The sequence below is a fragment of the Varroa jacobsoni genome, unplaced genomic scaffold (assembly GCF_002532875.2).
Source record: "Varroa jacobsoni isolate VJ856 unplaced genomic scaffold, vjacob_1.0 scaffold_367, whole genome shotgun sequence".
Lineage (NCBI taxonomy): Eukaryota > Metazoa > Arthropoda > Arachnida > Mesostigmata > Varroidae > Varroa > Varroa jacobsoni.
In genome coordinates, this window is record NW_019213269.1 from 762,725 (window position 1) to 834,057 (window position 71,333).

The 71,333-nt window shown below is 41.2% G+C and overlaps 3 protein-coding genes and 1 long non-coding RNA gene across 7 annotated transcripts; 3 read left to right on the forward strand and 1 right to left on the reverse strand.

The window, feature by feature from the left end:
• Positions 1-9,699: 9,699 nt before the first annotated feature.
• LOC111259790 (uncharacterized) lies at positions 9,700-30,740 on the reverse strand. 2 transcript variants are annotated; one of them, XM_086968023.1, is made up of 6 exons: positions 30,682-30,740; positions 16,216-16,378; positions 14,755-15,674; positions 13,800-13,933; positions 12,921-13,053; positions 9,700-12,600 (listed from the first exon to the last, which is right to left on the reverse strand). In XM_086968023.1, exons 3-6 carry the CDS (start codon positions 15,174-15,176, stop codon positions 12,396-12,398), a joined length of 894 nt encoding a protein of 297 aa, XP_086824149.1. In that variant the 5' UTR covers positions 15,177-15,674; positions 16,216-16,378; positions 30,682-30,740; the 3' UTR covers positions 9,700-12,395. The 2 variants fall into 2 exon arrangements, with proteins under 2 accessions (XP_086824149.1, XP_022687753.1); XM_022832018.2 differs by having other exon boundaries at positions 14,755-16,378.
• Positions 26,656-29,077, forward strand: LOC111259791 (uncharacterized). The gene is made up of 3 exons (XR_015310734.1): positions 26,656-28,038; positions 28,360-28,521; positions 28,875-29,077. It is a non-coding gene; the product is annotated as an uncharacterized LOC111259791 (long non-coding RNA).
• On the forward strand, positions 30,181-60,334 carry rdgB (retinal degeneration B). Of its 3 annotated transcripts, XM_022832013.2 has the most exons (16): positions 30,181-30,903; positions 44,208-44,331; positions 45,685-46,165; positions 47,025-47,239; positions 47,665-47,786; positions 48,065-48,286; positions 48,587-49,135; positions 49,501-50,552; positions 50,906-51,047; positions 52,494-52,853; positions 54,267-54,532; positions 54,838-54,954; positions 55,230-55,378; positions 55,690-55,880; positions 56,894-57,165; positions 57,576-60,334. In XM_022832013.2, the coding sequence occupies exons 3-16, from the start codon at positions 46,088-46,090 to the stop codon at positions 57,891-57,893; spliced, it is 4,053 nt and encodes a 1,350-aa protein (XP_022687748.1). In that variant the 5' UTR covers positions 30,181-30,903; positions 44,208-44,331; positions 45,685-46,087; the 3' UTR covers positions 57,894-60,334. The 3 variants fall into 3 exon arrangements, with proteins under 3 accessions (XP_022687748.1, XP_022687750.1, XP_022687751.1); XM_022832015.2 differs by lacking the exon at positions 44,208-44,331; XM_022832016.2 differs by lacking the exon at positions 52,494-52,853 and having other exon boundaries at positions 30,182-30,903.
• Positions 34,885-40,818, forward strand: LOC111259789 (uncharacterized). The gene has a single exon (XM_022832017.2). The coding sequence runs from the start codon at positions 37,590-37,592 to the stop codon at positions 39,498-39,500; it is 1,911 nt and encodes a 636-aa protein (XP_022687752.1). The 5' UTR covers positions 34,885-37,589; the 3' UTR covers positions 39,501-40,818.
• Positions 60,335-71,333: the final 10,999 nt, after the last annotated feature.

The following is a 71,333-nucleotide window of genomic DNA, read 5'->3' on the forward strand; positions in this document are numbered from 1 at the left end:
ATCATATGTGCTTTTTATTTATAAGGATGTTCACAAGATGAGAATAAATGCTCAGTATAAAAAGTAAATCTTCCATTCGCACTATAATTAGGTTTATGCAGAGCTTGTCAAGCCGAAAATTTGTTCCTCATACAAATCTAGGCCTAGCCTCCCAACCTGGTCAGTTGAATCGTCAGGCAACCTCTCCAAGAGCCTGGTAAAGATCTTGTAAACCTTTGCCATCCTTAATATACGTAACTTGTTAAACAAGATCATGTATAAACAGAGTAGATCTCAGCTGTTGTTCGTCGTACCTTTTCTGAGAAGGACAAAAGTAATAAACACGAAATAGCCATAGATACATCCAGCTAATCAAGTAAACAAATCCGCATTTTCAATCGGCACATTACTCTTCCAGTGTAGAAACGACCGTCTACAAGTAGAATTCTAAGATTCAGTAATTTATATTGTATAATCTGTCGCCATCGTTAAACATTGTAGATCAACAAACAATTTCAACACAAATAGAATATCTAGAAAATTCGAATGTATGTATCGTTTTTGCTCTCCTAGGTATACTGACGATCAAAGCGATTAGTCTGTTTACATAGAGTTCAAGGCTCGGTTAATAAAGGCCGAATCTTTTTCGATGTAATACGGGTCGTGAACGAATTTCTCTGCAGTGTTATACGCTAATCGAGGAAGCAGGTGTGACTTCGGCCATTGTAAATGACGGATTTCCACCGCATGTTGAAATCCATTTGATATCACAAAGCGTCCTAAAGCCTCGAAGGAAACGCAGGAAAGAGTCTGACAGTTTGCTTCAATAATCAGGCGATTCGAAACCACCCACATCTGGCCAAAATGTTGTACCACTAAGACATGTTATTGTTGGCTTACTCAAGTCGAGAACCTTAATTTAAAAATTTTGCTTTACCATATTAGAGCCACAGATTCCTCTCGTTTGACACTTGCCGTCGAGGCCAGCCCGTCTCGCCGTGGTGCCTGATACATCTGCCATCTGCTGCTTTTATATAGATACGCGCACTGACAAAGAGTCGACCAATTCCTGCGGTGTTGGGGATGGCTGGTCGACTATCGCTCTCCACAGGGCGCAACTCTAGTGAAAATAGGGTTCTGAATTGACTTCGCAACGACTGAGTAATGAGTGCGTTTGTATGGCGCAAAATTCAACTTCCATTAATATAAGGCTACATTGTTAATTTCATAACATATTTTACTCAACAAGCGGCTGGTAAAATATTCTGACAGAGCTATCGTTCCTTTATTTAGTTATTTTTACATGTCGCAAGTTAAATCAACGATCACTGAATTTCTTAGACATGCAACTCACACGATCGTAGAAAAAATCAGAGTAAATAAACGAGGGAATGGGTTACTGAATGAGCGAAACATGGTTATCCTACTATGTAGCTCTGAAAATGAATCAATGCTTTGATAGTTCTAATAAAAGAGAACAGGCTATTGTTTACATCTATTCATTCGAATAGTCCATTAAACCTGTGTACCCTGTCGCTGTATTGGTGCTGAAATTTTAGATAAACTAGCCTAAAATGATATTATGGTTTTTTTTTTTCTTTCAATTTCAGAATATCATATATTTGTTTTTATGAAAAAGCAGGCCAATCATGGACATAATTCACCTTTGCCAAAAATTGATTTCCTATTTTTATTAGCATTCGCCGAGGCTGGCTACCAAAACAATTGACGATAATTTTTGTCTTTATTTGTTAGATTGGTGGAAATCAGTGCAGTCTATTAATTGTATTGACATAAAATTGGGAGCCCTTTGAACCAATACCGTGCTTACGGCTCGTGCTCAATTCTACCAACAATGACTCTTTCGTGGGCCAGTGTTAAAGAAAATTTGCCTCGCAATAAACGATGAAGGAAAAAAGCAAACTAGCAATTCAAGCGCCAAATGTGTCCCGCTAGAAAAAAAACATACAAGTAGAACAATTTAAAAGAAACTATCCATTGGCTAGGACTTCATTGGGCTACAGCTAGGACATAGGTCGAATTCGTTCTGTACGGATGCTGCTGTGCATTGTGCTCTTTTTTGACGTAAGAAAAAAATCGAGCACACTTATGTCGCGGCTCATTTATTCTTAGGCTGACGAAGAGCAACATACTAAGATCGAAACCGCACGCACCTCTTCAGCCTTTCAAATCTGTCTATGACCTGAGAAATCCTTCCGACGGTTGCTTAAAGCTAGCACCTAACCGTTTCCCCGTATTTTTTTACCCTTAACATTTCCCAGACCCAGGAACGGTGGGCCGGTCATCTCATCGGAATAACACTGTTATTGCCTCAAAGTGATGTGTTCACTCGGCCGCCACCGCTTCTACCCTCACTTAGGATCACATAGGATACATCCCCACAAGTGGAGGCAAAATACGGGAACAGAAAACGCAAAGTGTCTCTCTAAGCTATTGGCCTATTATCCGAAATGAAATCGTTTGTAGCCTCCTTTCAAGCAAGTGGACGCCTATAACCCAAAACGAACTCAGTGACCCGCACCGTACATATACACATAAAGTGTTGCGTTTGGTTTTGATGAGGAGGTAAGTAGCGCTTGTGAGTAATATTTAATTGACATTGGCTTTAGGTGTCTTCAAGTTATCGAGAAGTTACTGAAAGCTAGAGAGTGACAGACAATAATGATAGGAGCAAGCGAACAAATGAATAGCTTATCATAATTTTGTACAATTATCATATAGAATTTTCTTCATATAACTTACAGTTAAATATATATTTAGAAAAAAACTGAATGCACATCAAATAAGTTTATGGTCAATAAAAATATGAACCTAAAAATGATTTGCTGTAGCCATCCTTGCCGTTGCTGCTACTGAACTTCTGTTTGCCTGACATTTTATGCATCTAACCAAAATGTATACTTATAGCGTTAACAATAGCTTTTGCTTCCAAGAAAGACGCCATTGGTTTTCAACAGAGATGCCAGGGCGTGTATGTTCCTGTACGGTTTCAGAAATCTGCATTCGATGAAGCGTGTCATTTAATGTTTATATCTTCAAGTATCTACAGATAGTTTTGTTATCCATCCTTTGCACGAGCGGATGTCACGGCGCTGTCCTAGCTAAGATAGGCTCCAGTGCGTATTGTATATGCGTACTGTTATGTTCGCCGAATGTTTGTCGCTAGAAGACGAAGACACCGATACATATGTAAATAGATTGTTCAAGTGCTGTTTGTGTAACGAGAATGTTGCAACATTCGAGAGCCTGGCTTACCTAGTTCGAGAGGCCTTATTTTTTTATTTTTCGACCTTGTACATTTTCGACTTGGTGGCCCTTCGGATATCTCCCATCACAAATAGTAGGTCCTTTGCCCCTTTGTCGCTCCGCTCCCCATAGAATTGGTCGGGCCTTCCATACAGCTATAGCGATAAGCACCTGCTATTGACTGCTATGCCCATGGCCTTTGTGACACATGAGCAATGCAGTCGCTTGTTCCCGTGTTGTCACCAAAACGAAATCCCGCCAAGCGGAAGATTCTAGGTCTCAGGTAGTGAAAAAAACGCATTTGCAGGCTTTTAAGAAAGCATTGTTTTCTAGTTGCCAACACCCGACTCGAATGGGGTGAACAGGGGGTAGAGTGTACACGGGAACCACTCCACGAGTTTGTTGATGGTTGTGGTAGCTATAGTCTCGTGCGTTTACGTTCGACATACCGATTCCGCAGACTTCAGTAACATACAGAGTTCCGAATTGAGTTGCTCTAGCATATGTACATGTGTGTTAGGGGGCAAAGTGGAACTGGGTAACGCAAAGCAGGGAATCATACCACCGCCATTGCAATAGCGAACTAATGGGGCGGTTTATTGTATTGCATCCTGGTGATGTGATTGCTCTTTTTTAAAAGGGTAGTCATATTGCAGTTCGGTACTACGGAATGCTTAGGACTTGTATGGAATATCAGCGGTCCTATCCTAGCTCCTAGCAACGTAAATACTTTAATGCGTGTGAATCAAGTGACGTATTACGTCTAGTTCGCACGAAGACATTGCATATATGTCTGTAGTTATTATTTAGTACGCTTAAAAGTTAAGCGGTCATTCGTTTACTCAAAGCTGATTGGGGTGGCTTCGTTGCTACCTCTAACGCATGCTTACCAATCTACGCTGTTCTTGCCATCTACACGTATAGGAGCAATTCCTTTTCGATTGGCTTTTCTATATTCTGGTTGCATTGACGCCAACCAATTATGAGTCGGGGTGGCCCTAAGTCAGCTTACTTCAGTATGTTGTAGAAATCCGGCTGCGAAGTAAAGTTAGCTGAAGCGCATCGTGTGGTAATTGAGGCACAGATGTTTTAGTCTATCGGGCCTTCGAAATTTTATTTTCATCGGCCGAAGAAGCTAGTCCACCCTGTTTTCCAAGATATTTTGCAAACGCACAGTTTTACTTTGAAAATAAGACCAAGTCTCTTTCATTCAGTAGCATCCCCATACGGAAACAGCGGCTACTTAGTGTACGCTTGAAGTATCTTAAATGTTATCACTATAGTTATTATACTAATTACTTAAGCAACATAAGTGTTAATTCCGCTATTTAGGAGAAACGTTTCACTTAGCGGTGTCACAAAAAAGTTTAGGTGACAAGGAAATAATGTTACCTCTAGCGTTGTCTTTGTTTTTATGGTCCCAATGGGAAGACTCCAGATTATTTATAGACTATTTGTGGCGTAACTCCGCCAAGTCCTCAAATGGGCGATATTTATTGTCCTTCCTCGCAGTTAAGAAACTGAAAGTTTAAGCATATACGTGCAATAGTTAAACCAGGTGGTTTGCGCCATTAAATATGCTTATTTTACCTTATATTTAGCAATTACCGACACACGTTTACGCTTTTGGAATCGAGAAGAGGGACGTTCCAGAATCATATTGTTGCTCCGTTCCTTGAGAGCGAGTTAATACAGCAACTGAATGTTGTTGTTGTTGTTGTTGTTGCCCCATTTGTTAACTTTTTCAGTACACTTTTACTTCATAATTTCCGACCCGTAATGGTATGTATGATGGCGCATAGATATCGGGGTTCAACTACGAATATTTCCTGGACGTTTTTAAAAACGACAATAACGTCATTAACACCGTCAGCTGTTACTGATACTAGACTATATATGCTACGAAAATCGCTTTATTTGCAAGACTTATCCGCAAATATCGATTTGGTGTCTTCGATACTGCTTAAGTATAGACACTGGCTGGATATAAAAGATATGTCGGCCTAGTGGTTAAACTTTCGATTAGTAGAAAACGGTTTCGATGTTATTCCAGCGGTTTTTCTTTGAAAATATATGTTTAATAAAATCTTTTTGCTCTCTGCGGTCTATTTTTTTTTAATAGGAAGAAGTCACGGGATTAGGTTTCGACGGGAGGGTAATCAAGAGTTCTATTATTATTATTATGGAGATATTAGCTTCAAATACTGACTGATGCAATATGCTTTGGATTCGCCGATCACTATCATTTACTCTAATGATGAAAAGATTCCCTTTTTGTCGAACATGAAACCTCTGAGGACGAAGACTCCAGCTAAAACCTTCATTTTGGAACGGTGGATTTAGCCTTCGCGGCTATGGCTTCTTACTTTTAACTAATTTGCGCAGAGTTGTTAAACGTTTTCAAAAAGACGTTGCACTTATGCAGGAGCACCCAAACGCCCACGGAATAAACAGATACGATGTGTTTATCTTCGCCATCATTTAGTGGTCAGCGTGCACGTTAATTTAATAACAGTAGCCTCTAATTTTAACAACGTTATTCCCTATCGGCGTATACATTTCAATGTATCACGGTAGTGGTAGCAGTTGCAGTAGCAGTAGATACTTATCTGCTGTATCCTCAGTTTGACGTATCCAATGCCCAGCTTTGTCGGCACGATCGTGCCTACGGAGCTAGTTGCAGGATCTCGTTCGCTTGCTCGCCTTCCGTTATGCATCTGGGACGTCTAGGTCGTAGTCCTGCCATAGCCTCTGAATTTCTGCCGTGTCACCTTTTGCACAGCCGTTCTTCTTCCGTGCTCTCATTTCATGCGCACAAGCTCGAATTGCGTTGGGGTGAGACGCGGTGAGGTTATGGCCATTGTTTGCGGGTACCAGTGCTGCTATGATATATAGTACGAGGATAACCCGTCAAGGACCGAAGTTGAGAATGATAGTGCAAGCCAGGTTAGCATTCACCACGTTACACTCGTATAAGTACGTTGGCATTGCCCTATGGCCTCGAGCTAACATCGTATAAGCGAGAATGCCTGCCGCATCTGCAGGAAAGCGACAGTGCCCGACTAGTTCCTGGCAATGCGAGCGATGCAATGGTCCAGCTAGCTTTTGTGTGGACTTCGCGCGATCGAGATGGTGGCAGGTAGAAGATAGTTACTGTCCTCAGCCTCATAATACCGAGGGCAGCACATTTCAGAGACCGAACGCCAGAGAAAGAATGAATGTCACGATGGATGTGGCTGAAAAACATAACAGCTGCTATGGGTTGACTTGTGCAAATATAGAGGTTCAGTAATCAGCCAACTGGTCGCAAATCGGAGCATCTCGCGGGTGTAATTCACGGAATCGTATCGAAAGGTATGCAAGTTCTAGGTAATAAATAGTTGGCGATTTTCTGATACTCCTTCGAGGCACCACGCGTTAGATATTATCTCTAGCAATGAATTAATACTTAAAATCCATTGCGTGGCCCATAGTGATTAAAATAAAATTTACGAAAAGGTCGCAGAAAGTTAATTTGTAGGGATGTAGCTTACCGGCATTTTATGACATGGACCCCGAAAACTGAGCCATGACAAGGAAAATACGCAGATTAACCCTTATCCCAGATACCCTCTTTTTTAAATGCTCAATCTGTAAGCGACATTAAATTTAGGAAGAAATATAGAATATCTCATCCAAATTGAGTATTAGTCTTTAAAGACAACGTTTGTTTCAGTCAGGAAAAGAAATAGCTGTTTCTACAGGTGACCAGCATTCAAATGATAGACCTCTCTTTTATCTACATGGGACCCAGAGGAAGCATTTTGCAACGCCGAAATCAGATTGGCAAACTGTATGGTCGTTTAGTCTAGACGAGAAATTTTCCGAGCGAAAGCAGTACCAAGTATGGCTAGCCACAACCAAGAACGAAAACTGCGCCGATAAGAACAGGCCACTTTTTTCAATCGTTTCTTGTTATAATTTTTTTTCCGGAAACGGAAGTACTTCATAGTGTGATGTATACGTCCGCCAATCTTGTATGACAAGGCGACCGCCTCTTATTCTATTTCATTTTGGGTAGGCTAATGCGTCTGATAGCCCTCCGCTATCCGATGTTGCTTCTCTTGCCGTCGCGGATTGTTGGTATAGCACTTATTATACGTCGTTCTGCTCTTTCTCTCTCCTTCTTTAACACCCCTTTCCTCTCCGTGTTCCTGTGTCCTCTTCGCCCGCTCGCTGTCTTCGTTGTTGTTAGCAGCGAAAGCGGCTTCACTCTCGATGCCACCGTGAAGTCTGCCGACTACAAAGCGTTGCGCTGGACATCGCGGCGCAGGCACCTGCTGATGAGCATGGATACCCTAGACACGGCAGACGCTGATCAACTGTGCCATGGTTGCCTGCGATCCTCTGCCATATACTACTACTGCTGCTACAGCCACTAACTGTTGAAGACCTGTGGGGGTGCCAAGCTTACGGTGTATCTGTCATCTACCACCTGCCTCAGTCGCTGCCCTGCGTGAAGCTATCAGTAGTGTGGCAATGGTCTGCTGGTCATGGCGGCAACGGCAAAGGCCGTAGGGGACGCCCCAACCAGCGGTAGTAGCAACAGCAACGGCTGTGCCGCTGTCCGTTCGCACAGACCCAAAGGCCGCCACTAACGGCCCAGTGGCGACGATGACGAAACGAGCACATAAAGCAGCAAAAGAGATAACTGACCGTACCTAGCTTTATCATCAATTTACGGATTCCCAACCCAGCCTTTTTCCGCCCCCTTGATGTCAGCCTATTTTCTATCCAAGCAGCCAACGAGGCTCGTACAAAGCTGGGCCAAGTCCGAAATTCTCGGCGAAACAATGTCGCAGTACGGGAATCTTCGTAGGCAGCAAACAGACAAAAGAGTCCGACAAGGCTTTGGGAACTGAGCGGAAAACCGAAGACAGACGAACAGGCAGGCAGCTGGATAGGCAAGCGACTCTATATACCGCATCCTGACGTAGCGCTGATATGGACAGCTGCGATGATATCGTTGGCGCAGGGGTTGGTTAGCGGCTAAAATGCGGCACGCAGAGTACCTGAAAGACGGTTAGAACAGCATAGCGATATAGACAACAACAGACGAGAAAGCGTCATCAGCAGCAGTAGAAGACATCGGGGAATGTGGAGGGTTCGAGGACAGTGGGTAACAACGACAACCAACCTCCTACCAGAACCTTGAATGAGGCAACGGCGAACAGGACAGAGGATAAAACGAAGCAACATTTTATTGTTGCCTTCCATTTTCACTGCCATTGACTTGGATTGCGCGCAGACAACTCGGCCGGACCTAGAACATCGACGCCTAGCAGTGGGGATGGAAAGACAGACACAAAAACTGTGAGAAAAGAGACCGCCGTTCGAGGGGAAACGAAAATGGGCGCTTTGTTGCACGAAGTCGAGGCACGAGAACGTGGGTGTAGAGGCATCGGAAAAGCGAGGGGCTCGGAAGGCATTTATCAGAACGAGTTAGGTCATTATCGCTGGCTTTTACTGGACCTGTCTTCGCAGCTATTGTAGCGATTGCACGATCACCATCATCATAATCGCGTTCCAGGCCTCACCTTACTACGCGGACCTGTGGCCACTAGCCTGCTAGTTGTTGCTAGTGCTGTCCTTTTCTGTTGTGGCCTCGTCTTGTAAGGAACAGGAGGGCAGGGGTCCGTTCCTAGTTGGGGACAACGGAAGAACAACGAGAAACGACAGAAAGGGTCGTGGAGAACGTAACTCAAAGCAATGGGGCTTGGAGCTGTGATAGATAGCAGCGAGTGCTGGAGAGGGGCCGAGGCGGGGGGTGCCAGGGAAAGAAAACGACGGGATGCGTTTAGCATAGAATAGCGGCAGGAGCGAACTGATTGATGCCATTTACTGTAATCCTTCTGGCGTACAAAGACGACAGTACTGTCTGCTACCTAAGCGAAGTCGTCCAATACCCGTTTTCACTAAATTATGAAGACAAATTGAAGGTGAGCCAACGCTTTTAAAATATAATAGAGTAGCGAAACGTAAAAAGAAATAGTCATAATTTTACAAAAATATAATAAAATACAGTTAGTTTTCACTTAGTTATTATAGATGCTAACTGGCGGCCGCCCTTCGAATAGTAACATTCAATAACAAAGAAAAAGTATTCTCTGAAAGCAAATAAAAAAATGTCCACTGGCATGCATTTCCTGCTTTCTTTATGACCTAAAGGAATGCTCGTAAAGTAATTAGGTTACTACTGCGAATGTGCATAAAATCTATCCCTGCATTATGTGTCGTCTGCCAAAGTACTCTCACGGAAATGTTAGTTCTTAGTTACCAAAAAGTAAACTTTTGCATTAATGCTACTTGTAACTCTCAATATATAATTAACGAGGAATAATAACAATTTTTAGATTTATTTTCATATGAATATATATAGATTATATTATCGATGAAAATAACAGTACTATCACTATGGGCAGCGCGCTGGCATGTAACATTGTAACGCTGCGCTGCTCTGTAACTTCAAGTCCACGCTTTTTTAAAAGAAAGATGTTCGTTGAAGGCCTCAAGCTAATCAAGACTTCTCCGTCTTGCCTAATTGTTTGCTCAACCTAGCGGTACCCTTAAAGGCTTTAAACACCTGATAATTAATCGCTAAAAGAAAAAAGCAAACTGCGTAGATAATTGGCGCTTTTAAAAATCTATGCTGGTACCGTACTCTCACAGTACCCTGTCTCTTATTAACCATATCTCATGCTAGGCGCTTGATCTTTTTCTAGCTCGTATTGGTGAGCGGTGCCGGAAGACTGTTAACCATCCGACGTGACGAACGGTATCCAACAGAGCTTCGGATTCAAAAGCGGCACTACCGCCACTACCACTGATTTTACGTATCGATGTAATACAAGGCTGAACGCAGAAAGGACATTCGGATCTTTTTGTAGGCAACCCGCACGATACCTGATACTTTATTTACCAATCATTGGTGGCATAGATTTTGGGTAAGTTTGATGCATTATCGGGTGCAGGGCATTCTCCCGCTGGGGCACTACCTCCATGAGAATATCCTTTTTTTTCAAAAGTCAGAAAAGGTTGTTTAAAATTCAATTTAAAAAAACAGCATTTGTTGCACATGTGAAGATCTCAGTTACGTGCCTCTTTATGTGGCTCGTCTATAGCAGTATATAGTATTAGAGTTTTTGACATCTATGCTAAGAAGCAATTTGATTGTTGCCAACCTTTTTAAACTGCATCCAGGTGCGTTGGAGCGTCGCGAGTCGAATCACGAACGTAAGCAAGAATGCCTAGACAGATCATACAAGTTCGATTTGCTAGGATAAAACGTTTGAGGTAGGCTGTCGTGGGCGCATCTAGCCCAATTAAACCGCCTAATAGGAACGAACGTAGCTCTTTGACGGCGTCACCAGCTGAGCACGATCATTAAGTGATCAGCTTGTGCCAGCGGCTTCAAGTATTTTCTCGGCCTAAAACAAGTTTTTGGTCACGACAGCAATTATACCCATCAAGGCTGTAATGCGAAGGAGCCTGCGTACATTCAAATCCAGTTGAAGTTTGTCCGCTACATTTTGGTTCGTCTGAAGTAACATCTAAAGCGTTGAGTATGATCGGACGTAAAACGCAAGAAAAAACACTTACGTTCGAGGCTGACCCGTCAGCACCTGCTTTCGTCGTCATGCTTGTTCTTGGTGTTGCATTTAAGGAGTTGCTTTAAAAGGGAACAATGTTGTTTCTAAATCAATTCACTAAATTGTGTTTTTTTTTGCTGTTCAACAATCCTCGGTACAATAGTGAGTGGTTTTCTTAGTTTTTTGACAATCATTTCACGCGGCAGGTAATGGAAGATTTGGCAAACTGATGCTTAAGTTCTCTTGGAAATCCGTCTCAGAGGCTTCCCAGGAAGTTTGGTGTTAGCTTGCAAAGGATAAAGGGGCAAAGAGCTATGTTGAGCAAAACTCTTACTACCGTCGTACGGGCTTTTATGCTTACAACAGGTCTACTAACCCAAACATGTGACGGACGTGAAGGACTCCGACGAAAATGGAAGAAGCTGGAGGCTACTACCGGGGTTAATCTACTGCAGGCTTAACAGCGCCATATGATCATTAGTAGTCCTGTTCTTGTGGGCTCGTCCTGAGTATGTCCGGACACCTCTCATTTTCGTTGATAAGCTGCTAACTAATATAGTAGCTCCCAGGAACTCCATGAACGAGATGCCTATGCTGGTTCACAAATAGCCATTCACTGTTTCCGGTATTGTGGAAACGTTATCTGGAGCCGTGGCCGCTTCTATAAAAGCATTCAGAACATTACAGTTATGACGTTTCTCCAGGCAGTCCAATTAATCATGCTATTGTTACCCTATGCCGCTTGTGAAGTGGTCTCGAAAACGCTAAACAGTCGCAGCCAAAGCGGTAGTGTGTCAATGGATTATCAAACTCAACGAAGCGACGGCTCCCGCCCACCCGAGAAGCTAACTTTACGAAAGTTACAGACATGTTTTGGAGTCTTACCTTGGTTAAATCAAACTGGCCAGAGGATGAATCAAATACAGTTTACATTCTCAAACCACTACTACTACCAAATCATTATCGATAATCCGAGAATAGGGCCTTTATTTTATCATAAGAGGGGCTTATTTTATTGTAAGCAGACAGACAAAAATATAATAATGAATAACTATTAATGGAGAAAAGATCCACTGTGTAGCTCTATTGATTAGTATCCAACATATTTGTACATGCTTTCTCTCCCGTAATCACCAAAAACATACGGATAAATATTCTAGTATTTCTATTACTAGAAAAAAACAACAAGCACATAGCTTTCACATTGGCCATTATCATTATGTTCAACCTTTGATTACAATGTAACAAGGTCGCTTACGCTTGCTAAATCATAGCATTCTCGAGTATCGCGCCTGATCAACGGTACGAATCGACATTTATAGACTACTCGATAACATGTTTGTCAAACTTTTCCAGAAAACGTGGTCCTGGCAATTGGGCGGCGGACAGTGACTTTAACGCACTTTGGTTGAGCCTGCAATTGGTTGAGCACGCTAAACGAATGCGAGCGCATAACGAGGTGATAGCTGATGTTGTTGTGAGTAAAATACTAGTTTGAAAAAGCCTTGTATCAGCTAGGTCTTAAACCCGGGACCTCGGTGTTTCAAAGTGAAACTTATGGCAACTGTCGCTCTTCCAAAACAAGCTACTTTTTTCAGTTGGATTTGTTCGACGAGGGTCAGGGATGCGACTTCTAGCAGAATTGTATCGTCGTGACGCTCGTTTCAGCCGACGTTTGATCGTCTCGATCCTCGCTTTCCGTCGATAGTCGTGCGTCGAAGGAGATCTAGAATGAAAACGCCGATTTTTAAATACAAACTGAGACTACGATGGTTTTAACCGTGACGATTATAACATCGAGGATCTGTGAAAGTATAGAGATTTAGGAGATGATAGCATTTGATCTATATAAGTGTGCAGTTGACGCCAAAAGGAAATAAGTGATCATTTTTACGTATCATCATCACCCTCGTAATCTATCAAGAAAGTATTTTCTATTCCGCACATCTTCTTTGAATCCATCTGTTTTAGCATTCAAAAATGTTTCATAATATTGCAGTCAACCAGAAATGTGCATATTTGCTTTTAGCTGTGCACTAATGATACCTTCTGCGGCGTCGGCCATGTTGGGATGCAAAGACCCCTGGTCCGATCGGGATCGGCGCATATCCACCTCCGGCGCCGTAGATGGCATTTGTATACAACATCTGATTAAGGGGGGCCAGTACCGTTGCCATACCTTTATAATAAACAACAAATATGGACAAAACCAATTTGTCTAGATAAATACAGGAGAGATACAAAAAAAAACCGTTGCGTAATTATTATGTTATTTTATTAATAACGTGCTTACCGATTATGAGCGTCTGGATTCTACTGGCATGAGTTTGAAAACCGGTGTTTCAAACCTAACCTGCGTCCAACAGACGTTCAAACGACGATTTGATTTACGCAGATATCTGAACAAAGATGAACTACATGTATATATATCTATCTCATAAAGCATATGAACCATACGGTTGTCCGGTGCGAAGTGTTAACATTTTACAAAATTTTTCTTCACTTTTTCTTTCATTTAATTTTAGCTCTGTAATATAGCTTGGAAAGCTTTTCCAGGCAGAATTCTTTGAGGATAACTGTTCGAAGTTCAAATTGTAGGCACTCCCATCCCATTTTGACAACTTCGTGGGTCGTAATGGTCAGGGCCGTCAATCCCAGCGAAGGCAAACATACCGTACCGTGTGTCAACGAATTTGTAGCTGTGAGCAAATGTCGAAACGTTCTGATCACTTAATTCGTTCCGTTGACAGTTTCAGGGCACCCATGCATTATGACCGATCGGTTGAATACTACGTAAAGCTGAACATCTTTCTTGGCCAGACTAATCGAAGCTGTCGTCGTGTTTAACTGGGAAAAGACTTGTGCTACTTATCTGTCTGTAGTAGATTACTTTCGTATTAGTGAAAATATCCTAGCAAAACTCACCGAGGACCGAAGCAAGTCCGAGACCAAGCAGGAACAACAGAAACTCTTCACTCTCAAAGAAGTGTCGACTCTGAAGATCTTTCGTCTTGCCGTAGTGATATGACGGTAAGTACCATTCGTGGGAATCGTGACGCCTACAGGGTAAAAGATTGCAGGAAACTGTTGCAGTCAAGAGTTTGACGGTAAACGTTCCACCATGCAGTTGTGCAGAAAAGTGCCCCATCATTGAATAACGTATGCTGCTATGGTTGACTTGTTTCTAATAAAGTAAGATCAGGCTTATCACACGGGAAGCACACCCAAAAATATCATTTATATTTACTTAAAAAAAATCCATCTAAGATGATGACTTAGCCAGCTAAAGCGCTCTACCTGAACACTCGGTCTTTGGTTCGTGTTCGCCACGTAAATAGGCAAAATAAATAATTCGTGAAATCCACCTTTTTCTATCCTAAAAATTAATGTTACATAATAAGGAAGAGAAATGATGTTTGAAGAGAGAACTAATAGCTACAGTCCAACGATCTTCCTGGATCTTTTCTTAAATGTTCCACGCTTGCGTGTTTCAAGAAGGAAACTTAATTCGATAACTTGTCTATTTCAGGAAAAAAAAGCTTTTGCTTGTAATATACTCATTATTCGGCCAGTATAGTCAATAGTAATGTCACAGCAAGCGGCCCAATAGAAGTTCATATGTTCCGTTAAGACTTCATCGTTTATTAGCCCGTATGCTATCGCCCCTTCGTTTGTTCCTAAGTTCACGCGTTAATTAGTTGCTTATTTTTTGCACTCACAGAAATCGGGCTTATGATCTCGTTTGATCGTTGCCAAAACACCTTGCTAACCATCAATCTCAACGAATTTATCATTTTTATATTTCAAACACACTGGGCTTAACTTTTCACATCAATATCTAACGTTTTTTTTCGTTTTTTTCGCATGAGAGCGCACGTACTTCGAAGGTATCCGATCAAGAGCCATTTGGGCGATCAGTCGAAACGTTTCCTTAGCGATTACCTCTCGGACGCTCAAGGGGCCCACTTCAGGGTAGTATCGTGCAGTTGGTGATTCTTTTCCTGTAATAGCCTGAATAGCTTTCTGTGGATTTCGAGGCTCTATAGTAAGCTTAGTCGAAGATATTATAATGGTGTTGTTTTGGTCTCGAGTCAGTTCAGTTGCCTGTGACTTTTCAGGCCGCAAATTCTGCAGGGCCCTAAGGCGCGGTGCAAATACGGTATTAATTACTGATGCCTGCACGGCCGAGATAAGTAGAAAAAGACACAGTAGCATCCTGAATAAAACGGTTTTAAATGGCGTTGAAGTATTAGAGGACTCGCTATACCAAAGTCGCTTGATCAGGTCACAAAACATATACATGTCTCTTCTTAACTAGCTCGAACAGCATAAACTAACAGTCACCAGTCATGACATGACACTCACGTATCAGGAAAATATACGCGTGGCAATTATTTGACGATCGACACGCATAAGCTTTCAGCTTTCACTAATGAACTCAAGCTTACTTCACTTTCACCGTTTTATTAAGTTTACAATTCGGTTAAGTTCCAGTGGGCGTTTTGTGCTTACAAATCGAACAGCGCCTCGGGTGCGAACTGGGCGGCGAATCTCGGCGCAACTGATGATATAAGAGCGAAAACTGGTCCGGGCATCGTGTTGGTGAAAGTGCTGGTCCATGGGCTGCTTCTACTTCGGATGTTGGTGGGCAACAAACGAGACCAGTTGCCCGTTGATCCTGTGTCTGCTGGCTCTGTGATGAGCGTTGATGACTGACAGCCCGATGGTGCGGGTCCTTTCTCCGGCGTGACGTTGGAGCATGGAGAATCGTTTCATTTTTGGATGGTCCATTGTAGAGAACTAGCGGGATGATTGCGTCGCAAAAGATGAGGGATCAACTTTAATCGACAGCGGAAGTATCCACATCGCGTGCCTAGACCACTATATATCTGACGTGTTTACTTACGCCTATCTAATAGCATTCTTGATCAGTGTTTAGTTCTTTATCATCGAACTAGCACTTTGAAGCTATACGTACTATTCACGGCGGTACGCTCCGTTTCTTTAAAATGACTTCAAGATATCCAAGATCCCTAAGTTGAACAAAAAAAAAATTGATATTGTACAAGAAAGAATCTTGTTCTGAGCGTCACTGAAGCCATTTTATAAACTATCAGCACTTTGTCCCTGTCAAGTAGGAACTGTCGCCTGAAGTACGCGTCGTCTGAAGTGCCGCTGATTGGCTTATTAAAAGAGGAACTACGAAACGCTAGCTGCGCAGAACGCCGAGTAAGGGATCCAAAAGTGGGGCTTCACTGACGCCACATCTGCGGGCGGATGCAAACGTCAAAGACGGCGAACACGTGATAGCGAGTCAAATTGTGAAGTAACAATCGCTTACCTAGCTTCGTCTCTCGCTGCGAGGCATAACAGGGTTAGTGGCAATGGGAGCTGGTGGGGCCTTCGAGGATAGTGGAGGTTACGCGATCTGTGATGTGCCTTTGCGTGTCATGTAGGGCTCTGGTTACGTTGGCATCATCCGAATATCGTCGGCCCTACAATCACTACCGAAATAGAACAAAAAAAAGCTTATTTAATCCGGAAGAACATGTGTTCGCATACGTTGGTATTGACAGAGCAGTGTCTACTTGCCAGTTTGAAAATTATCGGGAAGTTACTGTAGTTCAAACAAGAAGCACAAGAGACAACAAAATTGACGTTCTCGATGAAGATCGCTTGCTGTGGTGGTTGATATCGGGAATGACTCGTAAGGCCATTGTAATATATTCACAATAATTTGACTGCATTATTAAGAAGTGTTGGCCAATTTGTTACTAGATTTATTCTCCGCCCTGCTTATGGTCGCCGTATCTTCTATAATAGCGTACTTTTCGAGATTTTTTAGGTTACTACGTATAAGTAACTACGTTGGCAGAAGACGCAGTACATCGTATTGTCGCTACCTACAAGGAATTGCACTATTAAAACTGATATATATATATAGATTTGTTTTTTAAATGACATGTCTAATTATGAGTGACTTCATGAGTAGATAAGTTAATACCGATTGAAAATACTGCATTTTTGAGCATTTGATGCTAGGCTTCTTTTCGAGAAGCGGACAGATTGCTATTCTATGTTTACAGTATTGTTCAAAAAAGGACATACCATACTGAAGCTTATTAGGCCTCTATTAGTGCAGTGCCCCCTCCAGAACTAAAAGCACATGTCATCTCCCATGCGATCAGTTTATTTCTCGATAAACTCTATGGCTTATGTTTCTTTTTTGTATAGTCGTTTGGGTTCGTTGGTCTGTTTCAGCTAAACCGCAGCAGCATTGGCCTTCTCTATGCAACAAGACAATAAATATAAGTTATGAGTCACTAGAAGCGCTTCCTACACAGAGCTCAAAGAGAAATAACCAGTTTACTGTTAAAATCGCTCAGCTCCTCACTTCAGTCTAAATCGTATAGGAATCAGTGAAAAAACAAATGAAAATAATGATGCTTCGCTATTTTCTTTTGGATCATATAGTCGCGTGATCACGAAGCAGTTAACCATAGAGCGGCTGCAGGGATACCTTTTTTTTTTGAAATTGCAACGTCTCGAACGGCCTATTTGGAAGTAATCTGCAGACGGAAATTACTGCCATGATGGGCGAAAAACAAAGATCGACATGGTCAGCGACAACAAGTAATGCGATGGGGTGGTCGACCAGTAGACCTTCGTGAATGACCACGTTGTTTCGGGTTATTCAAACAATATCAAATAAGTTCAGGTAGAAGTAATGGAAAAGAGCCCGAAAACTAACTGCCCCCACAAAAAGAAATGTGCTCAGTGAAAACTGCATATCTCTCTCTCTCTCTCTCTCTCTCTCTCTCTCTCTCTCTCTGGTAGAAGGCACGCGATAGATCTGTATCGTGGTTAGTGATTTCAAAAATTGTCGCCGGTCGGTTCTTGTTGTTAGAGGGACGACTCTGCTGGTAAGGCAACAAAAAAAAAGGCAAAATACGGACAAAATAAGGAATAAAACAAGTAACAAATATATGCGACGACACCGCATATCCCTCGAAGCGCTTCCGTCATCCCTGGTAGCGGCACAGGATGGACTTGATTAACGGAAATAGTAGGAACACGTAATGAGTCTCTCTTGAATATGGAATTTTCGTAATTTTATTAACAGAAACAAAAACGAAAATGCACATGCGGAGCTATGATATAAAAAAATACATTGATTATCTGTGGATAATGTTTCTAATGTTTTATTAGAGGAATATGCAAATGAAATTAACTTTATTACTCTTATTCAAAATGAATGACTCATAAGATATTCCGGTGAGCTCTGTAGGTACAGTCCCTTCTTGCATGGTCCTAGCTCCGTCTTGAAACACCTGTTCTCTTTCATACACGATCCTCTCATATTTAGCAACTGCATAGAGTGTCCTAACTGGCAATCCATGATTATTTCAAGCACATCCTCTGAAAGCTTTGACAAACATTATTGATATGCACAATTAATAAGACTCTAATACTGAGTTCGTCCTCTCCGATTTGTTTTATCGCACGTGTTTATTCGTATCGTAACACGAAAACAAGTCCATCATCAGCCTTGTGCTGAAGGTCTTAGCTATTTTGTTATCTAGCGCGTAAAAACACGATAACGTAAGCACTGTCATAAAAAGTTAACCGAACTACAAAGAGGCATTATCAAATTGACTAGCTTTCCTTTAGCTTTCGCCAGGAAGACTTCGTGACGCATTTATCCGAGGGGTCGCGTCGGGAGAGGCGATTAGGCAGACTAACGATCGGCCTGATATAGACTGCCTATATACCATTACTATACTATATCAATTACTACTGTTTAATTATATAATTAATTAGTATGATTATAACTACAAAATAAGTAAGACCATTTAACTTCTGCGGAAACATTGAAAGCTGTGGATGCGCTGCCCAGATTGTTACTGAACAATCAAACACATTCAAGCGTTCCACGACAATTTTTCGAAGTCGCCGGGTAACTATATTTTACAATAAAGAGTTCCCTTCGGCATAGATTGGTGCTAATAATCGGAGAAAATTATGTGGCCATCTTTACTTTCGGAAAATACAAGTATCTCGTTTTGCCCAAGAAAAGCACCTCTACCAGAATCCTCCACATAAAATCAATTGCGCATAGTTTCAAAGTGAGTACGACAGTTAATTGTCAGCTATGTAATAAATGTAACTGAGATGTTTATACAGAAATTCCAGTACTTATCATAAGTTACATGCTTACTTATAAGTTACTTAGTAATCATAAATTATACATAATATACCGAGTGCGAAAGGCACTGACAAACTTCTTTTTCATAACTGGGACTTAACAGTATCGGTTCATCATACAGTTGCCTGGCTGTTCAAATATACGTACATACTGCACTAACCCTACAAGTTGGTCAATAAGTTTTCCTATAGACGGGTGGCTTACCGCGTCCACTATACTCTTTAAGCATACTGACTCAGCTGACACGGTCTGTTCCCTGACCAGTATTTTTAGAATTTGTTACTGCAAAGCTATGCTACTAATAATAATAATAATAATAATAATAATAATAACAATAACGTGAAGAAAAACAAAGATCCGTACGTTTGTCTTGAAACAATGATGCCCCATCTTTATACGTTGAGAAAAAGGCGAAATAAATCAACCCGAAGCTCTAATAATTACTTTAGCAGCGAACATATTGAAGTAGAACGATAAACATTAATTTACAGGTAGTATATATATACTACCTGCAAGTTAGGCTTTCTGTCTTGAGAGGTAGCTAAGGGCTGATAGGGAAGATCGGGAAGTCAAAGCCACAGAACTTAAGACCCCCCGAAAAGAAGCCTTATGAGAAAAAGCGGGACGGATAGCCAAAGTTGCCACTATTAATAATAGAATAATAGTTAGCGGGTAGATGGATATGTGCGTTATCTGTATCTACTTAATTAAATTTAAGCATGATTCTAATACCCCAGTTACACCAGATACCGCACATCTTTGATTCACGAACCACCGAGTGCCTGCATTCGTGTTATTTCCAAGCACGCATACAAAGTACATTTGTACAACTAACTGATATCAGAAAACCTTATTTCACATTACAAGTGAAACTAGGTTGAATTACTTAGGCATATCCACTTAGGTAGAACGAGGTGCTTACGTTACAGATTAGTGTGCTAAAGATGACGAAGTATAAAAACATCAAAACGTTTTGCTACAAAATGAAAATCAATATCCATCTAAACGCTAATTGATTTGTTCTACATTGATCGCACGGAATTTACCACTTTAACGGTGCTTTCCTTAGTGGGGTCCATCATTTTCCTACACGATAACTTAATCCCTGTTTGAATTTCCCGTTGTTATTTATGGCAATGCGAATGCCTCTAACTCTTCTCCCCCTGTACACAGTCTGGCAAACGTTTGAGATATACGCTCATTTCCCCTACTCCAATTGCGCATCTAGTACCACACATCAACTGGGTATGTATAACATCTGTCTACTGTATGGAATGCCAACATTTCAGAATCAGTGCGCGCTCTTAGATAATATATATACACAACGTAAACAGTAGAATTTAGCTGGCTTTCGCAGCGAACCCGCTACATTGGCTGGAGAAACTCGTCGATGCGATTGCTTGGCTTAATGAAAACCTTGGCCGAATGATGTGTCACGAATCATCAGCCCTTTTCGCAATATTCAATTGTGTGCTGACACGGTTTATGCATCTGTAGTGATAAAAAATTGAGGATTATTATAGGCCGTCAGCCCGCTAAAATCAGTGGTAAAGTAACGGATGCTAAATAAAAGCTAGGCACTTTTTTTTTTTTGGCGATTGCAGGCCTTTAGCACTTGAAGGCCGTTAGCCAATGATATTCGTTCGAATTAGAGAACTAATATTTGTTAGAAAGCAGCCCTGCTTAGAGGCTATGTCACGTCCGCTTTGAGAAAGAAATGTTATCCTCCATTTATTACAGGGGCTGGTGTGCTTGCGGGCTCGGATATGCTACTCTTGCTAGATATATTGGGTCTCTCTAAATTCAAACTATTTACACCATTCACTGCGACGCCCTGTTTTTTTTTGTACCTTGTAAATTTTACAACAGTCAACTCAAATACTAAACGTAAACATTCAAAAAACATGCTACTAATTACTGCGCAGTGCTTGCTATTACGTACAACACAACACTATCATGGAACGTCCAAGATATTTACCCAGTGTCACCCCTAGGTAGCTCAGTTACACCTCTATTACGTTAAAAGGTATCTTTAAAGGTAGCGATTTCTAAGATCCACTGTAAAAACAATAGAACATATAGCCGATATTATAAGTCGATTACAGAATCGATTGTTTCGGTTCATCTTGGAAACGATAAGATTTTCGGCAAAAAAAAAGATAAAAAAACTCTGGGAAACTTACGACTTATCTGCTGGCGGTAATAAGTTATGCCTTAGTTATCGAGAACTCGACACTAATTGTTAATTTTTAATGAAAAAATGATCCAAGAGTCATCTAATTTGATCATTTTTTTGGTTTAGCTTTTATTTTATGTGAGTCTTGCGGTTCCCTCTATCTGCAGTCCAACTCTATTTATCAAGAGCGATAGTTGCCTATGCTATTTCGAATCAGAGAGCTTTAGAAAACTGCATCAAAGAGTAACAATATAATTCAGTATTTTCAGATTTATGAGATTTATTTCCTACTGAACCAGGAAAAAAAAAATATATTACTAGTAGAGATACTTAAAGTTAAATTTAAAAACTGATAAGGATTTTTTACCTATACGAGCTAGAGATAAAACATACTGACAGTCAATTGTAGGACTAACATCCAGAAAACAACAAAAAAAATTGTGAAAATCTATCGAATAATGCGGGTTATATCTTTCTTTTCTATGGAGAATGTCAAAGCCAGCTAAAACAATAACAATAAGAAAACTAGAGCCGGCTAAGAGATGCAATTTTCTCATTTACTTTTTAGTGATTTCACAGTTCCCGAGATAAATAGAGTTAATGGAACGAGCAAGCGTTTTCAATTTTTAAAACTATTAAAAACTAACTAAAAACTTCATATAATTGAATTTTTAAAATCGATGCCAATCTCTCCTCATGAGATAATCGTTTTTTTTGGGAATTTGAATTTTCGGAATTTTGAAAGACCTTCAAGATGAATATTAAGTACCAGATGCTTTCTTCAGACGCTCGTATCTTTCGCCACTTATTACAACAAGAACTATAAAGTTAACTGACAAGAACAGGTTAGTTTGTCTCTTCCGATTCGAATTAACTGACGGCAGGCTCGTTCTACTGAGAAGAATCAAAACATTGGCCTCAGTCGTTAACGTAAATGGATTAGGTCTTCGAGCGACTAAGTGGACCTGAGTGGATCACAAGTCTGTTTTTCTGAAAAGTAAGGATATGATCACATTCAGTGAAGTAGTCACTCCTGCATTGAATTAAATCTCGCATAGTCGTTTTGGTTTACGAGATATGGTGAACACGCAATGCTTCGGCGCCAGTAAGCCGATGTACACGAAGACGTGTCGAACATTTAACTGTAGTTCTTATCGACCAATCCTTCTCTTGGCATGATCATCATCAGTCAAAACTGAAGTGACAGAAGATACATGGACTTCATTTATATTGCCGCGTGACATAGCGAAAAAGTCACACCGACCGAATGATGCTCTTATGTTACATGTTGTTATAAAACCTGCTGCGGATCGACAATCTTTCCTAGCCACACTCAATATGTGTTCTAGCCGATAGCAGAAGATGCTTCCAATGAGCGTGGCTTTAGTCACGTGCCTATTACACGTAGAAATACTACTATACTACATATTAACATGCGCAACACTCTAAATTGTGCGTCACGTTTAACTGTAGAACCTCAAAATAGCCTATACTATGGTGGTTGTGGTCAAATTTGAAAGCCATGATCTTCCTGTAATGGCTAGTATAGCCGTATAGGTTTTGAACCAGATTCTGTCCGGGTTTTGTCATTTTAATTACGAATATGATCACTAAGCCTGACGGCTAATCTGTAGCTACGTTCCCCTGGCACATTGTTTTCTCCTAGATTAGGACCAGATGCCAGAAGTTTATGAAGTTTGCAGAATACAAAACTGTATCGTCAAAATGTTTGCCTGCAAGAGGTAGAAATGATTCAAACAAAGTCGGTACTGACTGTGCTCTGAACCAATGGTAGTAATAAGTGTTAGGCAGAACTTTTTTACAGAGGCGAAGCGTTTAATGATGTCATGGCCAGCCGATTCTGGGTTGTTTTAGATTTTTTAAGGGGCGTAGAAATTTAGTTTCTGCTGTTATATATTATATTATTGAATAATGCGATTTATTTAAGTAATTTTATGTCGTTGCCATTAATCAATGCATTTTGGAAAGCTTCTAAAACCTTATAAACACGCATTTGATTATAAAGGCCTCGCCTGTACCTTTCGATCTAAATGGTTTATATATCGGGTCGCGCATTTGTTTCGTCAAGCTAAGAGTTCTGTTAATTGTTAGTACATAGCGGTAGCTGGTAACAATTCGGTGCCGACCACTCGTACGCTGTTTACAGAACAACGTTTACGTGTAATACCATTCACATGATATTAAAAATGGCTTCTACGACTTTCACAGGGTGGTCAAGGTCGGACATCAGGTGGAGTCCGTTGCCGCCAGTATTTAGACCAATACAAATTACCGACAACTAAAAAAGGGGTACTGTGCCTATCGAATAATTGAAGCCAGAATATCGGACCCATATGGCCTATTCAACAGCGTCATGTTCAATGATTAGGTCTGGTAAGGCCGTTTTTCATTAACAAGTGACTACAACCAATAGCCATCGTTAATCGCTTGCTTTGCTATAGAGCTAATTGTTGAGCGTGGTGATAAATATCTGTTAGATATGGCATTTCAACGGGTTAAGTATACAAGCTAAACAAGCAAGTTATACATTATTTGCAGCAATAACTTTGCCGACGCTGGTATTTAAATCAGCGGTGCGCACATGCAGGCCGGTGACTCACGACCGCTACCGCAATGCACTCAAAAATGCTACATCTAGGACAAAATATTTCGATTTTTCTCGTTTCGGTCAACTGCCGTTGAGCGTTGCTGCTATTAACGGCTGGTTCCATTTAGCACGAAGTCCAGTTTCGAATTTATCTATCACGTCACGTGTCCCCAACTTGAGTAAACAAACACACTAACACTGAACCATCACAAAGACTGGAAACAGAGTCAGACTGTGCTGAACCATACCATACTTTGTGCTTAAAACAATCATCACTTTTGAACGGGTGCCGTTTTCTGTTTCTGAAGAAAACGTTGCTTGGCTTGGTTGCTCTGTTTCCTGTCTGTTTTGTGAGTCAGAAAGCATATAGGTTACCTTCCTACGTAGATGTCGTTTTCTTGTTATTGCAACAAGGTTATTGCACTAAGCTACCTCGTTTGACTAAAATAATGTGATACCGTCTCGACTGGTAACGATTCGACAACTTAGTTTTTCTAGTATCTTTACAAGGGAAATTTCTTTGTTTTTAGATTTATAGGTATGAGTGTTATAATCTCCAGCAGCAATAGTTCTACCACTGTCGTAGGCCGTAGAAAGAAATCGAATTAATTTTACTGGTCAGAAAAGTTTTTTTTAAATACTTTTTGTCCATCCTATCTGTGAGAACAAAAACAACTAGACAAGCTGTTTGGTCCGTCTTTTCCTGCTGCCACGGTGACCCCTTGGCCTGCTATTCACTGAATGTATTTAATATTGAAAACGAACAGGTTTTGTGCGACGTCAAGAGGTGCCGCCTTTGCTCGGTTCTCGATTTTCGTGTCTATTCGCTTAAGTCGCATTTAGCAATCCAAAGTATCCTTATTGTGCATGTGTGTGTGTGTGTGTGTGTACACTGGTGTCTGTTTTTCTTCTTACAGATCTAATGGCCACTGGTTTCCGTGCCCAAACAAAGCGTGCTTTTCAGGCCATCGCTCAAGTACACGCCTTTAAATTCTCATTGTGACTCATTTCAGAAAGGCTCTCTGACTAGAAAATGTTGGTTCAGACGAGATCAATTAACTGGGCCTTTTTATCAGTCTAAATTCCGTTGTCAGCAATTCTTCCTAGACGTGCATAACTAGGGCAGGCTTGTCCTTCTAGGAGAATTCCGGTCATCTTGCTTTGCAGAAGTGGGCGTGACACCGGTGTTAGCATTGTTCTTAGACACATGTCGATGATTCCCATTAGGTTTTAGTCATGAAACATCAACAAAGTATATCAAAACTATAGATACGATTACAATATAACTTCTGGAGTTAGTTGTCCTCACCACTAGTGACATAGCGCAGGCCGATTTGTCAGACTCATAATGGAGTAATTCCAACACCGTGTAGAGTATATTTTATTCGCAGCATTCGGTAACGGCTCCGCCAAAACCTGATGTAGTCAGCCTCAAACACTTTACTTAATACAGGAGTGTAAAGTCGATTCAAAGTTCTAACGTATTGTTTAATGTTGTCCTTCAACCTGTCCTATGCACCTATACGGCTTCCTAAGTACGCTCCCTATACGGCCAAAGCAGCTCTTGTTGCCAAAATTTTCTGTCTACTACTTCTTACACGTATCATCATAAGATACATATAGTAATAAACGCATGTAAAAATATCATTCAGAGGTCTGTACAAGTCTAACTACCAGAACTGCGATTGTACGAATATGAAGTCGTTTAGGAACGCTACATATGTACGACGCCATAGCTGAGTTCACTTCTAATTTAACATAAATAGAGACGCTGCGTTCAATTTGCCGCATCTAGTTGAACCTTTCCGGCTACAAGCTGCATACTTGTAATACAACTGCACGGTTTAGGTTCCCAAACATATCTTGAAGCATATTTCGAAAGCACATATCTCGTTCCCATAACCAATAACAAAGTACTTCAAAGTGTTTTTCACAACTTACGTCTAGTACTTAAGCTGTGCGGCATTCTTTTTAAACGGCTGGTTCCCAGCAGATTCGAACCTAGACCACCACGTTTTCCTAAATTTAACCAACATCACGAAGATTGTCCGTCAAATCAGATGTGCCATATCTACACACAGGCTCAGCTCTAGCACTTTCTGAGCTTTAAGTGGTGATTTGTGCAAAGTATAATATACATAGATACATACATGTCACATTGATTTCAAAAAGAAAACGAAACATAAGAAATAATGTTACGCTAATCTACATATTATTATGTGAAATGTTTTCGTAACTTTTGCGCTTGAAAATCTCTATGGATATAAATACGTTTTCAACAAGTTTAAGTTGCGGCTTAAACATTATAATAGTTATTTTTTTATATTGTGTCTGTTAGTCGTTCACGTTTTCCAGGCAACGGCTTGTTTTCCTTTAGGGCATCCAGAAACATTTCTTGCATTCTATAACGTCGTGCGTTCCATACGGGATAACACCGCAGCTAACCAGATTTTATAGCCTAGTATAAAAATGATCTAAGAGTAGTTATTAATTTTACTATCTGAAATATCTTATTTATGAACAAGCCCTTGATTTAAAGTACCGATAACAAATCCAATTGATTCATTTTCCTGCTTTAAGGACCTTATTAATTTCTGCCATTTTGATTTGGTAATGATCGCACCAACTCATGCGTATTTTCGGAGTAAGATTTAGGGTCACACGATGTAGAGACGACGTGCAACCTTAGCCAAAAACTAATTTAGACATACAATCTTGCTTCGAAGCTACTTATTTTGTTTAGCAGTTGTCGCTTACGTTTATGTACAGAGGACTTTCATTTTGTTCTAAAATTGATTTATTTGGACTAGACTGAAATAGTTTGACATTTTTGCACTTTGCTAAAATATTTCTCTTTGAACAATACTTATTCTATAAACGTTTCTCTTCCGAAAGGTAATACGTCTACGAATTTTATTCATCTCAAGCTTTCCCCTTGAATACAACTTTTTTTTCTACAATCTACTTAGTGATCATTATTCCACTACCAAATACACATGCTTTGGTGATTTCTAATGCTAAGCTGTAGTTTTTTTTTCTTTTTTTTTTGTATATTTCGAGCTCGTCAGTACTTCCAACATTTTTGTTGGGAGCTATATAATTGTTTCATTCAATTGGTCCAGTTACAGCAGTAGACTCGCCTCGAGATAAATTTCGATTTCTCACGCTTTTTTCGGTGTTCACACCGTGTAATCATTCTCTGTTACCAGTTTTTTTTGCCTTTTTTTCATTCTTTTTTCACCCAATCAATATTTATCATTAATATGCTTCCGTGTTAACGCATCTTAGTCATTTCCTTTCTTTTTCTGATTGTACCGATTATCTTACTCAAAATCTTAACTATCTTATATCGTTAACTATCTTCTGCAGTTTCCTCCGTATCCATTTAATAAACTCTTCACGCTGGCGAATAATATCTATCATTAGGTAAGGACTAAACATTTTGAATTTTACATCCAGCATCGTTAGATTAGACGAGGAGACATCTCCTATCTAACACAACCATTACATAGTATATGTTGAGACTCAAAGAAGGATCCATTTTGATTCATTAGTCCGACCAGCGCCGCTACGATTCAAACGAGTTATGAACTGTGCGACTAATGCCATTAGTAAAAGCATTTAGCGAAAATGGTGGGCTCGCTCATGGAGAAGATATCACATCAATAGCATAACCAGACGAATGCATGTTACCACTAGCTATTGTAAAAAACGACGCCATATTGAGATCCGCAAGTCGCCGGGTGACGAACCAGGGAAACAATTGCGATCTCAGAACAATACCGCCGCTTGTGCCACGGGATCATAGAGATACATTGAAGTCTTTTGAAGATCTGAATATTTATTCATTGAAAATAACGTTTTTGTTTGAAGATATGAGCTACTGTATCAAAGTTGGTGTAACGCTAATGTTTTCAACAATACTGAGTGCTGTTATCTCTATGTATCGTGATCTAACAACAGTCTTGAACACGCAACCGAAAACCATATCAAACGAACGCTGGTGTATCCTTAAGCCGGCTGATGTAATGATATTACGTGCTCAGACGAACCGTCCAATTCCGCTTCTCTGCGAAGCTCCTCAATCCCAGGGCAACAATACGTCGACACGTAATCCTGACACGGTGACTTTCTTCGAATTCATCTACCGTCAACTTATGTGCTTGAGAAAGAGGTATGCCCTCATGCATCGCTTAGGCTGGAAATTCAACTGAACCCAGCACAGAAACGACAAAAAAATCAGTTTACCATGTCGGTCATCACCAATACAAGAAGGGTTCCTTATTTTTACTTTTCGAATCTAAATGGGACCGCTAAATCATATTACCCAATGTTTCAAGTCTCTAAAAGCTTTATCAAAAAAAATCTAATCAATAATTAACGTAGAAAATTCTACCTGTTGCAGATATCTTATAACTTGTTTATTCCAATTACTTGAGATACTTATTATATATATTATTGTGCAGTCTGATAGACGTTGCCTTCCTCGTCCTAGGTCGTCTCGACATACGCATGGAGCTTGCACCTGGCTCCGCGATCTTCCCGTTAGCCTACAAATTCGCTATGTGTTCCTGATTCCATTGTGCCTGATTGCGTTGAGCGCGTCAATGTGTGTCGTGTGCTCACAAATGACAACGCTTAAAGAAGCGAATCATAGGTGCGAAGAATTATAGTTACCGCCGTATCTTGGCATATACATCACACCTTGCCGTAATGGTTTAGACCAAAATCGAACATTGTATTTGAAACGATCTGTGTTTATATCATCATGTAGAACCGTCTCTGGTTTCTAGAAAATGTTGAAACAAATTAGTGTTTTCATCTTATTAACTTGACGCAGTTCCATTTTGTCGATTTTTGTTTGCATGAGACATTTTCTTTCGCTCAGTTTCGGTGCCTAATTAACGACGGCGGCCTGAAATCACCACCAAGCTAATCTGTATATGAAAGCTATGGCCAAATTGATACATATGGCGTTCGTTCAAAATGATTCTTTATTGTACATTGTAGATTATCGGGCGCTATTGGTTCCTTTTGAAATCGGGAAACCTTACTCTTGCTATCGCCGGATACATCTGCTCTGACCGGATCATACGAAGGGAAGGACATTTTTAATAAAATCGTAGTAGAATGGTTTGAGAATATAATTTACGCTAACTCGTTAGCCATTTTGCGTGTTTTGTTGCGCTTGTTACTATAACAATGTGATAAAATACTGTGTATTTATTTTAGTGAGTAAAAATACAACTTTTCTTGATTTACGCTGCAAACAAGCCTAAACAGTGCATAAGACGAACATCAGTTATAAATGAAAATACATATTTATCTGCGTGGGTCAAAAAGTGACAGGAAATTAATTATATCGAGGTCGTCCAGTTCCCAGAGATGTTTATTTGGTAGTAACTGCCCGGGAACGTTTAATAATTATGTTGATAATTAAATAAGTTGTTGAAATCACGTAAAGATAAGTTCAGGTAGTTTCAATATCAACGAACAGATTGTGGGTACATGAAAGTATGTTGTGACGTCTGTGGAAAATGTTCTTTGCAAAAGAGCTGCTTCAACCTAGAATATGCAGCTTGCACGAATCGTACGTGTACTTGTACGGAAAGGCTTTAGTTAATGCTTTTTTCATAGTAACTGGTCTAAAATTATAGTTCAGGGCGACCAGTGGTTCTACAATACAAATCAGGGTCTACGTCATCAGATATTTATTATATAAATAGAGTAATTTGCTCAGTCAAAGTGAAGTGCTTTTCTAAACGTAAGCGCTATTCAAATATGCGCAAGAATTATGAACTTCTGGCGATGTGTCACTTAAAACGTGATTGCTTATGGCCTGGAGAGGAATTTGAGATAACCTAGGTTTGGGTCCGGCCATAGACACTGGTTAATAACTCGTGAAAGCGCCGAATCCGTGATGTTGTGCTACTTAACTATAAATTCTGTTGTTATTTAAAGCTACTAAACTTAGAACTCACAAAGAACAGGAAGCATTGTATACATTTCATGTTATAATTCACGAATAATGCCCAATAAGCGACCATTGTCAAGTATTTGAAGCTAATCCTATTGTTGCCAGCCCGGAAAGTTACGCTATTAGCAAGACACTACGTCCTACGGGTAGCAAGTATCAGGGTAGGAAATATCATGAAACTATTGTTTCTTAGAAATGTAGATAGCTGAAAAATGTAAAACACATGTACACGAACATCTGGCCTTTCTTAACTGCCGTTTGCGCACAGTTCGCCAGACAACACTGCCATTCGAATTTCCCGCCACAATTTACCGTACCTTCCGGCAGAAATAACGCAAAAATTCCAAGAAGGCCCCTTGTGCAATATTCGGCAGCATCGACGGTACCAGTGGATCGTAAATGTGAATCGCTACCGGCCGATTCCCAAGCTAATTTCCACTCGAGGTTCGTCTAAATGTTAGAGATCAGCTGTTGCTAAAGGGCTCCTGCGTCTGTATGCGTGCTGCTGCGCGCCAAGCTTACAAGGCCCTGCCACAGCATTGCGTTGCTGCTGCTTCTTCTTTCGATAGGAACAAGGCTGATGGCGGCTAATGTGCTACTACTAGTTTCGCTACGAGAGGACCCTCCGTCAAAGGAGAGGTGTCCGTCTCAGACAGCGCGCCCACATCCGCTGAGTGATCAACGAGTTGACGCTGGTTGGCGGCTGGAACGCTACCTTAGACAAACCACACTTCAATTAAGCAGTGTGCGCATTCAAACTCGCCTGCGACACGAGGGTAAATTTCTGTAGTTCAGCGATAGTAGGGTGTCGATGTTAGTGGTTAGGCGTGCTGCTCTTACCGTTACGACGTGTCACCACAGTGGTGCTACTTGGATTTCTGGTACTGCAAGTACAGTTGTACGAATATTTCTGCGACAGGTGCGGATAGAGACAAAATAGTCATCGGTTACGGTGAAAAGGAGGTTGGAGAATCGAAAACGAAGGCAAAACGTCGATTATATCTTCAACATAACAAAACCACTAAACCAGCTGCGGACTGAGGGCATTGATTACTGACCGAGGTAAGAGATCAGAAAATGAGTAGGAATTTTGTTTGCGTATAACATAAGGACAACGATTCAATGACAAGATGACAAAGCTAAAGTAAAGGATTAGATGGGAGGTTGGGGTAAGAAGCTCATTGAAGACAACCTATAGATAGTACCTTTAGGTGTAGCGAAAAACGCGGCATATGAAAATTCCTTTATTTTATTGAAGGGAGGAAAAAACAGCATGTACCTTATGATAAAGAAAATACGTTTTTCTGAAATATGCTGTGAGCTCTTACCAACTGGCAGTAAATGTCTAATAGGCATTTTTAAGATTTTCATCTGGATACGATATGCAGAAGTGTTTTAGTCTGCTGTAGTTTGCCTTGAGTTTATTTGTTAAATGTAAGGTGAAAACGCATAAGTGAATCACTCCTCGTGTGTATCATTCCAACTGATCTAATATAATATCAGCGCATACTACTAGTAACATTGGATTTCATGACATGCATTGCCGTACTGATGTATTTTGATTACTGAGTATAGCTGTAACTTAAGCGCTCGATGGTGACCGAGTCATCATCAAAATATATCGACACTACACAGCCCTATCTGGATTCGCTCTGAATCATACGATTCTGTATAACTAAAATACCGCAACCAACCATTTCAATATTCGTTCTAATCGAGTAACGATTTCATATTTGTTATGGGTAGAGCTACTCTTGATATAACAACTTATGTGCCTGCTTAATTTCAGAGAGTAAGTAATTAGTAGGGTAGAGCAAAGACGTGTCGTGGGCAACTTTCAAATTCGACACGTTTAGTGCAAGCACAGGCCAAACAATGGGATACAGGTAGTGGTAGAACTTTGTGGTAGAATAAGACCAGCTGACAATACGCTTTACAAAGATAACTTGTCGAATTTAAGTTATCCACTGAGACATTGTCTGTTAAGGCAGAGTAGATATCAGCCATCCGAGCAACTGCTGATACTGGACAACCGTTGGTAGATTTGGTAGAGTTGCTTCGCTATAAGCTGGCCATGCTTACTATACTCAGTTCCTGAATATGCCTATTGCCCATTAGAGCCGTCTCAAGTAAAGTGTTCAATATCGTAGGGTAGCATAGGCACCTGGTGTACCGGTGTGCGTGATAATGTGCTGCAAGGTTCAAAGTCTGTACCCAAGTAGCTCATAAATGAAAGCGGCCTTAGGAGTATGTTAAAACAATATCTATCGGTATACTACTAGTATATATTTAATATATAAATAGAGTAATTCTCCCCGCCTAGGGCCATTGTGAAGTGATTAACTTAGCTAGGCCTAGCGGCTAAAGGTAAAAAGTGCAAATGTTATACTTTTTGCCAGTCAATTTCCCTGATTGCAGTGGCAACGCTTCGAATAAGAATAATCGTTTTAAAAGTTCCACTTCATGGTTCTCGTTAGGGCAACACTGGGGCAGACATAAAACAATAGCTTGTTTTATGCACATTTTTAAAATCTGACGTCATGGATCTCTAGACAACCGCAGATATTTTAAACTAGCTAGATCTTTTTAGATGATATTTAATCCTTTAGTCACAGAGCCATTTGCCGTTACCAACGCGTATACCGCTTTGGCGGTGCCATTGACATAGTACTTATGATAATCAGTTGGAGGACCCCCCCCCCCCCCCAGTGGATTAACTAATACTCTTAGCCCTCTCGGCGGTGTTATGAAGATTCTACCAAGCAGCAAGCTTTTCAATTTACCTGAGAATTTTCGTAATTTTACTCACTATAAAATATTAAAATATATAGTTAATTCCCGAAGAACACGCTCCGTTTATTTATTTGTTGTAATTTTATTTTTGTAAGATGAAGCTTCCTGTTTATTCTAACAGCATTCCCTATTCCGCACACAAGATCTCCTTTAAGTCTCTTCAACTCCAAACTAAGTGTTTTGGTAAAATAATCTTGTTTAAGCATGCCACGTATAATATCGTCAAGAGTATAAGCGCTATTGCTAACGTAATCCATGTCCACTTGTTTGGGCAAAGCGTCCACTTATATAGTGGATATTTCTCCACTAGGGGAGAGGGCAATTGGAGGTGACGTCATATTCCTGTAGGGACCCGCTATATTAACCATAGAAGTCTCTCGGGGTAATACTAAACCCGAGAGACTTTGTGCGCCCTACCTCGAAAATGGCTTCCCGACAACTTAGATTCCGCCGCGCCGCTTGGACATTAAATAATTACAGTGATGAAGAAGTTAAAAATTTAAAAGAAAATATTAATCAATTCAGGTACATTGTATGGGGATACGAAATAGCCCCCAATACCGGAACGAAACATCTTCAAGGATATAGTGCACTGGAAAAACCTGCTACTATAGATCGATTTAAAGCGCTCATATCTGAACGAGCACATATTGAGTTCGCGAAAGCATCAGAAGAGAAAAATCGTTAATACTGCATAAAATCGGGCCATTTCGAAGAATATGGACGCATAAACTCTCAAGGCCAACGCAATGATTTATACAATGTAGTCGACACATTATTAGAAAACAAAGACGATCCTATCGGCGCAGTGGCGGAAACACATCCTGTCGCATTTATAAAATTTCATCGCGGTATCAAGGACCTGGCTAATACTCTACGGCTTGGAGCAAAACGTAACCATAGAACTAAATTATGTATTGTATATGGTTACCCCGGCACAGGAAAAGTTTTCGAGTCAGACAGATTTGTGAACAATTATACGGTGAAGATGAGACATTCTACAAAACCCGTGGAGAATGGATTATAACTTTACATAATAATCAAATGTTTCTCGTCTCAGTGGGGGCTACCATTGTTAATCTGAAATTTGTTTAACCCGTAAAAAAATCAATTAATTTGGTCTAATTACTTCTAGAAAATTCTACTAGTAATATTGAATGTTTGTATGCGCTTGTAAACATTTGCCTCTTCCGCTAGCCAAAGCGGAAATAGGCCGAGTGTTAATAATGGCATGTCGTAACCCACATCCTAATGATTTATTATTAGCTGAACTTCACATTTTTCAGTAAATAAGAAGCTCATTATTACGTTCACTTTTATGAGATGCCGTTTCTGTATTGATTGTTTCGTAGCCAACAACATATCGTATGAATATTACATCGTATGTAGACTATGCCTTTCGGGGTAATCCTTTAATGATTGATATTGGTCTGTGACGTCGATATCATGAACTCGTCCTGTTTGGGTATCCAAGTTTAGTCGGCTAATGGACATATTTGTATTGATTTCTACATTGTGCGCGTCGTAGGAATTATTTCTTAGTAATATTCTTAGTTAGAATTATTTCTAAGAAGTATCTTAAATATAGGCGTAACTATATTTACCTTTCGAACAGTACACCCTTTCGTTTCCAATTTGCAACGACTACCTTTCTCAACTAACTAAGGGTATGTTGTCAAAGGGTGCACTTTGAAGAGCTAGAGGCGTCGATTGAGTATCTGAGAGCTATCCATTCCAGGTAGAAACATTTTAGTAAACTGAATTCGACTAATTAAATAGTGTGTATGTGTTTGTGTATATTTCGTAAATCGTTTCTCAATGTGAATTTTTTGCGTGTACTTTTCAATATTTCAACATTTATTCAAAATCTTTATAAAATATTGGGCCTAAGAGCTTTTTCTACTGGAACCTTTAAGCCATTTCTTTACACTATATAATTACTTACTGAAATTGCCGGCCACTCAATTAAGACATCATTTAGCGCTATAGATTATACAATGTATGTGTATCAGAAAATTATTGAACTCTTTAAGCTAGATTTAGCTACCGGATTTTTCACAGTAGCGCTTAGTCGGCCTTGATGTATTGTCTCTGCAATGTATTTCGCAGGTTCAAAGGACTATAATATCATTCGGGTAGTTCTGAAGGACAAGTACATAATAACATTATCTACATAACAAGGGTCATTTTGTGTGTTATTCTCAGGGATCATAGTGCGCTTCCATCGCTCCAAGCGAAAAAGGTAAGCGATTGCCGTCTACATATTGTTGAATCCTCGGATTCAGATAAATTCAGCCGAACGCATGGCCATATGTTTGGGCGATAAAAGCTATGCACATAAGCAAACGTGGTGGAGCCCTCAGTCCGACAAGCCTTCCTACATGCGAGTGCTTAATGTGTATTTTATGTGATCCTTTAAAAGTGTCATAAACACGAACGATCCTCCCTAGATTAAGTCCTTGCGGAAAGTTTGAAATTTCGCGACCTTTTTGAAAAACTAGTTTTCCGTAAAGCTGAACGGAATAAAACTAAATCACTAAAAATACAATTCTTAAGCCTTCGCTTGTGACTGCGTAGATTTTTCTTTTAAGAAGCCTGATAAAAGCTCACAAAAGTTTATATATCTCTATAAAACACTTTACATTAGGTACAACAAAGATTTAGCCAAAATCTGAAAGGCTACACAAATGATCCTGAACATTTGCACTTGATGCCCATTTATTAAAGTCTGTATCTTGTATGAAGCGGACCGAAGTAAACACAAATGTGTAGAAGCTCCGTTTCATTATGCATCGCTAGCCGGCCCTACGCTAGCCTGTTTTGTTATCATCATTGTAATGGCAAAAAACTCGGACGCCTCTTCTTGGAACGCCTCAGTAACCTTGTTTACCATTTGCTGAAAAATTTGACCGGGCGGCTCCGTACGAACGATTGAGAAAGATGGATCTGGAAAAATGCTATACTATATTCATTGCTTCTTCTGTTGCTTGGATTTTTGTCTCGGAAAGTAAGTTTGTCTAAAATTGAACTTAGACCTGCCCTGTGCCTTTGAAGTTAGTAGAATAACGCGTTGAACGAGTAACGTAGACGCAATTGAAACTAAAATTGTCACCGGTGTGTTAGTAACTGTTTAGTGGAGAGACGAAGTCATACTATAGGTCATGTCGCTATTTAATTCCAAGCTCGATTGCACCGAAATGTACGAATGCGACCTCAGAACACTGCATAACATTAGGTAAAGCTGTGACAGTCGTGCCTCTGCTGTGGCGGAGAAGCCGATCATCAGATATGGAGCGACAGAAAGATGACAAAGTCGTAAATCACGTTGACAGTTAGCTTGCACTAGTGGCTCCGCTCCTGTAGTACGCTGTTGATACCACTAGACTCGGCGACCGGCTGTGACAAATCGACAAAATACTTTTGCTGATGCGTTACCCAGAGCGGGATGACACGCACGGAAAGACTGTATACAAACAATAATATCCCTAAGCGTTTTATAGTTTGTTATATGTTGACCTGCACTTTTACGAATGAATGAACACTTATGTTGCACGTTCGATGGGCTGAAGAAGCCCAATTTCTGACCCAAAAATGGGCTAAATGAGACCTGCAGCAATTTGGCCAACCAGGAGTTGACCAATTTCTATGGTACTGGTATTTGAGGTTTTGATGAACCAGCGTAGATATCCATGAAAGGAAATTCGTTGGTGAATATCTATCGAGCTTGCTTTCGACGGTACTCATGTCTGCTAAGAGTAGATCTCGCTTTATTGATTATCACTGTTCGATGCTAAGCTGTAGACGTTTGGCGGTTAGGCGCTGTGCTCGTATGTTAGAATTAGTTCTTCGCATGAAGCTTAATGTGTGCCAAAAAAAATGTTCCATCAGAAAACCCAGCATAGAAATAAATGTGGGTTGTAATATTTCAATGATGGAAAGTGCGGAGTTTGTGCTACCCATTAAGACAATGCGTCAATAAAACAATCAAATTTTGTTGATTGAAAACGGTTGATTGATGCTATCTCTGTACCACCGGATTAAATCCATTTAAAACGGCCAATGGAAAGTGCCTTTCTAGTTAAACAAGTTTACTCACTGGTCGACTTTAGACTGGACCCGTTTCGTAGAACTAAAGGAGCAACATTGAAGCACAGACTGAGTATTGATACAACGATATTAGAGCCCATAATATCGAAATATGTGTGCAATTTATCGCCATAAGGCCTGCGTTAGCCGTATATTACACATTAAAATTACATGAATCGTGCAGTATTGTAAACTCAAAACATTAGGTCTAATAATCCTTAGTAACACAGTAAACGTTCGTCTTTATTCAAAGAACCATTAAAACAAGCGCAGCTAATTGGAGACACGCTCCAGGAACCATTCATTTACATTATCATTATAGGTTGTCATTCTTAAACATTTACTGCTCTGATTTCATAACAAACATTGGTTTGGCAGGCAATATTTCTAAGGACGGGCTCTTTGAGTCTATGCTCCCAAAAAAAAAAGCCTGATTCGATAAAAATTAGTTGTGACTTAAATCGTACAGACTAGATTTGGCACTCATAGACAATTGCAGAGCTTGGAATATTGTGGATCATTCCTTCATAGGAAATCTTATCTATATCTAGTTATATATCGTGGTCCTTTGCTACTTTAGTATGCAGCCCGCAAAACACTTGCCTTACCCTGTGTACATACATATAACATGTTGTCATACACATGTACTCGCGTGAATAAACAAATTATCGTGGAAAGCTTATTTTGCGTTCCATTATATTTTCATCTATACATCTCCTTTTGCTTCCGTGTTAATTGCGGGTATAAAGGCTTCGTCAAATACATGGAAATATGTTTGCATTCGTTTTCCCTTGTTGTTGTTGTTGTTGTTGTTGTTGTTGTTATTATTATTGTGTTTTTGTTGGTTCATTTGTGGGATTATTTACAGGATGGAGGCGGATGATCTGGTGAACTTGGTTGCGGGCGGAAGGGGGAGATCAAAACAGTTTTTACGCCCACTCTTGCAGAAACTTACAGGACAACTACTGGGCGACACCGGAAATGATCACGAGACCGGGAACTCGCCAGGAAATAGTAAAAGAGGTCGACTAAGCGGCAGCGGCCTGCTAAACTTAGTTTCGAATTTTTTTTCACGCGACCACGACGAACCCAGAATCGGAGAAGCTGAAGAGGTTCGTGAAGAAGCGGGTAATGAGTTAACTGTTAACGAGGAATCGAACGGGTGTTGCCGTCAACTACTTGCAGGATACAAGATGCATGTTCTTTTATTTCTGTTCACGTTTGCGTTAACACTTAACTGGTCGGCGACAGCCTATGCCATAACACGGAAGGTGTGTCTTGCTCAAAATATTTCGGCGCATGAAAGTACAGCTCCAGAAGAACTCTGCAAACGGTGGTTACGTTCAGACAAATCAGGAAGCAAAGGATCAGAAGTTTACTCAGTTGAGGACATGATCAAGGGACTGTTTGAGATCCAAGATGTACCCGATTATCAAGCGTTGTCATCGACTTCATCATCAGCAATCACGAATTTGCCAAATGCAAACACAAGTACAACGCATTTAAACCAACAATTGATACACACTGGACGGAAAAGTCACGGGAGAAAAGCTGCAGAAACGGTCGAGCTGTATGCGACTTACCAAGCAATTGTAGCGCTCGTACCGCCAGCGTTGGTAATGATTGTGGTCATATTATCATACCGTGATGAGTTTACTAATTTTCGAACACCTTTGCTTATCGGAATGTTTGGCACTGCATTGTCAACAGCCGCCAATCTTGCGTCATCAAGGTTTCCTGACGCGCCGCTGTTCTACGATACAATCACGCCCTGCGGAGAGATGTTGTGCGGTGGTTTACCTCTCATAATAATGTGCATTTACGTACATGTCGCTTGCAGTGTTCCTTCAAACGGTCGTACAGTAGCGTTCTTTCTTTTGCAAATTTCGTTTACAACGTCGTTCATTACAGCGCGGCTTGTTTCGGCCCTTGTTGTTGAAGCATACACCGAAACACTGAGTCTCTTTATAGTATCGATGATTGTTATCTTGTTGACGTTGATTTTCGCGTATGTTTTCGTTGACCACGTCAAGTTCGAAAAAGACACAGATCAACCGATTCCTCGCCGTCGACATGCACGTGTCAATGGACGTCACCATTCATCGACCGACCCCGTGCTTCTCTCATCACGACTATTCAGTCACCACCATTTGCTACGTTCGGTGCGGGGTCTAGTGCAGGACCAGGCCCAGGGCACCAAATATGAGATGCTTTTTGTGATGGCTACGATCTTCTTTTTTGTGGCTACGACAAACGGATTCGTAGCATGCTTCTTGTTCGAAAACACAAATCAAAGCGAAGTAATCCGTGACTCTTCGATCATCATCGCAATTCTGTTGATCGTTATACCATTTTTTGTAATTATCGTTCGGAAACTTCCATTTGATCCCAACTACACCTTGACATTTATAGGTGTGTTCTCCCTAACGGCCAGCCAGACTTTTCACTTTGCTTCACTAGACGGGGGACAGAACTCTGCGGTGATAAATCGTATTCAGCACGTTCTTCGAACGCTGCTTAGTCTGGCGCCAGCTGGAATGCGAGCTCACGCCGCCAAACTCGTCGAACGTCAGAAATTTGGCAAAATTTTCGGAATGGTTGCGGCGTGTGAGGCTTTGGTTCCATTTATCGGCGTTGCAATGCGTAAAATCATCGGAAGGGGTTTTAGTCAGCTTCCGTTTTTGTTGCTTATGTGGGGCACGTTGCTTATGCTTGGGGTTGGGCAATGCCGACGAAGAAAACCCCAGGTGGCCGTGGAGGCTGTCGATGAAGATGAATGAAAGCAGCCATCGTTAAGTAAGCAAGAGCGCACATTGGAGTAAACGAAAATGATCTGGGTAGTCCGAAGCGGCGTACAGGAAAAGCACTGGCTGTTAAGGGTCGCCAACGAATGGCGACCTTTCAGAAACTTTCCGAATTAGTATCGATTGTAGACTGTGCGATGGAATGCTACCAAGCAACAAACTCTTGTGGTGGGCCCGTAAGCCCATCACTCTTCAAAGCAACATCTTCGGCAACGCAACCGCCAAAACCCCTGACGACGTACACTGTTCGATTGGTCCGATGACGGACCCAGTCAGGCGCCAGTCACATGCTCATAATGTGTTTAAGGAAGCCTCTTTAAACTATTGAAAAGCAGCGTCACTGGGCAGTATCTGATATTATAGGTAATCTACTATTTGCCCGTGTGTAGAAATACCGTGCGGAGTTTTTTGGAAGATTCAGATTGAATTTTCAACACCGGAATACCAGCAGGGATGAAATCAACCTGTGTCGCGTAGATTTAACGACTTGTTTCGAGACAGAAGCGTCGTCTGATTTCTAAGCGTCCTATTTTCTGTTGCAATATATTTGCCTTGACGTTTTTCCACCTTTGATCTTTATTCATTTTATTAATTTCTATCTATATGGAAGCACATTCTCTTTCTTACATGCTTTTGAACAGAATTTGGAATTAATAAATTTGTTTCTGGAGGCTAATGAATATGTGTTCAGCTCAGCTCACGGTTTCCTACTCAAGGTTCGCGGTTGTTTGCGTTTATTAATTAACGCAGCGCAACGGTATACCTCAAAAGATTCATTTGTACCAGAGAATGTTACTATAGGAAGCCAAGACGTCGATGGAAACTCCGAAAAAAACATGAGGTTGTACTGTCCATTAAGTAATGGCGATCTATTAGAGTGCTTGCTGTATATATATGTCATGCCGTGTACGAACTCCGTGGCTTCTTCACAATCGCTCTACGACAGTATACTTGATCTTACAATAGCAGCTGGGTAAATAAAAAGAAACATTTTCATTCGATAAGGCAAGGTTCCTGTATTGTTACATCTGTCAAGGTTTTCATGATACAAACCAATGAGCAGTTAGCTAATAACAATTTTAAATCGTTCGTTTGTAACATGGTAATACATAACTAAAGGTAACCATGTTTAACAGGCGTAAAGTAAAACTAATAAGCGTAACAAAACAACTATGCGTTAGTATGTGTCGCAAAACTGCTGTCGCAAATAAACTTACATTATTTATAATGACAACGGCAACGATGCCTTATGATGTTTATTTAAAACGATCCTGAATAAAAGTCCTTCACCTCATCAGATGGCTATTTTATACTGCTTCTCACTGAATGACTTAGAAAAGGCTGAAGGAAGTTTGCAGTCGTAAGGTTAAATTGTAGGAGGCGAGAACAGTATGTGGCACAGTTACGTTTTCCATCCGGAAAAGTTCCGTGCCACTTCAAAGGAACTTACATTGAACACAAATTGCTTTTTTTGACATAGTAATGCTTATAAATTTAAGATTGGAAAATTCGTTTCAGTATAGCTTCGTTTCGAAACACCATAGTGGGTGTAATCGAAGGGCATCAATGCTTTTCCCGGGGTTTTCTAGCTTAGGGCGAAAGTGAGTCTATTGATGCATCTTAGCTTGTTCCGGTACACCTGGATGTTGCTTGTGGGCAAACTACAGCCTTATTATGAGGTGTCTCGTAGCTTTCACGATCTATTGTGTGTAGCCTGTGGGGTAGCAGTTCCAAATTAAGAATTTCTCAGAATAAGGATCAAGTCAGGGGTTGAGCCTAAAGGTGTATATATGTATATTTTGTAATAAAAAAAGAAAGATATTTTTCAATGCTTAAAATATAACTTCATTTGGTAACCTTTTCAAATGAGCTTGAATAGCGAACTTTCCAGGCGTGAAAAATTACCGCACCTTCATCTAGTAATACTTTGAGCAAGTATTTCCCAAGCATAGATTCGACAACTGTTATACAGATATTATTTTATCACTGTTTATTTTTAACAATGTTAAAATCTCTAAACACATATTGAACGATTTAGTATAAGTTACGACGGCACCATGCTTATACAGTGTAAACATTATGCTGTCATTATTTCGGCAAAGCTTGGATACTAAACAATGATAATCCAGTATTTTCAAAGCAATGCAGCCTCCTGACTAACGCATGATAAAAAAAAAGTTTAGCGAAAAAGGCAGTCTTTATAAACCAGCTGCGAGCAGTTTGCCAGTCCTGTGTGCTGTTGTCTTTGTGTTATCGTAATCCACATGTCCCTACAAATACACAAACATAAAGCATAAAGCAATACGGACCCGACTAAAAGAAGGTACTACCTGTTTCTATAAAATTCTGAGGCGAGAGAGGCCTGTTCGCACTGGAGTCTTACTGTCTAACCAGTCAATCGAGTTGTAGAGACTGGCAGGCAATTCTTCTCGCTCCATTGAACCATATTCTTTAGCCATAACATCGCTTTGAGAAAATCTGCATTAGCGTAGCCATTCTTGTGGCTAGCCAACGCGTGGCTCGGCATTAACGCACATGTCGTGGAGGCGAAAGGCAGCTCTTATATACTGACTTAGCGTTACGTTGGAGTCTAGCAAACCGAACAGCACAACTTTGAACTATAGTCGAGAAAGTTTCCGAATTGTCGATGCTTGCACAGGTAGTAGTAGTAACAGATTCAGCGTGAAGGGGATCAACAGCTGCTGGAAAACTACGCATTGTGCAGCCTCGTGCCTCGTCGGCTCTCAGGGGGTTGGGGAAACAGAAGACTAGTGCCCTCGATTTGCCTGCGACTTAGCTGTCCCGAATCTCCCGTCCCGGGATGACTTCGATGACGATAATACAACGATGATTCCTACGATCACGGCAACTACTAAAGATGGCCCATCATCGGCTTGGAAAGCCACAGCGTCATTCTCCTTCTTATGTTGATCTTCCTGTCCCTTGTCGTCGCGGGTTTGCTTCACAGCTACAGCGGCGACGACTAGGTCTCGTGTTCTTTTTATTCTGCGGGCGCAGTGGCAACGGCGTTAAAGGCAAGGATCAGCTCTCCAACTCTCAAAGCGACGAAGTCAAAGTCTGTGAACGAAGCAGTGAAAACCATACTACCCCACCGATGGCCGTGACTAGGGCATCACAAACGCGCTAAGAAAGAAAGAGAACGAGCGCTAAGGGGGGTGGGGCGATAACACTGATTATAGTTAGGATTGATAGGAGATGAAGATAAGGATGCGACATAGGACGGTAAGGTGCAGCAATAGCAAGAGCTGGAATAGGAGAACGAGATGGAACAGAAATTAAGGTTACACAGGCATGGCGACCGCGATAGAGATTCCACTAACGGAAAAACTTCTGCACCGACCAAGAGAACGTCACACCGGCAATCAAGTGCTGCCGGGCGAGCGGGATTCCGTCCACTAACAGGGGAATGTTGCGAGCTCTGTTCTTAGAGACGTTAGCTAAGCAGTTCTAATTCTTGGCTTAGTCAAACGCGCCGTGTCAATTTTCATCCACATTCTATGTATCGCACGCAACAAACTCGAGTTTCGTTCGCGGTATGGGTCCCTTGGTGCAACTAATGCCCACCAACTGACGGCGTGTCATTGACCACCAGTTAGCTTCCCGTTTTGGAAAGCCATAGCTGCAGTGAGAATCTTTCTTTTTTCGGATTGCCCAATAACTATAACTCAGGCGCGAGCGAGCACTCGGCCAGATGGGGAATCGTCACGGGGCAACGAACAGGGATATACGGTACAAAAGCGTGCGCGATGGACAGTAAAACCCAACATAATCTCTTGACAGCGCAGGCAAAATAACCAGAAAAAAATGCCACCTTTCTGTCAGCCACACCCAGACCATAAGACCCTAGACCTGTTTATTTATCTATTTCAACTTAAATTAAAATAACAGCTGCTTGAGGAAAAAATAGGCACGGGCAAACAGAGTGTTGAAGTATCCTCGCATCTGAGGAAAACTAGCAAACGATAAAAGTTATAATTCAGATTTGTTATAGCTAACGTAAATATTTCATAAAAGTTTCCCTTGAATTATTAACGAATCCGTTATCCATAAGTTGAAAGTTCTACAATTGCTGCAGGTCAGTTGACAATAATCATTTATAATGTGATACCTTGCGCCGAATAAGTTGAGAGCGCATAAATACCCCTTAAAAAAATGTACGTTATGTATGTTCATACTTGTATGTTTCCCCTGCTTTTGTGCGGGATAACAAAAAAATCACGCCTATAATGACTTGGAAGGTATAGAAATATGCAACATACCAGGGAGACATTTGAACTTATTAGTGAAACAAATAGAGTTAAGCAAGCTTAAAATTTCTAGTTGAACATAAAGCTCTTCATTGTAGTGTAAGGTCTTTTATTTGCCTTTCGGTATGAAGCTTTTATGAGTGCGATTTATTAGACGAAGTAGTCTCCAAGAGTTACTTACAATCGACATAGCAAAGGGAAAACAAACTTGTTAGGAAAGATGAAATGCTTAGATTTTCTGTAATTTACGAAGTTGCTGCCATTTTGTCATTGCATTTGTTAGTCCATGAGTGAAGTCGTTCAGTTGCGACTGGGCTTTCAAGCCATTTATGTATGTATACGGTAGAAGGAATCAAATATATTTACGCGAAAGAAAACGCTAACATCCTTCACACCTTTCGTTTTTTGGTGTCAGTTCTTACAGCCATATTAGTGTGTAAAACAACATTTTCAAAGCGAGCTCTCATTGTCGCCGCAAACCTGGCCATATTTCCCTCCATCACCACCGTCGCCACGTACCTTTGGCCCTGTCTATCAAGGTATACTTATCCAAAATTCGTTTTTAGAATTGGGGCACCTTTAGTCCCTTGAATCTCTCGGTGGGATAGTGTTATTTCCCTAACGAAGCATTACTACAAGCGTGATTGACCAGCTTTAAGAGGATATGAGCAGAAGAGACGCAAGATTAGGAATAGTTCGAGTAATATAGCGACCCTAGGCTGGTAGGGGCATAGCTGGACGGGAGCGCCCTCGGTGGATACCTCTGAAAACAAGGAACCTGTTGTCTATTCTTCATTGGAGCGTTCTTCTCTCAGCCGCGGCTAACAAAAATTGTCTTCCCCTGGTCATACGGAACCGCACAGGTGGTAGTCTAGTTTTTTGCTGTTTTTAGTTTTTGCTACTGTTACTGGTCTTATCGTAACGCGTGATGTTTAATATTTAGACCCGGAACCGCTTGTAATGATCCGGGACGTCGCCTCGATAGCTATTGTTGTTATCGCTGTATCAACAGCTTTTAACGCTCTCCTTGGTGACGCGTTCGAGCATGGCGAAGAGGCGGAGTCGTAACCGCAATAATCTTCGAATTCGTTCTGTATAATTCGGGAAGGACGTAAGGAAACGTCGTTCGCTGAGTAAATCGAATGAGTTGCACCCTTGCATTTTTTCTACTCTGTGTCATGCATCAAGTAAGACAAGAAGAATCGATCGGAGCTGGATAGAATCTCGGAACGAGTCTAAGACAATGTGCAGATTCGACATGGTGTCGGTTGTATCGAAATGTGGCGGAATCTGCTACTGACTGTGATCAATGTGAAATAACGTAGGATCCCCGTTTGAAGTCTTCTTTATGTTTTTTTTTTTTTTTTTTTATAACATATACTAAACAGGAAAGCTGAATCGGACGGTTCCGTTGGATAAGGGTAAAGTTCTAGCTGAATTTATTTGATATTGTCTCTTTATTTTGTTTTTTTTTCATAGCATAAACATTGCCATGATCACTGTGCTAACAATAGTGATCGTACTGCTGTACATATATACATATGAGGAATTGATATTTAATTATATTTAGTTGTTTGTTTAATGTTTTTCTACACATACACTATATATATATATAGTGTATATGTCAAAAACGGTGTCCTTCTTCATTTCACGAGGCTCGAATCTGTAGTAATGAACATTCGGCACGCGGTAGGTATGAGGCCATTTGGAAAATCTGATACGTCAGCAAATCAATGTTGTCTTGTCAGCTTGTCGTATGCGTTTGCCCTATTTTTAGTTGAAAGCATTTCCATTCTTGAGGTATTACCGATTAGGATTTCCAAACTATTAAACTATTCAATAAACTGTTCCATATTCATTTGCTGTCTTTGTTTTCGTTGTTGTTGCCTTAGATAGCAGAAATTCCTGAGTTGCGGGAAGATTTCCCAAGATATATCGCGGTGCCCGGCGGCGCCTCTTCATCATTTGTCGGGATGGGCCGAAGCTATAAGCGCTCTGAGATTTCTTGAAAGTTACCCAGGAGGTCAGAAAGACGGAACACACCTTGTTAATAACGACTATAGCCCAGGGTGGCTGACCCAGCGAAAGATCACCGTGCTGGCCGGGCACGCAGGTTGTGGAATACAAGCGAACCGGATCCAGACCAGCGGTAACCAGACCGCCCTTGACAACTGCCGACCGCTGATATTCGTATTGGTATCGGAGTGGAAATCGTGTCTTTCGGACGTTGTCGTATTATAGGTTGGCGGCTTGTTCACTTGCATCGGTCGTCAGCTGATCCAGGAAGCCGACAATATGTTGATCAAGGAGTACCGTATTCCGCTTCCACTCTCTGTCGAGGAGTACCGGATAGCTCAGCTGTATATGATTGCCGTGAGTAAAATCTGCTTGTTATGTCTTAGGGTTACCATTTACACTCAGACTGGCAGTCTTAGAAGAGTGTATGCGCGTCGTTATAAAATTCAATCTTCTAAATATGCAGACCGTTTTCCTCCCGCTGCCCATATGTTCTTTGGTTCGACCGTCATGTTTGTCTCCATAGATCATCTTTATGTGTTGCTCTACGTCGGCAAGATGGGCTCTTCGTATTCGCAGCTGCCATAACATGTACACTGGAAAATCGAATCTTATAAAGGGATCAAGAACTGAGATAATCAGTAGTACCGATCGAAGACGGGATGGGCGAACGGTACATTGTTTGTGAACGAGTGATCATGCTGGCCAGTGTAGGCGTCTGCTGTATGGTTTCGCTGAGTTTTACTAGATTGCGTTATACAGACGCACCGAAGGTTCGCATCTCATGAAACAGGCAGTTGAGGATAGTATAGTTTTTCAATGTATCTCTGATATTATATAGTAAAAATGCCCACTGCGTCGAATATTGGGATAAGTAACGAAAATCGTTAACATTTTGTCTCGCTAAATGACAGTCGCAGAGCTGAATGTAAACTTTCCAGGGACACCGTAATAACCGCTTTGTGCTTGTGTACTCAACGCTTTTTTGTTTACTCTAAATTGAAGGTCCTTACTTTTCGAATATCTTATGCGTACCACTGTTCCTCTATCGTTTGCGGGTGTTCTTGTATTGATGTACGCTGACTTTGCATTCATATCGTGTGCATAGTATAGTAACACGTGTAGTAGTAGCAACGTGCATGCCCAATTAGAAGAACAGGATATGAACAAAGAAAAAAGCAGATCAATGCTGTAATCGATTATTGTTCGTGAACAGAAAAAGAGCAGGCAGGAAAGTAGTGGGTCGGGTAGCGGCGTCGAGATATTCGTCAATGAGCCTTACGAAGATGGGCCTGGCGGTCAAGGACAATTCACCCACAAGATCTATCATGTGGGCTCACATCTGCCAGGATGGCTTAAGAGTCTCGTGCCAAAAAGTGCTCTAACCGTTGAAGAGGAGGCATGGAATGCATATCCATATACTAAGACCAGGTTAGTAGACGAGTTGGTGATCGAATCTCTTGAAAAATGGCAATATCCCTATGCGCAATTGGAATGTATATTGAGTATAGCGTCGGAAAGCCAGCTTATACTGATGCAGACATTTCATCCAAACGGAAAATACGAATCATCTTCGCATTACACTTCTGCTTCCCGGACCATTGGACAACCAAAATAATAACAGTAAACTTTTAGCGACTATTTAAAGTTGCAGTTGATTTGAACGTATTACTGGTCATTTCATTACGTTTGACATCAATGGTAAACTAAGTTATTCCCTATCAACGACTGCACAGATAATTTTAATCATTCAACAATGTCTGTTTGTATTGTATTGCGCGTAATGTAAGTGTAAAAATAATATGATAATAACTCCCCAAAAAATATCTGTCCTTTGTTTGTGATTCGTCTCATAGGTACACGTGTCCTTTTGTCGATCGGTTTTCATTGGAGATTGAGACGAAGTATTTTGATGATGCTGGTGATAAGGAAAACGTGTTTGAGCTCAGCGGAAATGAAATACGGAATCGACAAATCGGTAAGTCAAAAACAAAAGTGCCTTAACACATGCGACGCGCCCTTAGGGTAGCTCAGGCCGCATTAACGGAATCGTTTGAAACCTACAATAGGTTAGGTTAGGTTACAGATTAAACGCTGCGCATTGGCATGCATAATATAACGAGCAAAATTATAGAAAGCTTGAAAAGCCACACTCACGAAAACGCACTATAGCCTTCGGTATCGTATTCTGTTATCGCGAATTACTAGGAGGTCTGAAGGAATACAAGCCCATAATCGAGTATTCTAATCTTCCAGATCTGATTGACGTCGTCCGAGATCAGTTACCGCCGGCTGATTATATCGAATCCGAGGACCCGACAATATACAAATCGGAGAAGTCCCAACGGGGTCCACTAGATGAGAATTGGATTGATGAACATCGAGGAAAAACCATTATGTGTGCTTACAAGTTGTGCAAAGTGGAATTTCGATATTGGGGCATGCAAACAAAGATCGAACGATTTATCCACGATGTCGGTGAGTGGTTTGTAATGATTTCTTCGCGCAAAGGCGTGATCTCTATAATAACCTCGTTTCCGCAGACAGCAACAGCAGAATTTTGAACGTATTTCCATGTAGGCAAATAGGGTATGTAATAAAAATAAACAGCGGAACCATACAGTTGGACTGTAATGGAATCCAATAGCAGAATGACCACGTTTCGAAGTCGTTCGTGCGAATATGGGCTCATGAAAAAATTGCGTTCTGTATTTTTTTGAACTTGCTGTACCTATGATACAAAATCTGCAGCCATTGATTTTTCCTGTTTATTTTTAGCTCTACGGAAGACCATGCTGCGGGCTCATCGGCAAGCGTGGGCATGGCAGGACGAGTGGCTTGGACTCACCATGGAAGATGTACGGCGCATTGAGGCCGAAACACAAGCCGAACTTGCTAGGAAGATGGCGACCGCCAACAGAGGTGGATTCGAAGGTGAAGCTCAGGAAGGTAGCCAAGGGGATGTGGATTTAAAATCAATTGACGCCGATTCAAGTGAGCCCCTCGAGCTCCAGAGCGTCGGTAATGTGAAGGACACAGGCTCGAGCTACCAAAAGGCTGGCAATATACATAAACCGCTCTCTGTGTGCCCTTCACTAGAGGGGAAACGTGGCCTGCGATCAGGGTCAAGACACACGCTACACTCTCCCGGGGACGAGAGCTGGCGAATGGTGGGCATAGAACGTGATTCCGACTCGGAAAGCGAAGAGTTTTTCGATGCCGAGGATTTCGAAGAAGCAGCAGCAGCAGCAGCAGCAGCACAAGATGTATCGCATAGTCCGTTAGCAAAATGGAGTTCTGTTGAAATGGTGCAAAACAACGCTGAGGGTAAGTAAGCGTAATTATACTGCACAATGTTACGAATCTCTTTCGATCGACGAATGTTGCTTCTCTATCGAATCTATAATGTTTATGCATACTTAGAATAACGTTGTTTAGCCGAAGTTCGTTAGTATTTGTGATCAAAAACAAACTGTACACACTCTTCTTCTTCCCACTGTTTACACATATATTCATGCTATTTTCTTTCTTCTAGTAGATGACCTTACCAGTCTATAAATTGACGTACTATCATAATTACATCAACTCCGTACTAGAATTTCAACTAACTGCATACTGATTCGGATACCGATTACTCCGTTATTTTGTTGCTTCATTGAATTTTTTTCTTTTTTTTTGCGTTTTTTTTACAGCCAGTAGTGGCACAGAGGAGAGCATCTTTGCGCCATCGCACATCAGGCGAACCCAGGAGCGGGCTCAACACTCCCACCTGGAGACGACGGCTTCAGGACACTCCTCGCCTGCCGCCTCGCCTGGTCACCAGATGGCACTAATCTGCCCCACGTCAGTGCTTGTTCTTGTGCTGCATGGAGGATACATCCTCGACCACGGACTTGAGCAGGGTCAACCGAAAAGTACGGACGTAGCAACATTTGCCCACGTACTCGAAGCCGTTATTAAGCAGCACTATCCCACGTTGCAATCGCGTATAGTCACGAGACTAGTTGCTTGCCCAGCAATGTGCGCTGAGGCACTAGCTGTACTCAGTAATCTGAGTCCGTTTAGTTTCCAAAGTTCGCCCTCGTTTGAAGGCATTAGTTACAACCAGAACCCGCTACCGATAGCAGCGCTGCCCCTTTTCGCAGTGTCTACTCCTGAATACGTCGACTACCTCAACTCAACAATTATGTCAGTGAACACTGTTTACCATGACTTTCTCAAGTCACCGGAAGGACTGGGCTTCACGGGTCAGGTGGTCCTTATCGGCGATAGTCTTGGCGCAATTCTGGCGTTTGATGCGGTGTCGCGCTCACCCAACCAGTTGACCATCAGCGGATCACATTTTGGCAGTGAGACGAGCCTGCAGGAGAGCAAGAGCAATCCGCTTATATCGATCAGTAATGATGCGGGTACTGGAGAGCTTTCCGATCGCTCCGCCACCGGAGGAGAACGTCGTTGTGTTACACCGGCGGCGATTCTAGCAAACCCGACAGCACTCGCAGGCGACATAGATAGCCAGATGGGAGCTGGGTTCTTCAACGCCCCTTCATTTCAAAAGCTGCTTAGTGCGCAAATCGCAAGCCAACGACCGAGAAGCAACTCTACAGGTAGTGAGAACCGGTTAGAGTTTGAGCCGTCGGACCTCTTCATGTTTGGTTCGCCTGTTGCTTTGATTCTTAGCTATCGAAAGATGGTATCGGGCGAAGACAAGGCAATGCCCATTGTAAAAGCGGGTAATACGCAGGTGAGAATCTCTATCTAATCAATATTCTAAGTATTGTTTGATTCATTATGCTGATAATCGAACACGTACTGAGCGTTATATACAGATGTAATTCACGAACTCAGTGTTCCTTTGCTTGACCTGACCGGTCCTAGAGATAATAAGTTCGTGTTAGTCGCAACCGCTAGTCCTATGTCTGTATGCTAATTTGTCCAATAGTTTATTAAGGCATGAGCCTTATGATACGACAGATAATTGACTTGTGTTTTGCCAAAATTTCTAACACATTAAGACAAGATGCGATGGCTATGGCAACAAAGTGACGTCCATTCGTCCGAATTCAAGCTCTACCTAATTTCGTGCGTTTCACGTAGGTTTACAATCTGTTCCATCCGACGGATCTTCTTGGTCTCCGGGTCGAACCCCTGATTTCAGCCAAGTTTGCCCAGATCCCTCCAGTTACCGTGCCGCGCTTTCAGAAGTATCCGCTCGGCGATGGCCAACCTATACATCTCTGTGAGTATCGGTGTTTTCAGACATCTTAGTACATAACATTACTGGGGGCAACGGTCAATGGCTTAAGTACGGGGCATAAAACTTGGAAAAATGTATTACTGTCGCTCATGAATGTCAACTCTCCTTATGACGAAATACCTCCCTTCCTTTTAGCTACGCAAACAATTATTGCTGCATAGCAGTTCTATGTTGGACTATTCGCTGTATAACACTGAAGTTGTACCGTTTTTCTGAACAGAACGATGGGAATTCTCACTGTTTATAAAAGGAGTCGGTGTTTTCTTCTTCACCGTTGCAATACGGCCAAAGCCACATCTCCAATGTAATCTTATCCATAATGCCTTTTTCTTAAGTATCTTTATATATTTTTAGTGTTTCCGCAATATACCTAGCACAATTTGCTCTAATTAACAAAAACAGACACTACTTAGGAATATATAATAACATTCACTCATTTATCATGCATCTATACATACATATGCACCAGACAGTATGGTGCACGGCACAAGGCAAGTACATATAGGAGCTACACACTTTAGAAAGGGAATGACGATTTATGCGAACTAACTATATTGGGCACTGTATGTTAGTCATCATCATTGATGGAAAGAATACTTTAATATGTTGTCCATCTGTTGGCACCGTCCGAGTGCCTTTGTCAGCTTATGAGATCTCAACGTTAATGTACCTTGTAAATATTTTATAGTATAGATATAAGCTGTGTGTATGTACATGTGCTTTATTTATTTACGTTAGTTCTACGTAGGGTCACTGTCGTCTTATGTCATTTAGTATAATAATGATTGAGTAAGGCTGTGACGTATTGGGACATACAAGTGCTTCAACAACGTTTAGGGGGCGTGCAAAAACAAATTGACACTAACGGCGTGAATATTTGGCAGTCGCCGATGCAATAAGCGTATGTTTTTTCACGCCTAGCACCACTGTCAATCTGCCGACCCACAGGGTGGCCAAAAACCGGCCAGTATTTCAACTTATCTGAAATCCCATATTCCACAGTTATGTGCAAATGCTGCTCTTTAACATTTCTTCGCGATGAATAATACACTTCACGCACTTCAGTACTGGTCCAAAGGAGAGCCCTTAATAATTCTTTTTATTACTGTTTTATTGATTAACGACTTCGATTTTGGTGCTATTCAGCATCTATTCATATGTGGTGAATATTCAATCTCGGATCCTATGGTTGATATCATTGTTTTAATCAGCCGCGCACACACTTTCCTATATATATATATATATATATACACGTGTTATATATGTTCGATTACTTGGACTATACCGCTTACTGCTATTGCTGTTTCATGCATGCACAACTTTAAACTGCCGTCACGCCTTCGCACTAAATTTGTCCTCATTACTTGATGACACATCAATTACCACAACGAACGAACACCCACCCCCCGCCTACCTCGTCGCTTGTAGTGGAATTCATGCAGAGCCACGCACACCTGTTCAGCGATACAACTGCGGCAGCGACAGGAAGCGGCGGGGCGCAGCATAGTCAGAGCTCAACACCGGCACCTCCATTTGGCACACTTCAATCGACGCCGGCGCTGCCAATCACTGGAAACAGCACCCCAGGGGTTTTTGCCACTGAGACCCCATTGTCAAGCAGCGGTGGCATTGGCAGCGGCGGTGGGGGTAGCACCTGCTGCAGCAAGGCTCCGACACCTACGCCGCCAGCGCCGAGCCCTAGTGGACGCCGAACAAGTGAAGCTTCAATCTCATCGACGATGTCAGGCCTGTCCGACGCCGTCGTGCCATTATCCACCATCCAAACACGTGAGAACAGAAACACCTGCTGGTGCAAAATGCTCGTGCTATATTTGCTATATTATGACAACTAGATTCGATTGCCAGAATGTTGGTTCTAACAGAACCCGGTGATAACGATAAGCGATACACTCTTTTATTGTTGGCGTGTAAATGTTGCTGCATTGCCTGTGAATGGCTGCAATGAGATAAGCTGCAACAAGCTGCAAGACGAGACGCGTCTGTCCTCTTCCCGTCCTAGATTGTACCCACTGTAAAACGAAGAGATTCATCTTGCTGGGTTATTTTGCAATTGATAGGATTATACCTAACGGTGTCATCTGCCTAGCGTGCATAACTGGGCAGATTTATTTGCCGAATTGCGCGAAGGGCGCTCACACACACCCGATCAAGTACCGAACGTAACAGCTGAAGACTGCCTTAGTTGGTGTTAGGAAGCAACACGGATATGAACACTGATGATAGCTAACGTCTATTACGTACGCTAGAACGTCCGCTTGCTGTCTTGTACCTTCTGAAGTGCACACATCGTTGCTACACAATGGGTTTGGCATCTCGGTGCTGACAGGTAGATATGTTGGCTGAAGCACAAAATTCAACTTGATTTGTAGAGACTAAATTGTCATAGACAAAGAACTGAACAAATAAACAGCCCAGGCAAATGAAATTCAAGCAGATGAGCACTCATAGCAGAATGTACAAATTGGGAATAATAGCGACGCTGTCTGCAGCTTTCTGTAACATTGCTTTAGAGGATACAAGTCTCTGTAAAGAGCATCTGATGAAATTGCAATTGCTGACAGTTAGAGTGCATGTTTGTAGTATAGAAATGGCTGGTCGTGTGGTACGAGTAGCATAAAGCTTGGCGCAACAACCGCGTGTCACTAGGATCTATTCTAATGGTAATAATAATGCCACCTATCGAAAAGTCAGTCCGTTCCTTATCCAGTAGTTGAAATTAGACGTTCTGGAACTCCCATGGCTATAACTTTCTCATACTAATCAAAGCTTCTGCTTTATAACTGGCTGTTATCAAATATACATTTTCCTTTTTTCTTTCTAGTGAAGGCTAAAACCGCTTAATCCAATTCAGAAGCTTTTACGAGCAGGAAGTATAATAACCATCGCAGGCATTAAATGGAACGCTCAGCGTAAATTAGTAACTTAAAAGAATCCAAGCTTCAGCTAAGATTTGCGTCCGACACCTCATAGTCATGAGTCCGTCACTTCATTTCTTAGTTATCTTGTTTACTGCGGCGTCGTTTAAAGGCGCTCTGTTAGTCCGAGCCAAGCGGAAAGCTCATCAGAACCAAAAAATAACGTTTTCTCCATCCTGATGCGCGTGGGGTATCTTTTCTGCTGACTGGCATTGTTGGGCATATGAATAACTGTTCTCATCGTCGTGGTGATACGGTCCTGCAGTCAGCAGCCGATGGTGGGGCAACAAACGTATCGACTATGCCCTGTATTGTCCAGAGGGGTTGGCCAACTTCCCGGCGCAGTCACTTCCGCATCTATTCCACGCATCGTATTGGGAATCATCGGACGTGGCGAGCTTTGTTATCCGACAGTTGGTGAGATGCGACTCTGTACAGCGGTGTCTCGATAGCGATGCGCCAACTTTCTCATTTGTGGCCGGACAGCCCCGTGAGAAATGGAATAAGAAGAGAACTTCCGTCAAGATCAAGGTAAAATTTCGATGATTAAATTACGTGTTAAAATGTTTTTCGAGCAATTGTTGTACGTTACCAGAGTGCCCGAAAATAAACCTTACGATGGAGAAACTATCCGACCGAATATTGTTGCTCTATGGAATACTGTTAATAACGCAACACGAGGTACGGACAGGTCAAGGGACTCGATTTTTTAGAAGCTATTGCAGAATTACTCAAATTTTGATTTTTTTTTTGGTTCATCCTTGCTAATAGGCTGATATTGGCAGGCCATTTATCAGTTCTCTTGCTACATCTGTCTGGGATGCTTTCACTTACAGAACGTAACCGCAAACCATCGTGCCAACGACGTTATCGTTAAAGAGGGAGCTCCTCAGCAACTTTCTGCCCGCTTTGTGTATGGGCCGCTTGACATGGTCAATCTGAGCGGAGAAAAGGTTGGCATTTCTATATGATAGTAAACCAGTGTAGTGAGCCAGATAAGTGAGGAAATTGTTTTTCGCAGAACAGTGCTCTAATGAGAGAGCCTCGAAGTTCCTCTATGAAAAATCGAATACCTTACATCGTCGTAGACGAGGGAATGTATGCGCTGGACACGTCGCTCCAATATCGCGGACAATTTAATTTTCGCGGTCACGTGTTCGGTTGACTTACTTGTTAGTTGGTGCTCACTTTGCTTCACCGGATATCCGCTGTTGTTATTGAATATCAGGTGGATATCCACGTGATGCGGGATACCCGCACTGGTGAGTGGACACTTCTTGGTACAGAACAGACGGACAAGTCCGGACGTGTCAGTTTCCTCATTCCCCATGATAAGGCTTTGTCCTGCGGCCTACATCCCGTCAAGATGGTGGTCAGGTATGTACTACGTACATAAGTAGATCTAACCAACGGAAACGAAATTATTGAGCGCTTTTTTAATCGATCTCCCTGATCCATTGCAGATGATCAGCTAAATAGCACAAAATCGTACACCCTAGTTGTACGGTCGTCCAGATTGCCAAGAAAAACGGCTCCAATCCGTCGTCTCTGTTCCATTGATCGACATATATAGTGTAGATATTGCCGAAAACTTGCAAAAACATTCATCTTGCAATCTGTGTGTTTGAGGATGCGGGGTCCACTTACTCGAATACTGCATTTTAACGTTCGTTTGGACGAATTTACAGGGGCGACCACACCACAGTCGATTTTTTCCTAACTGTGGTACCGCCAAAAACCGAAGCGGTGGTATTTTCAATCGACGGATCATTCACCGCTTCCGTTTCGGTGTCTGGGCGGGATCCGAAAGTGCGCGCAGGAGCCGTAGATGTCGTCCGACATTGGCAGGAACTCGGATATTTAATCATCTATATCACAGGTACGCATATAGAGCTGTATGTCGATTATAGAGGGTCGGATTATAGCAGTCTGTTTACCTAAAAGAAACAAATTAATCGTTCAAGAATAACACACACCCGTCGGGGTGTTCCTGCCGAGTCGAGAGATCGAGTGACTCAACATCCATCTGTATACATGTGCACGTAGAATGGAACTTTTTTTAATAAGGATTTAAAAAACACTGCACATAGTAGCTACTGCAGAGGGCTAAATGATGATGACGACGAAGAAGGAGCTAATTTTAAGAAGCGCTCAGTTTCTTTAGCATTTGCAATCGTTTTTGCAGAAATCGCATCGCATATACTCGCTATGGTCGTACGTGTGGATAACGTTCCCTTCAACTTTGGAAAATATCAGTCCCTTTCCAAGCCCATTTCGAATCGTCTCTTAAACTGTGAATAATAATTCCATATTTTTGTAGTATCATGATGGCCATTACATTCAAGATGGGGACTATATGGCTAGTTAGGATGGGGGGCTATACAGCTGTTATGATATAGTATAATTTTTGGTTGATAATGTGTGATAGACTTTTTCAGATGTTAGAAAAATTTGCCACCTTCAAGCATTGTTAAGAGATCTACTAAGGATTGATAATGCTTTGTGTTGGTACACCATGGCGCACATCAAAATGGTGTCCTAGCGGTAACTTAACACAAAATAATTACATTTTTTTTTTTCTTTTAATTATTTATCTATGGTCGTTGAACGTCGCTTCCGCGATCATTTCACGGACGTTATTTTTAAGACACAGATGGATTTAAATAATCGTGATCACAAAAAATTAGCTCGTCGATGCTTGCGTCCAGTATTAGTGTGGGGCTGCTCTCGTAAATTCGAATCCTACGGATTCACAGAAGCTTACATACGACAAAAGTAATAGAATAACATTTGTTATTATTTTTGTTAAATGTTTGCTTATTAAGTGGTTCGCAGGAGGCTGGTGCAAGATACATAACTTATTTTCATTGTATGTATATTTCCAATTTCTAGGGAGGCCCGATATGCAGCAGCGAAGGGTCGTGGCCTGGTTGGTACAACATAATTTCCCGCATGGATTGGTCTCATTCGTTGAGGGTTTATCGACGGGCCCATTACAACACAAAACTGACTATCTTCGTAAGCTGCAAAACGAGGCGGAGATTATTTACCATGCCGCTTATGGGTCGGCGAAAGACATTAGTGTCTATTCAGCACTAGGGATCGCTCCGGAGAAAATTTTCATCGCAGGAAAGGTTGCCAAAAAGCTTCAGTCGCAGGCAACAGTAAGCACAGTAATAATGTTGCTTTTACCTTTACTAACCTCAACAATAAAATCCATTGGTAATGTTAGTCTAATAACATGAGCTTCATTTAGTTTTACCTTGTGTGTCGAAGTTTTGGAAATTGTTGAGTTTTTCGTCACACAGAAAAGGAGCTTATCCATTAGGACCATCCATGTTTGATCATGCGGTCTGGACGGCGGGTTTACACTACGGTGTACGGTCAACAAATCATTAATAACATTTTTAAGAAAAGGACTATCGTACATCGTAAGCAAAGCATCCCTCAGCATTGTTCGTAAACTACGAAAATCTATCTAGGCTTCATAACTTAAATAATACAGATGTTTCTATCCGACGCAACTCTAACCATTTCAAATATATTTGGTGCTTAACCATGTCTCTGTTTTCAGCCCTTAACTGACGGATACGCACAGCATTTATCAGATCTTCGAGCACCCGGATCAGCGATTTCAGCACGGCCGGCCCAGGGCAACGCACGGATGTTATTGTCATCGTCGGTGCGCGGCCCAGGCGGAGCGTATTTTGGTTTTCACGGCCTTTTACCAAAGAGGCGTCGATCAGCGAAACGAACGTCATCATATCCGCTACCGCCGCGTAGCCCTAACGCGGCTGGATCCAATACCGGGATAGCATTTAATAACAGCATTAATTCGTACGCAACACCCAGCCATAAATACGGGGGCAACAGTGGCAGCAACAACCCCTAATAGAACATGACGCAAAGGACAATGCTCCTCTTTATAACAGTTGTAATACTCCAGTACGATCGTTTCATTGTTATAGAAAAAGGAAAAGCAAATAGACAGGACAACTGCTAAAGACATACGGAAGAATAGGCACACACATGATGATGTTCAAGGCGCTACTTGAAATTTCAGTTTATAAAAGATTATGCACAGTACGTTGACTTGATTGAGCACTGCGATGCAAATGAGAATCGAAGGTTTATTAAGGCTTCGTACCTTCGATTTGGTTCTCCCCTGAAGACGCTACTAAATGGATAAATATGTTTCCATCTTCGGTTTCTGGGAATGGCAGTTATTTCTGTGAAACACAATGGGATATAAGAAATTACTAAGTAAAGACAGACATACATATTCGGGATATCCGAGCTGTTTAAGAGATGGACAAGTCATAGAATGCAGGGTGGCGCGTCGGGCATAGTGCATGCAAACCGATGCCCATAAAAGTGGCAGTACATTAATATCTAAGCAACAGTAGTTGAATAGCACATTGCAGCTATGTCCCACGTATATAATCGGTCGGTGGAACTACACACAGGAACAAACAAAGGAAGGCCGATATTCCTGTTCAAGTTCGGAACCTGGCCAACGATCCAGTCAACACGATAACAGTTTCGAATAATAGGAGGCTTGCACACATAGGTCGAAAACGATGCAGTCTCAAACGAAGTGATGATTGCATTGGCAGGATCACTTCATTCCCGGATGAACAATGCTTGCTTCCATGCAGTGAACACAAATCGGTAACAGCGTTCCTACGGCCATTATCTATATATACCAGTAATAATAACAACCTGATCCTCAACTTCGGCTCCTGTTAGAGAAACGCAAAAAAGATTGGGTGTACGAAAGATTGCAGTGCAGTGGCCAGCCCGTATATATCGTTATAAACTACTATACTTCGAAATATAAATCAGACGAAACGCTAATAAAGAGCGGCTATATTTTATGAGGTAACACCGTATAAGGTCGCTAATATGCTTCGAAGGTGTTTACATGGTTGGACAGAAAGGTAAGTGCATCTTTGTGTATAACAAGGAGATCTAGGGAAGTGAAGCACAAAGTCACACGATACGGCAATACGAATCCCTGTGTACTAAAATCCTGCTACCTCTGCCCTGTCGATTTTCGCATGGACGACGGCCAACGTGGATATCGCTATCATTAACTGGCGGTGGAGCAGTGTTGGATTGCAAGAGCGTCATCTGACAGTTTCCCTTCGATTGATTGACACTTATTTGGTAAAACAGCCTTCGCCCCTTACTTGTCCACTGAGGGGAGAACAGCTCGTCACGTGTGCATTAGTGGCGTGCTATGACTATTACTCTTTAGAGAAAGTGTCATCTATACGTATATGTATATATACATGTGTGTGTGTATATATAATAGCAGAAAACTAGTACTAATACTACTAATAATCAACTCCATAATTAGAGAGCCATTTGAATCCATCACCAATGAGGCACAAACCGGCATATATAACTTCTACAGAAATTGGCAGTGGCTCATTCTTCGTGATAGTGTACGCGTGACGGACGCTGCAGGAACGGGTAGCATATTGTTAACGTTCTCCGGAACAGAGCTAAATAGAGATAAAAAAAAAATGATCGGAGCATTGCTTATGTTCAAGGTATTATCTAATCGGTACGATCCTTTATCATCATCGTACTACTATATGATGCGTATCTAAATAGGTATCGAGCCGTAATAAATGTTATGGGTTGCTGGTATTACTCGTACATTTACAATGCTATTGTTATAGCTAGTTAAATGGGTAGCTAAGTCCCCCTATGATAAAATACGGTAAATACGCATATAACAGTTGTTCAGTGTTCTGGCGTACCTCCAAGGCAGGCTAGAAAAATGGAAGTTATATATATATATATACATTGTAGATATGTCAGTTCTAGAAACGTGAATGAACATAATAGTGTATTTGGCAGATTGAACAGATGACATATGTACATAGTTGTTGTTCTATCATACTCTACCGCATTACGTATCGTAGAAATGATAATTATCATAAAGCTAAAGCAATGGGTTAGACTTCAAATGAGAGTTTGTTTTCGGCCATGACGGCGTGCAGCCGTGAAATACCCCCAAATATGGTATGCGAATATGTTCAATGTCTTCGCGGAAACATAAGAAAAATCTCCAGTCATCCACTATTCCCTTGTTTCTCCCAGCTTTAGAGATCGATTGTTGCGAACTCGTTCACCTTAAGGCCGTTCAAGCAGTCCCTGTCAAACAAATTTTACTAGTTTTATAGAGGAACACTGCGATGCGGAAGTTGTAGTTCTGGGTCAGTCCGATAGATCATCAAATGAAGTTAATCCGGTGGAAGTTCGCCGCCGAAGTTCGGCAAACAATAAAATAACAAGAATCAAAAACGATAGGTCGTCGTACTTGTTTAAGTGGATTTTTTTTTATATATAATAGTGAGCTGAAGATTATCTAGTAACATGAGATTACTATCATTACGAATGGCAGGCTTTTAGGGGGGTACAGCAGGTGCAATTAATTGGTCCTCTCCAAGCGACGAAAGAATGCCGATCATAGGAATAATTACAATAGGACAGTTGTGTAAAATTACTGCCGCTCGACTCACGGTACTTTTTCCAGAAACTCTATTTGTGAACCCCATTGGTTATTGGAATGATGTACTTGAAATGAAAGAAATTCATAATATTGTTTTCCTTCATCTTTGGCTGAGTTGAGCGACTGGACCTATATTCACCACGGCCAAATGAGTTGTGAAGTTTCATTGAAAGCACCGAATTACTGTTAGTTGAATTCATAATTCTCTGTGGAATGGACCCTGTCAAAGGTGTTAAAATGTATAATTCTAGTACCTTAACGAAGACGCCTCATTTGCCCAAATTGAAAAAAAAAAAATCGACTAACTTTTAGTGAAAAAATCAATTTGTCCTAGTGTAGGTATGGTAACGAACTAATAACGGTGGTCTTTAGAATCTGCTCAAATATGTGCCCCAGGCTGTGGTGTATTTGATTCCATAGTTTGAGCGCGTCTACTTCGATCGGCAGCGATTTCATCTGATGGTAGAAAATCATACAGTAGTTTTAGTGTAGAAAGCAATCAGTATTTTACTTGTTCAGTGTAACTAGGTAGCCAATGCAGGCTGCGCATATGGACAGCGTGGCCTATTAACAGTCCTTGACTTTGGGAAAATTCTAAGTTTGGCATTAACGTGATGTTGGTGGTCTTGAAAGAACATACCTACTCACTCGTTCACTATTAGTTTGTTAAAGTAAGAACTTTGAACAGTGATCTGTTTCACTGTGACAATGAACGTGTATGAGAACATCATTACATGATCCGATATAGGCTTAAAATATAGGATCGAACTGAGCGAATACATGTGTAGGACAAGTAAACGACACATATACGCGTGTATTTGAATAGGGTATAACGTTTTTTTATGCTTTTAAATCGTATCTACGTGCCCCAAAACGTGCGTCGTCTAAACGGGCATCCGCATAAATATCCGATATAGCGGTGCATCGATTTTTATCATCTAAGGAAATCCATTATCCAGAAGTGCGAAATATATCTAGTTAAGGTCGGGTATTTGACAGTGGTTGAGCCTTTTTGTATCCATCTGTAATGATGGAACAATGCTCCCGATAATCATTATTTGTTTGAATGATAGGAAAGCTTATTTCATCATATAAAATCATCTCTGATCTGAGTTATCACTATATTTTCTCTCAACGAACAGCAGCTTGGGCAACTGCCGATCCAATAATTACACATATGCACCGTTTAGAAACGTTTACGTTAAGCGTTAACAGATGACATAGTATATGCGTACGTATATATATCTGCAAGCCTTTTAACGCAACCTCTGAAAGGGCTGACGTTGACTCGAAGGCATAGGACTTGAGCGACGCATGAAAACGCTCAGAAGTAGCCGACAGAATAGGTTCGATAGTTCGATCTTTTAAAAAGGCAGTCTTAATAATAATATAAATCAATATGACATCTGTTAGGCCCGCTCCTTCTGAACTATGGCACAGATAGCGACTTACTAACATGAAACACTTATCTAAAGGGGCTCCTGTCTCCGCAGTGGGCTATTACGTTTCGAACTTCCGTGCACTGAGCGCCATTGGCGCCATGATTTTGTCACATACGTGGCAATAAATAAACTAACAACACTTATATAGCTTTTGTGTGCTAGTCCTTTTGTCCCCGATGGTAAGAGCAACTGTAGCATGATGTAACTGACCACAGTAAACTTTGGCTCAGTCTTTCCTTGTAAAAAATCCACAGGTCGCTCGAAGGTTCATCTGTTCAAACTGACTGATAGGATGACTCCAGTCTGGCTGATTCACTGATATCCTGAACAGTCTTAAGGCTATCGAAGATACTTACAGCTTCGTTTGTGATCCGTCACCACTATGAGCTCCTTATTATTAATACAAGCACGCTTTGAACGATACGTTGCGGTTGGCCTGCCGTCAGTTTAGAGATCATTGTACTAAATGTCCATATTTATTGCTAAGAAGACAACTAGAATGGGTTTTCGTTTTCGTGTATGCAACGACGTGTGCCTGTACTCGTGTGTAATGATTTTTTTCGATTGACACGGACGATTGATAAACGCACGCAGGAAAGGTAACATTGGGGAAAAAAATCAATTGTTCTTTGAAAGGGAATACGATGACCTTCAATTAAGTGTTGAACATGCCAAGTACAAATAGTATGTACGACAAACAAAACTACTACGACCATGTTATCAGTTAAGTAATAGATATCATTGTAACAGCACAAGATATTACTGCTGTTGTAATGTGTAAAACAACACAACAATTATTAAAATGTCATATATACACACAAATAGATAAAACAGGAATTCTAAAACTCTAGAAAAGTGACCCATTAGCGATTACGTAAACAAGGTGAAAAGCCAACGAAGAAAAAGCATACTGACAGTAATAATAAAAAGAAGAAACATTACTGAATGGCTACAAATCTCTCTAATACTGTAGATCAATTATATACAACAAACACATACACATAGACCCGTATATATACACACATATAAAGAGAAGTAGATACCCGTGAAAGCAGAATGAGCAAAAAAAAATCGGTAATCGACCGCTCGTTGAATAGCTTTAGATGAGTAATGCGCTTTGATCACTATTATTAGTATCGAATCGGTATAGAATCAACAGGATATTGCTGGAGGCAGAAACTCCTTTGTGTTGTTGTTATTGTATTTAAAACGACACGATAACAACAAAAAACGAGTTGTCTAAAATCAAGCCGTCAACTGCAGCAGATGTCGTCATTAATTAACAGTTAATTACCTATTCCAACCTAACCTAACAGAGAAATGAAGAGTTAGTAAATAAACACATATGTCCGTAACAAAAACAGGATTAAAATGTGTGTCATTTTTCTGTTCGCCTTTCGTAAATTTCTTGCAGCCTTGTCAAAAAAAATTCGTCCCATGTTGCGGTCGGGAAGACTTGAAATCGATTCGATATCTGTTAATAACCGAGTCGCACGAAGCGTTCTATGTAAAAACCCTTCGCGAGGTACTGGCAAAATGAAATTGTTGAGGGTGTTTTGCTGCTGCTGCTGGTATATCAAACGTAACATGAAGCTCGCAACATGAATTATGAAAACGTAAACATGCTATGGAAAATATTCCTCTCTAACTGCTTCGTACCGCTCAAATAGGATAACTAATTGAACTAAGGAATTTTTTCCTCTTCCCTTTTCAGTATATCGCACACGCTGCACTAATGTACCCTCAAAATGCACATTCAACCCCTCGTATTTTTCTCTTAAAATAGCCATTTCTAAATAACGTAGTGTTTTGCAAAACGTCTTAGACCGCACCTTTATACGAACCAGTTATTGCCAGTATTCGTTTTGCAAACTGCCTCTCTTAATACTATTTAGTCACAGCGGCTGGTCGTTCTATTTCAGGTTTACAGGACAGGGCTGTATTGTCGACAGATGTATTTTTCATTAAATTGATAATACTAAACAGTAAGCCCCGAGAACAGCCCTAACTGAAGCGATGTCACTGCAAAAATTTACCTTTAAGGACGTCTTCGCGCAGTGTCCGGAGAGCCACACGATGTCCAATTGTAAACAAACCTTATCTCACTCACGTTATTGTGGAAGTATGCATGCACGAACGTTCTTCTGCTTTGGGAACTGCAGCTGACATACATTGAAACTATAACACTTCTTCAACAGCCGATGAGCGAAAGGGACCCTCAGTTGCTGAAGTCTTTGTTTGGCAATTCCGTAGGTTATCATATGATATCTTAAATCGATTAGGTGCAGACAGAAATACCCTTTTTGTGCCATTTTAGTTCTAGACTGAAATCTCCCGTAGGGGCTCAGTGATTGCACCAGGTCGTCCGCGCGATCATGAATTCTATTTGCGTCAAATCTGGCGAAAATTTAGTGGTGGCAATGAATTGGACCACTTAGCTGTAAGACCTCACAGCCTTTTTCAGTTTATCGTAAAGGTGTACCCAAGCGCGAAAGATCATCACGTCGGTTCCAACGACTAGGAAGTATCCCCTGTATCACTGGATATGCCCCTTTACGGGACGTCAACTGCACAGAGAAGAACACTCTTTATAACTACAAGGTTTAGAGATACATTTCTCGCACGATCAGCGAACAACTTAGTTTGAAAGTTTCCTACTGTTCACAAGCTACCTACTTGTCAGGGTCTTCAAGTTGTGTCTGGACACGATGTGTACTTTATTTTATAACAAATACCATTATTAATATTATGTAGCGTTTGTTCTACCAGTTTTTTTTTTCTGAATTTACATAGCTGCTCGTTCTTTGTTATTTCGAAACATTGTCTGCTCCAGTGTATTTACAACGTTAGCGTCAAATTCATTGCAATTAGATGAAAGCAATTATGGTGCTGGTTTGGACTATTGACAAAAACTTTTTTCCGTCGAAGAAATCTATGTTAATTCTCACTTTAAACATAAATATCTGGACTGAACAGTACGACCACAGAGCTAACGGCTTTGACGCAAACTTCAACTCTTGCGACGGCAGCAAATACTATTATTATTATAGCATACATTAATGATGTGAGCAATAAAAAATGTTGTTAAAAACAATTTACAATTGAACAAAAAAGATATCAATTTCTACAAACATATTTGTTTTTCTTTCTTTGGCTGCGCAAGAGGCCGCGCACGCATCTGCTTTCCGACGTTGCTAACTTCGTTACCTGGCCTATGGGCGCATCATTCTCCAAGACTGTTACGCACTTTTTGTAACTTATATTTTGCCATCCTGTCATGCCTTAAATCTCCGCACGCTGTCCATGTGTTCAACATAATAACGACCTAGCGGAGTCGTCGACACTTTTGCCGTCTGGGACTAATTTTACGACTAAATAAATCAGTAGTAAATAGACAGATTTGAAGAACGTACTTCAACCTAACCGAGCTAAAATACGCCTATTTTTTTTTGTTTTGACCTGCATACGGGCGTGACCTCTAGTTACAGCTATGGAGCATAGATCAACCACTTTGTTCAAAGCTAATATCATCTTAAAAATTCGTCGTATTCCAGTTGTTAGGAAATTAGTGACAGCGTCCTTTTTCCTTTTTTTCTTTTTGGATCACTTTTGGACATATAAAATGAATAAATAAATTGGTACCAATCTATATCACATCATAAAAAACCCACTTTCGGCGGTGTGCGCAACATGTTAAGCGATTAAGAACTAAAGTGATTTGGCGAACTTCAAAATCTAAGGGAAAAAAATCTAGCATTACGAAGATGATCAGAGTTATTCTGTAACCTGTGAATAAGTGTTCAAGTCGGATTTTAGCTACCAGTTTTCGATCATTTTCAATCATGAAAAATGGTAACTTTTTGAGAATCAAGTCATGGTTCACCCGTCACACACGCGGAAATAGATCTAAAACATTTGCGAGTACGGTCAAGTGGTCTGATGTACTGCCAATCTTTATCACCTTCAGACGTCACATTGTTGGATGTAGTCGTTTGTAGCTTAACAACAAATAAACACATTAGACCAGCTACACGTCTATTGTGTTGTCCCGCTCGCATGTTTATTGTTTCAACATGCGAGCGGATCATCCTTAGCTTAGCAATAATAAAACAGAATAAGACTCATTTGACGTGTATTACAAAGTATTTGCTAATTATTTTACACAAATAATAAAGATTTCTCAAATCACGCTCTTTGTGCGCTACGAGAGATTGAACGATGTATAATTCTATAACCTCAACAGCTACCAGCCTGGACTCCTTGGCATAATATCCTATGTTTGAAAGATCTTTAACAAGGAAAATCAACACTTAACATTCGGATGCACTTCTCTTCTCCATGATGAATTGACCCAACGTCTTACAACATCTTACCACTAGCGATCGATTTGACTGAGTGAAAGTTTTTTTTTTTAGAAGCTCGCACATTATTAATACATTATCGTATCGCTCTCGGATTTTCCCTGCCGAGACGCCATGAACGGGCTACATTTACTTGACTGAAATAGGTCGGCGATTTCGACCCGACACCGTACAAATAGCTATATAATAAGTGTCGCTAACATACCTAGCGGCGTGTATTTCTCACGGACAAAACAGAAGTCTGCTTATTTCACTTTTGTCATAGTTAGCTTTTTATTGGTAAGTCACCTTCACATGTCATAGGCACTTAATAAATATGGGCACTGTCAAATGACACACAACACTACAATCTTCTATGCAGGTACAATTAAACCGTCAATATACGATACAATTACACCTAATCCGTATATATATATATAATTGTACATTGCTCCCTGTTACTGAAAGAACCCAAGTTAAATAAAGTGGAATTCAAACACATATGCTGTTAAGGGGACGCCGTCTTTGTGGTACTGAATCATAAATGCGTAGCTGTTTTACTTTGTTTTCGATTCACTCCTCAAGCCAATGCTACTACGCTCTTCACATCCTGTTCTGGTTTTTGTTGATTTGAAAATGCCTTCTGAGCACTGAGCTGACACTCTTCCAAGTCTTCTAAATAACTGGGCTTCATTGAGGTTTGTCTGCTTAAGCTCTACTAGCACGATCAGTTAGGGTGTGCACGCCTTCGAACGAATCATTAAAACAACTCCAATAGCCGACTTCATCAATTGGGTGCCAACGTAAGCGTCTGCCTTAATACATAACGAATTTGACGTTTGAATAAGCTGTTGGAAAAGCTGGTTTCCTGTCCGCAAATTTCACAAAAACTCATGTGGTCTAAAAAAAAATCATAGCCTCGCTCTAAACTTAATTTTGAAAATTTCTACTTTTCAAATAATTCACATTGTTAGAAGATAGCTTTTTATCTAGAATAACATTTCTTCACTATCAATAAGCGTCTCGTTACTTCACCGTTCTGTATCCTGATTTTTTTCCACTCCAGTTATTGAATTAGTTCCATCCGATTGGTCTTGCGTATTTACTTTCCTACTGTCCGGAATAAGACATCCGGACGACAGGACCATTAACTACAAAATGATCGATTCGAGATCCTTACGTGTTTACTGAGAAAACTGTGTATAGCTTACAAACAGAGCAACACATTATCTCGACATTACATCTGAGACAGTCCGGCTACGGGTATTATTAGTGATTATTCATAATCCGAATCCAATTACGATCATCCTTATTGTAGCAATCATCCATTTGATCAAGCTCTTTTCTACATTTTGTTGCTGCTACTGCAATATCTTATTGAGCTGCTATAGAATCAATCCTAGCGGTTTTTTCTTTGTTATTTGGAACATGCTTTCTCTGACCTTCTTTGCGAACTAGCCTAATTTGCTGATGTTGCTTTATCCTGCGTCGCGATGTAGAGTTTTCGCCGCTATGTCGTTGATACCGGTGCTCGACACGGTGAATCGCTTGCCCCAGGTCTGCTTGGCGGTCACTGTCTGTGTGGCCATCTGAGCGCGGATTTGGCTCGGGACGATGCGAGTTTCCAGGCGCATGAATGTGTGTATGGACGGCAGAGCTAGCATGACTCTGCAAATTGTCGTGCTGTCCATGGTTTAGGGGCTGGGCGTAGTTGTGGAACTGATCAAGCCCACGTCCATAACCTAAATGAAGAGTACTGGGTTCCAGCTCACCTTTGCTTATGTGATAGCCGCCTTCCGCAAGTTTCACGCTGGCTCCATTATGACCGGAGTTCAGAGCACCGAAGCCATGACCAAAAGTGCCGAGGTCGATTTTTTCGCCATGCGTAATCAGTGGCTGAGGTTCGTGCTTCATATCGAATCCATTGCCAAAATTGAATGCGTTCTTATCGAAGTCATGGTGTTCTTCTATGATCAGCTTATGCTTCTTCTTTACTGGCACATGAACTATCTTCGTCTTGCCTTTATGATGGTGATGTTTTACTATCGACCGGTGATGATGGTGAATAGGTACTGGCACTGGCACCGGCTGAGGTACGGTGATAATCCGAATTTGCGGTGGAGGCGGTGGGGGTGGCGGTAACACGTACGGTTTCTCATCGTCATCACCACCGCCTCCATATTGTCTGTTAAAGCTTAACGCCAGCGGAGCCGCTAGGAGAGCCAATGGGAAACCGTTTTTCATAAGTTTCTTTAGCGCATCACCACGCACCTGTGCTGCCGGCCAGAACATAACCAAGAGCGAAATCAGGCATGGAAGCATAACCGGTACGACCCGCATGTTGAAGACCAAACACTTAAGTGCAAGATGCTTCCAAGAGTAACCACCGCTAGCGCCACACAGACGCAGCAGAAATGAGCAGGACTCTGTAAAGCTGCTAGTCTACAGCACGGATCCGGACAAGCGGCTTGTCTTGCAAGCTCTTCCTACCTCAATCCGATGAAGAGGCATCACCAGGAAAGGGCATCACTTTTAGCTAGTTAGCTTTCACTCCTAGCTAACACTTATCGTCGTACTTGTTAGTTCCAATTGCAGCCACTGCTGTGGAAGTTGTTGAAAGGGTAAAATAGCTCGCCCCACAGATAACGCCAGGGATGGGGCAAAAAGCCTGCCTATCTGTTATGCAGGTAGACACTTTCGCCAGTCAACGGAGCATCGTTGCTGCTGCTGCTGTAGCTGATTGCTAGATCAGACAACGTTACCTTTCGCCATTTAGTAGACGTAGCAACTTCATGGCCTGCTGCGCTGTCTATGGCTTGTAAAAGGGGGAGCATTCTATCATTTTAAATTTGTTTACTATATGTTCGGTAGTTGTAGCTAATGTTAGTTATGGTATGATGCTGTTAACAGTAGGGTGAGCCGCGTGCTGCGCGAAACTGTGAGCTTTTTCGTTTCGTCTCGCTCATTTCCTCATTATCTCATGCATTTTATCAGTTGATTTTACTGTTCCACTGTGGTGCGTGCTTTCCTTTTGGACGGCCCGTCTTGTCCCGCTTTCTGTAATTACAACGTCACGCAGTTTCTCTCTAGGAGATAGCAGTTGCAGAGCCAGAGCCCCGGCATCGATATGCTCCATTCCGGTGTGGTCGTCGACCTAAAAAGCTGTTTTCCATAAACGTTCCACAAAGCCCCCGGAGCGACCGGGCGAACTTACTGAAATAAACAGCCCACAGGGATTCACACAAAATCATCAGCCTGGATGGATGTTCGATCAAATGGAATCGTTTTTTTCGCAGCAGCTTGCGCCGGAAGGCGGCGGGGGGGGCTTCGCAATTCAAGCGAAAGAGGCGCTAGGGCAAAAGAGAAACGAACGCGACGACAGTAACGAAGAGAGACAGCGGCGGAAATGATAGAAAGGGAACGCGAGCAGGAAGTTTGAAGTGCTACTTACTAGAATGTAGGCGCCTTTAAGCTGTTTTCTTTCTTTCGCTTTTAAATCAGATTAGATCGATTTAGTTGTTTTGCAATACTTGAAGTCGCAACGATACAGTGCATGCAGCAAGGACAGAGGCACTAAACCCATATTAAGGAAAATAGTTTAACCGTATACACTAGCGCAGCTTGTACGTAACACAACATGTTTGTTCCTGTTTTTGTCCAAGGTGCGCGCTTTTTATTATCTTCTAGGTCTTTTATATCTTCAAGGTCGTGTAAGGATCTAGCAAGGGCTTGTTCAGCAAACACCAGTGACCCAAAATAAGAAACAACTGCTTCTGTTTATAGGAGAGTCAGTCATGCTCGCGGAAATTCAAGGCTATCTAGTGCTTAATTTCTAATAACTGGTTGCATATAGAAGATGAATTATGGAAGAAGCAAAAAATATTTGTTTACGACTATAACATTTGCCAATTTCGCGATTTCCAGAGCTCAGTAAAATGAAGTCGTTGCACAAGGAGTCTATCGTTAATTTTTCAGGCCAGACTAGGCTTTGGTTTGGGTTGTGTTGAGTTTCATATAAACAAACCCCTTCTAAGGTAAAAATTCTATAACACAGTAAAATCTACTCATAGTTGTGCTATTAACTCATCGCGAATCCTTCAGAATTATGTAATACAAACTGTCCTAAGAAGAAGGAAAATATAAACAAAGGTCGACTGCAAGCGTGTGTTCTGGAAGGTGTCAATGGGAAACTCATATATGCCGTTACGGCATAATGCTTTAACATATAAATTGTGCATGCATACATGCGGTGTATGACGGTACGAGCGTGAGTTAATAGCTCTACATAACTCAAATCAAAGTACCGTTTGCAAGACCTACATGGTAGGTCTATATACGCGCATTAGTTTTGACTCTATACCAACCATATAAAGACATGAGTCTTAAGTAGCTCATGTGTAATAGATTAATTTATTAGTGAATCAATAATACAAATTAGGCTTGACCTTGCTGAAGTCTTTGTTTCGATTTAACCAAATGAAGTAACATACTTCTCATATCAGGACGTTCTCTTCAGTCTAACTTGATGTATTAAGTTCCAGCGATATTTTTGGATAAACTAAAGTTGTTGTATTGAATATTTCAACAACAGACAAGCTTTCCTTTACTTATTAGAACAGTTTTTCTAAAACTGCAGGAACTATAAAAATGCAGCTTTCTACTAACTTCCGCTGCAAAAACTAGAAGATACACCCCGTCAATCCACTGTGCTTTATCGACAAACGCACTAAAAAGACTTCATACTGCTTTAAAGGGTAAGTTGATTTCCATCCCTATTATATCCATCCAATTAACAGTTTCGTTTGGGCACCCAACATCCGTAAACTTATAATAATCGTCCCATCATCTGTGGTACCTCCTCTTAACCTATGAAAAGTTTCCCAAGTCAATCATCAAGTTTAATGTAATTAAAAGCAGACAATGTTACTTTAAGTCGTGTGTTTTGCGCGTATATGATGAACGATCGTTATCTCAGAGCACAAAACTACACTATGAAATTAATTTTACTAACGAATGCATATATA

Coding starts and splice junctions, on each gene's coding strand:
- LOC111259789 (XM_022832017.2), top strand. CDS start 37,590: ATGGAGGCGGATGATCTGGTGAACTTGGTTGCGGGCGGAAGGGGGAGA.
- rdgB (XM_022832013.2), top strand. CDS start 46,088: ATGTTGATCAAGGAGTACCGTATTCCGCTTCCACTCTCTGTCGAGGAG. Junction 54,955..55,229: donor TCAATCTGAGCGGAGAAAAG/GTTGGCATTTCT, acceptor ATTGAATATCAG/GTGGATATCCACGTGATGCG. Junction 55,881..56,893: donor TTTAATCATCTATATCACAG/GTACGCATATAG, acceptor TCCAATTTCTAG/GGAGGCCCGATATGCAGCAG.
- LOC111259790 (XM_086968023.1), bottom strand. CDS start 15,176: ATGTATATGTTTTGTGACCTGATCAAGCGACTTTGGTATAGCGAGTCC. Junction 13,934..14,754: donor CTTGATCGGATACCTTCGAA/GTACGTGCGCTC, acceptor TTTACCCTGTAG/GCGTCACGATTCCCACGAAT. Junction 13,054..13,799: donor CGGACTTGCTTCGGTCCTCG/GTGAGTTTTGCT, acceptor TTTATTATAAAG/GTATGGCAACGGTACTGGCC.